At 40.3% G+C, this 72,089-nt stretch overlaps 3 protein-coding genes, 1 long non-coding RNA gene and 3 pseudogenes across 4 annotated transcripts in view; 3 read left to right on the forward strand and 4 right to left on the reverse strand.

The window, feature by feature from the left end:
* The first annotated feature begins 26,659 nt into the window (after positions 1–26,659).
* On the forward strand, positions 26,660–28,170 carry LOC101954403 (leucine-rich repeat-containing protein 42 pseudogene; annotated as a pseudogene).
* An 8,366-nt stretch (positions 28,171–36,536) lies between these two features.
* Positions 36,537–39,343, forward strand: LOC101967338 (class I histocompatibility antigen, Gogo-OKO alpha chain). The gene is made up of 5 exons (XM_040282257.2): positions 36,537–37,103; positions 37,392–37,661; positions 37,893–38,168; positions 38,745–39,020; positions 39,147–39,343. Exons 1-5 carry the CDS (start codon positions 37,031–37,033, stop codon positions 39,341–39,343), a joined length of 1,092 nt encoding a protein of 363 aa, XP_040138191.2. The 5' UTR covers positions 36,537–37,030.
* Positions 39,344–39,708: 365 nt separating this feature from the next.
* On the forward strand, positions 39,709–40,806 carry LOC144366301 (uncharacterized). Its single transcript, XR_013425325.1, has 3 exons — positions 39,709–39,923; positions 40,064–40,111; positions 40,467–40,806. It is a non-coding gene; the product is annotated as an uncharacterized LOC144366301 (long non-coding RNA).
* A 1,992-nt stretch (positions 40,807–42,798) lies between these two features.
* Positions 42,799–45,103, reverse strand: LOC101954958 (saoe class I histocompatibility antigen, A alpha chain pseudogene; annotated as a pseudogene).
* A 7,354-nt stretch (positions 45,104–52,457) lies between these two features.
* On the reverse strand, positions 52,458–53,156 carry LOC101967814 (calcyclin-binding protein pseudogene; annotated as a pseudogene).
* A 5,714-nt stretch (positions 53,157–58,870) lies between these two features.
* LOC120883650 (patr class I histocompatibility antigen, A-126 alpha chain-like) lies at positions 58,871–60,401 on the reverse strand. Its single transcript, XM_040282256.2, has 3 exons — positions 60,158–60,401; positions 59,367–59,667; positions 58,871–59,239 (listed from the first exon to the last, which is right to left on the reverse strand). The coding sequence occupies exons 2-3, from the start codon at positions 59,629–59,631 to the stop codon at positions 59,139–59,141; spliced, it is 366 nt and encodes a 121-aa protein (XP_040138190.1). The 5' UTR covers positions 59,632–59,667; positions 60,158–60,401; the 3' UTR covers positions 58,871–59,138.
* Positions 60,402–69,780: 9,379 nt separating this feature from the next.
* The window catches only part of LOC101968090 (tripartite motif-containing protein 26), a 10,078-nt gene continuing 7,769 nt past the window's right edge, over positions 69,781–72,089 (reverse strand). The window contains exons 6-7 of the mRNA XM_078020408.1: positions 71,156–71,188; positions 69,781–70,721 (exon numbers count right to left, since the gene is read on the reverse strand). Coding sequence (XP_077876534.1) covers positions 70,030–70,721; positions 71,156–71,188 — 725 coding nt within the window. The 3' untranslated portion in view covers positions 69,781–70,029. The remainder of the gene's footprint in view (positions 70,722–71,155; positions 71,189–72,089) is intronic.

Below are 72,089 nucleotides of genomic sequence, written 5' to 3' on the forward strand. Positions count from 1 at the left end.
ATACCATTCTACAGCTTAGCCTGTTTTGTAAAAAGGAAGGAAAATAGTTTGAGATTCTTATATGGAAGCCTAAGGGAAAAACCCAAATTGTGCCAAAAATGTAAATCAGATTTAGCTATGATTTTCCATTCTGAGTGAGGTCCAATTCCTGCCCTGCCCCCAAAAGTTTATTAACTAATGATAGTCTCAACACAGACAGACCAGGATTTGTTACAAGAAAGGAATCTAAGGGTTTCATTGTCTCCCAGAGAAACAAGTCACAAATAAGGATAGATAATCCAGAGGGCTGCATATTTTCATGGCCATCCATGAAGGAGGAGAAGAGTTATGACTACACTGAGTAAGGCAGAAGTTAAATCCAGAGGATATCCACATGTGGAAGAATGAAACTAGTTCTCGATCTTTCACCCTGCACAAAAATCAAATGAAAGTGGATTAAAGACCTAGAAATTAGAACAGAAGCACTGCAACTACTAGAAGAAAACAGATCAACACTCCAACATGCTGACTGAGGCCTCAGCTTCCTTAATAATACACCTAAAGCTCAAGAAATAAAAAACAAGGATGAACAAGAGCCATAAAATCAAAAAGATTTTGCACAGCAAAAGAAAAAATTAAAAGTATAAAGAGAGAATATATGGGATGGGAGAAAATCTTTGCAAGATACTGTTCTGACAGGGGATTAATATCCAGAATATATAAAGAACTCAAAACACTTGGAAGTAGAAAATAAAATATCCCAGTCAATAAATGAGCAAAAGAATAAACAGATATTTCTCAAGAGAAGAAATACAAATGGCAACAAATATATGTATGTGTATTTGACAATATATATATTACATATGTATGTATACATATATTTTATATATATGTGTGTGTGTGTGTATATATATATATATATATATATATATATATTAGAAAAATACAAATCAAAACTGCACTGAGATTTCATCTCATGCCAGTAAGAATGGCAGTCATCAGGGATATGAATAACAATAAATGCTGGAAAGGATGCAGAGGCCAGGGGAAGATACACTTAAAATGTTGATGGGACTACAAATTACCAACAACCACTTTGGAAGTCAGTTATGGAAATTACTCAAAAGACTAGGAATATGGGGCTGGGGATGTGGCTCAAGTGGTAGCGCGCTCGCCTGGCATGCATGCGGCCTGGGTTCAATCCTCAGCACCACATACCAACAAAGATGTTGTGTCTGCCGAGAACTAAAAAATAAATATTAAAAATTCTCTGTCTCTCTCTCTCTCTCTCTCTCTCTCACTCTCTCTCCTCTCTCACTCTCTCTTAAAAAAAAAAAATACTAGGAATAGCACCAACATATGAACCAACTTTCTGACTCCTTGGAATTTATCCAAAAGAACTAAGAACATCATTCTGTATTGAAACATGCATGTCAATGTTTATATCAGCTCAATTCACAATAGCCAAGTTACAGAACCAGCCTAGGTGTGTGTCAACAGATGAATGGACACAAAATGTGCTATGTATACATAATTGACATTTACTCGGGCATAAAGAAGAATGATGTTATTTGTTAATAAATGGATAGAACTGGAGAATATCATGCCAAATGAAATAAACCAGACTCAGAAAATCAAGGAGTGAAAGTTTTCTTTCATATGTACAAGAGGAAAATAAACAAAATAAAAAGGAATGTCATGAAAATAGAAGGGGAGATTAATAGAGTAGAAAAGAGGGATTGAGAGGAAGGAAGGAGGGGCAGACATGGGGAAGTACAAGGAACAAAATCTACCAAAATATGCTCTGTCCATTTGCAGGCATTCCACAATGAATCCTGCTTTCATATATAAGTATAATGAACTAAGTTAAAAACAAAATAACAATAGAATAGAGACCAGTAGAGCAAGAGAATCAGGAGAAAGGAGGAGCAGAGGGAAAGGGGAGATCGAGAGTAATGAGATTGATCAGGTTATGAACATATATAATTGTGGAATAATGTATACCACTATTATGTATAATTTTAATACACCAATAAAAAAGTAAATTGTTAAGCAATGTCATCATTGTGCAAGCATCCTAGAGTGTATTTTCACAAACAGAGATGGCATAGCCTATGACACACCTAGTCTTAGTCCATGATCAGGAGATGATGTGTCAATGGTGTTACAAGTGTAAGAGATGATTATGGCATCTACTTTTGAAAATAGAATTGTTTGTGCAGGTTTCATGCACAAACAATAAAATTCAGAGGTAAAAATACACAAAGGTAAGTTATTTATGGTGCTCCCCTCTCCCCAAATCATCCCTTGTCCCTCGGGTCATCCACCTAGAAACCATCTCAGATAGTAATGTCTCACCTCTATTGCCTAAAAACAAAAAGTCCATCATTATTGTTTTCTTGGTAAATGCCACAGACTGGGATATAATATTTGCAAATGACATGTCTTATAAAAGATTTATATCTAGACTGTAGAAGGGATCCCCTAAAATCTGATCAGTAAAGAAAAAGCCCCATTCAAAGAGGGGCAAAACAGCTGGGCTGGGTGGTGCTACCCTACAATGCCAGATACTGAGGAGGCTGAGGTAAGAGGATTACATTATCAAAGTCAGCCTAAGCAACTTCTCAAGGCCCTAACTAACTTGGCCAGATCCTGTCTCAAAACTATGGGTTAAAAGTAAATTTTTTTAAAAAAAAAAAAAAAGGCTGTGTATGTTAAATACTCTGGGTTAAGTCTCTGGTACCAAAAAAAATTTTTTTAAATAAAATGGGCAAAACAAATTAAATTGTTATTTCATGTGCCTGAACAAATATGCAAAAATTCATGCACCAACCATAAATTAGGGGAAAATGTACAAAAGTCTGAAAAGACACTTCTCCAAGGAAGATTTACTGATGACATATAATTTCATAAAAAGATGTATGAAGGGAAATTAGAGAAATGAAAATTCAAACAACAATATACATCTACACACATATTTGTGTAAAATTAAGAATGAAACAATGCAACATGCTGATGATGACCTAGAGCAACAAGAACACTGGTTCATTGCAGGCAGGAATGCAAAATGTTACAACAAAGATGGGAGATATTTGACCTTTTCTTGTAGAACTAAACAGACTTGCTGTACAACCCAGTGATCATGCTCCTAGGTCTTTATCCATCTAATTTGAATAACATGCTCAAATAAAAATCTGCAAGCAATGTTTATAGCTGAACACCTCATAAGTGTAGGCTTCACATAATGACTTCCAAAGACTTCCATATGGAAAAGGGGAAACTCAGAAAAGGAGCGTCACAGGGAGAAATATGGGAAACTCCAACTTGGCTAGGTGAAGAAAGTTCACAGCATTGGGATGAGTCAAGAGGGCAGTGCCCTTGACATTCTGTGCTGAATGGCATTTCAGCTGTGTGGTCTCCCAAACCACAAGCCCAGCCAACCAAACTCAAGTCAAGGGTCATTCAAAATTAAGGTCATCAAAATACCAAGGTCATCAAAAGGGAAGAAAATCAAAGAACGTGTCACCGTGGAGGAGCCTTAAGAAGATATTATTGGAACTAAATGCAGTGTGCTCTTCTAGTTTGCCTCCTGGAACAGAAAATGGTCATCAATAGAAACTAATGAAATCCACATCCTCACCAACACTTATTGTTGTTTGTCTTCATAATGGCTGCCATTCTGACTGGAGTGAGATGAAATCTTAGAGTAGTTTTGATTTGCATTTCTCTAATTGCTAGCGATGATGAACATATTTTCATATATTTGTTGATTGATTGTATATCCTCTTCTGAGAAGTGTCTGTTCAGGTCCATGGCCCATTTATGGATTGGATTATTTGGGTTTTTTTTTTTTGGTACTTAGCTTTTTGAGTTCTTTATAAACCCTAGAGATTATTGCTCTATCTGATGTGTGAGGGGTAAAAACTTGCTCCCAAGATGTAGGCTCCCTATTCACCTCACAGATAGTTTCTTTTGCTGAGAAGAAACTTTTTAGTTTGAGTCCATTCCATTTATTGATTCTTTATTTTAATTCTGTGCCAAAGGAGTCTTATTAAGAAAGTTGGGGCCTCATATATTGCTGGTGGGACTGCAAATTGATGCAGCCAATATGGAAAGCAGTATGGAGATTTCTTGGAAAATTGGGAATGGAACCACCATGTCCGTGGACCTATTCCAGGTAACCGGGATACACCAAAAAAAGCCTTGGCAAAAATTGCTGCCCTGGTGGAATTTACCTTCAGATGGAAAACTCAAACATCACATAAAAATGTACCTTAAGTAAAAATTAGGAGTGATGAAAAATAGAATGATTTAAAGAAAAACTTGAAGGCAGGAAAGATGAGGGAGATGGTTGTAATCTTCATAATTATCCTCAGCATTGGCTTTACTGAGAGATGATATTGAGCTTAGTCCTGAAGGAAGAGGGTTAAAGAGCCCTTGGGTTACAATAAGAAATCCTCATTGGTGGGGGGGGGACCAAAATAAAGTCAAGTAAGCAGGAGTAGGAAGCAAAACTTCAACTGGAACTTCAGCCAAAGGGATGACAGGACTTTCACTGGAGGGAGGAATCACGGATTGAGGGACCAGCAACTCTCTGAGCAAAGGAAGATGGAAACTTTTATTGATTTTCTGTGGGGTGGGGGAACTAGAATCTGGTAGTTTCCACAGGCCAGGGGAGCACACTTCCAAAAGATGTTTCTTCTTGCATGAGACTCAGAGCACCAGATGGCCATGGTCACCTTGTACTCTTGTAGCTGGTGCCATTGTTCTGTGTCAACATCCAGGCCTTGTGGGTCATTCTGGGCCTTCTGATAGGACTGAAGAACTTTATGTGTTGGAACTGCCATAGCTGCTGAAAAAGCACAAAATTTGGGGAGAAGAAAACTCATCCCAGCTCCAATGGGCAGTCATTTTTACATGCAGAGCTGAGTAGACTTTGAGATAAATTGGAAAATTGGGAATGGAACCACCATGTGCCATTCATCCCATCCCAGTCACCCACCAAATATTTTCAGGCCCAAGTGAAGAATTGGTTCTAGTCAGCTAAAGTGGCCCTCAAGATCCTGAAAATAACCTAGGTAACCATTATCATAATTTACACTTCAGATGAATTATTCTCAGTAAAGTTGTAGGAAACTAATAATATATTGATCAGTTGTGTTATTGCCAAATTTAATTAATTTTAAATAGTCTAAGAACATGTCTAAACTACAGAGTTTATATAGGCTTTTCACCAGTAACAATTTCACTTTGTGCAAACATTCTGCTTCTGTGGTTTTTATCAGTATCTCATGATGGATCAGTTGGAAGAACACAGGGCAGAGAAGCAACATGCCATGTGACAAAGGGTGATAAATTACTGCACCCAGGGATTTATTTCATGTCCCCTCCTTTTGTCCCACCATGATGGTTCCTGATTATCTCACTTAATGAGTGGAAGAATGCTCTAAGACCACTCTGCACATCCCAGATTCTACTGGGGAAACCCTCAGGCTGCATCAGGAATAGGGGTGGGCTGACATCAAGGAGTACTTCCTGTCTGTGATTCTGGGTATCTGAGTTCATGGATCTCATCACTGCTTCCCATTTCTCCCTCATGGAGACCTTCTGAGGTCGTAAAGTTTGGGGAAGGTTGATGTCCCTGGTGTGTGGAGGAAGGAAGGGAGAGGGAAGCAGCAAGCTGAGGTGGGATCCCACCCCCACTCTCTCTCAGTTCTCTTCCTCTCCTGCATCCATAGTTTGAGGTGTGAGTCTGATATATTCAGCAAATCTAGAGGACAGTCACCACATGGCAGGATGTGAAATGGAGGACTTTCTAACCCCAGATTCTCAAAACAATAAGGTCTAGAAAAGATAAGCATGAAAACAATGTAAAGACATTTAATCGAAATCAAATCTCTCATTATGTCTGTTGTTATTCCTCTCTTGTGTGAGTTACCAGTTAGCATTCTTTTCTTTCATGTGAAGAACTTCATTTCAAATTACTTGTGGCAAAGAATTGCTTGCATAGATCCTGTCAATTTTATTTATTGAAAAGTGAATTTATATTGCCTTCTTTTCTCATTTTTGTTTCTTAAGATGTTTAAGTGAAATACAATCCACTAATCTGGAAGCAAATTTACATGAATATTGGTGATTGTTTATCCTGTCATCACCACCAAGATGTGCTCTTACCAACCCTGGCCCTAAAAGCTTCCTGACGCCCCTTTGTTATTGAGTCTCTCCTCCATCCCCAGCCCAGGGTGGCCACTGATCTTCTTTGTAACAGTAATTTCAAATATTTAGAATTTCATATACATTTAATCATGTAGTATGTAGTCTTGTATAGAACAAGATTTTCAAGCTTCATTCATTTTTGTGCATATTAATGTTCTATTTGTGTTATTGTTACTAAAAGCTATTTATCCATTGGTTTATCTACTGAAAAAGTCTGTAAACAAATGGGTTATTGCCACTTTGGATCCAGTATAAATATAAACTATAAATAAACTCACTATGAACATTTGAATGTAAGTCTGTTTAGACATTTTTCTCTCTCTTTTTTTTTTTTTGGATAAATGACTAAGAATGGGGTTGTTAGGTCATATGGTAGTATATGTTTAATTGTATCAGAGATTGTGATACTGTTTTACAAATTGGGATTATTTTTTGACCTTTCTCACAGCAATGCATGAGATTTCCATGTCTTTTTGCCACGTAGTATTTTGACAAGTGTTTTAAATGTTATCCATTCTAGTTGATGTGAGGTAGTAGCTTGTTGTTGTAATTCACATTTCTTTGTTGACTGGTAATGGTGAGCATCTTTTCAAGTACTTACTAGTGACTTGCATAGCTTCTCCTGTGAACTGTTTTTTACCTCTGTGGAGGAAAGGGTTGTCTTATTAGTGAATTGTAAATGTTCCCCATCTATTCTGGATATTGGCCTTCTTTCCAATATATGTCTTTTTTTTTTATTGGTTGTTCAAAACATTATGAAGCTCATGACACATCATCTTTCATACATTTGATTCAAGTGGGTTATGAACTCCCATTTTTACATTTTTATTGCAGAATCACATCGGTTACACATTCACATTTTTACATAATGCCATATTAGTGACTGTTGTATTCTGCTGCCTTTCCTATCCCCTACTATCCCCCCTCCCCTCCCCTCCCATCTTCCCTCTCTACCTCATCCGCTGTTGTTCAATTCTCTCCCTTGTTTTTCCCCCCCTTTCCCCTCACAACCTCTTATATGTAATTTTGTGTAACATTGAGGGTCTCCTTCCATTTCCATACAATTTCCCTTCTCTCTCCCTTTCCCTCCCAGCACTCATTCCAATATATGTCTTACAACATTTCTCTCCCTTCCTATAGTTTTCATTTTTATTTTTTAATCATGTTCATCGAAAGGGAAAGGTATGTTTAATCATGATTAAGTCATTTAATCACTTATTTGATATATATTTTATGTTTTTTGTTTATATTTCATGTAGTTAAAAAATTTTGCTCACTTCATCAAAAAAACTTTCCCCCATGTTTTATTACATTTGAGTTCATTGTGATTTGACCCGCATTCATAATGTTTGGAAATGATGGATCTTCATTTTCTTCTCCCTTATAGATATCCAGGTGTTCCAGAAACATGTGTTGGAAGCCCCATCTTTTCTTCATTGAATTATCTTGGTATCTTTGTCAAAAAAACAATTGATAATAAAAGTGTGGTCCCTTAACTGTACTGTATTCTGTATATTTTTACACCAATGTGAGGTCATGTTTTGATGACTGTAGTTTTGCAATAGATCTTGGTATAAAATATTTTAAGTCTTCTAACTTTGTTCTTGTTTTTCAAAAGTGATTAGTTTGGAATCATGAATGTGTCCCAGAGTCCTTGTCTTAACTTTGCCTGTGGCTCTGTTCAGAGGAGGGGGAAACCCTTTGGAGGTGGGGCCTTGTGAAGGGCAGTTGGGCCATTGCAGATGTGAGCTTGAAGTGGATATTGGGACACTGGCTCCTTTCCTCTTTCTCTGCTGGCCTTCTGATTGCCATGAAGTGAACATTTCATTCACCACAAACTCCCAGTATGATATTCTGCCTAACCACAGGCACAAAAGCAATGGAGCCAATCAGCCATGGGTAGAAACCTCTGAAATCATGAGTCAAAATAAAGTTTTCTTCCTTTAAAATGGTTTTATCTCAGACATTTTTTCACATTGATGGACAACCAACTCACTCTCATTTCTTAATCCCTTTCTCTATAAAATTTTAAAGAAAAATGCAATTGAAAAATAAGCCTGTAAGAATTTTGTTTGTATTCTATTAAACCTATTCAATTTGCCAGGATATTCATATTAACAACACTGATTTTTTCCAAACTTTAAGCATAATATATTCCTATCCCTTTTATGTCTCTGTTATTTGCCTTGGCAACATTTTGTAATTTAGAGTAAATGAATTACATCATTTGAAATAAAATTTATAACTCAGTATTCTATTTACTCTTAAATGTATATTTTAGGATTCATTTTAGATTTACAGGGAGGTGCAAAGATAGTACACCAAATTACCTTTTAAACTTCACCCAGTTTATTTCCTGCTAATATCTTCCATGATATTGCATATATGTCTTAATTAACAACTTACCATTATTTTGTTTATCTGATTAAAGTGTAGATTATATTCATAGTTCATCAGATTTTTTTTTTTTTTTTTTTTTTGGTGCTGGGGATTGAACCCAGGGCCTTGTGCATGTGAGGGAAGCACTCTGCCAACTGAGCTATATCCCCAGTCCTCATCAGATTTTTTAAGACAGTGTTTTTTTTTTCTGTTTCAGAACCCAATCCAGGATACTGAATTTCATTTAACTAACGGTGTTTGATGCTATTATAAGTGCAGGATATAAAATTCTCTTGTTATAATTGCTTATTGCTAGAATACTAAAATAAATTTATTTTTGGTTAAACTTTTGTACTGTGGCCTTGCTAAATTGAGTTATTTATTCTAGGAATTTGGGGGAGTTTCTTAGAATTTTCAATATAAATGTTTATGCTTCTTGCAAATAAGAACAGTTTTATTTCTTCCTTTTTTATTTGTAAGATTTTATTTTATTTGACTCAAACTAACTAGGACATCCAGAATAAAGTTAAATAAAAAATGGTGAGATCATATGTGTCTGGTTGGTAGCTGATCCAGGAAGAAAATATTGAGCCTTTCATTCCTCAGACAACTGCTTGTAGGAGGAATTTAATTGCTGTCCTTACATATGTTGAGAAAGCTCCTTTTACTTCTGACTATGCTAGAGATTTTATCATGTAACATTATGTTGAATTTAGACAAATGCTTTTTCTATATCCCTTGTAATGAACATATGGGTTTCGACTTTCATTTTATTAGTTTTCCAATTATTAGACCAACCTTGATTTCCCATGATGTGATAAAACCAGTGTGAATAGATAGATGTACATTGCTTTCTATGTGCTTTTGAATTTGGTTTCCAAGCATTCTGTGTAGATTTTTAAATCTAGGTTCATGATGGATTTTAGTTGTTGCTCTCTTTTTTTGTATTGTATTAGCCTAGTTTTAGAAGAAGGAAGTGAGAGGAATATTCAGAAAGTGAGACAAAACTCCAAAACTTAGCAGCTTAAACTTACAAGGGTTTATTATCTTGATCCTTTTATGTAGTGTTCAAGGACTTGGCTTAGCTGTGTGTGTGTCTACTTCTGGGCATCTTATAAATTGCAATTAAGATATTGGCCAGAACTGGAAGGCTTGATTGTCAGGGAAGGACCTCCTTCACAGCTCATACTTATAACTGTTTCTAGCCATAAGGGAATCTCCTTAGAGGGTTAGTCACTAACATAGCAGGTGCTTGCTTACCAAGGAACAATTGATCCAAGAATGAGCAGAGCAAGCAGGAAATCCAAGTTTTTTCTGGGTGTCAATGCATACTGTCACTTCTGGTATATTTTCTCTACTAGAAGTGAGTTTAGTAAGTCCAGCCTAATCCATGAGAAGTGGGAATTACCTCCTCCCCTTGAGTATCAATATATGTGTTCAATATTTGAAAAGTGCTATAGTCATCCTTCTGGCCACAAACTTTTATATTTCTTTCACATGTATAGTGCATAGGCTTCTACCCCAAAGCCTCCAAAAATCTCATTCCAATTTACGCTCAGTGGAAAGCACAGACTCTCATCATCTGAATCAAATCCAGGTACAAATGAGACTCCTTGAATGAACTGATGTGAGTGCAGCTCTTCACATATAGTCATGAAATTCACCCTCTGCACCCTGACATACACAATATGCAATGGTGGGGAATAGAAAATCACTAAAGAAAATCATAATCAAATTGAGGACAAGTGAGAGGCACAAAGGAGCCCCAAGTCTGTGGCATTGTTCAGAGACAGCCAGATAAATTCTGGAGATTTCTTGATTAGGTCTTAGTGTTATTTCTTCCTGAGAATAGCTTCTGCTTCTTGGCTCTAAACTAAGATCTGTTTTGCACACTTGGTGATACACTGTTATTGATGTTGTTGTTGTTTCAATGAAAGATAGCCTGTGTTTGCAGTGACATAATTTCTTCACTGCTTCTTGCTGATAATACTCAAGGGCTCTGTGGTCTCTTTTCATTCTATAGGCCTCTGTCCCTTACTTTGAAAAGCTGCGGTGTTTCTCCTAATCTAATTCTCCAAAAGAATACCCTCAAAATTTCTTTAAAGTCTACTGATTACCCACTTACAAATCTACTGCATTCATTTAAAGTTTCATTATTGCAGCATCTCATTTTAATTGATAATGTTTTTGTGGGTGGAACAATTGCTTTTGTGTATGTTCAATTGCTGTGGAACAAATTGTAACAAAATATTTATTCAGTCTTTTTATAAAAGAAATCTTATGATTGGTAATAATATGGATGAATGAGGAGGAGATTACACTAAATGAAATAAGCCAAGTACAAAAAGTTGACATGATCTCACCCACATGTGTTAATAGTGTGGGGCAAAGAGAACTAACCTTAAGATATAGTGTGGAGAAAGAGAACTAACTTTAAGATATGCAAGATGAAGAAGTACTGGAGATGTAATATATGAATCTATAGAATAATACTCCATGGTTTACTTGAAATATGCTAAGAGGGCAGATCTTTAGTTTTCTAACCACACACACAAACATGAAAAGAAAAAAAGAAAAAAGTCATTAATATTTATTCCAGATATATTTATCAGTCATTTTATTCTTATTTTTATGTGACTTACATTTTTGTTCCTTAATTCTTCCTTTATTTATTTTGCATGTGCCAAGTGGATATTTTAAAGTAGGTTAATTTCCACAATAGTTTTCCCCTAGAGTTTTCTTTTTTAATGTGTTATATATTTTTAATTTGTTTTAATTAGTTGTACATGACAGTAGAATGCATTTATGCACTTTGATATATCATACATAGATGGGATATAATTTCTCATTTTTCTGAGTGCACATGTTCTAGACTCATATGGGCCATGCAGTCATATATATACATACAGTAAAATGTCTGTTTCATTCTACTATCTTTCCTATTCCCATATCCCCTCCCCTCTCTTCCCATCACTTCCCTCTACCTAATCTAAGGTAACACTATTCTTCCCTAGAGCCCCCCAACTTATTGTGAATTAGCATTTGCATATTAGAGACAACATGCAGCCACATCAATGTTTATAACATCTCAATTCACAATAGCTAGACTATGGAACCAATCTGGTGTCCTTCAATAGGTGAATGGATAAAGAAAATGTGGTATATATACTCAATGGAATACTGCTCAGCTCTAAAGAAGAGTAAAATTATGGAATTTGAAGTAAATGGTTGGAGTTGGAGAATACCATTCATGCTAAGTAAAATAAGCCAATTCAACAAAATCCCCTAGAGTTTTCTTAATGGTTGCTTGAATTACTTACCAGATACATCTAGTCTTATTAGAAATCACTTTGGAAACTACTATATGGGAATATAGGAATGCTACCTCTATACTTCTGTTTTCTCTCTTCCTCTTTCTGTGATTATTGTTAAACATATCCTATGTGAATATGTTAGACACCTAAAATGTTGTAAAAATCATATCTTTATATAATTATGGAAAGATATTATTATATGCCTTCAAAACATTGATCTTTTCTACAGTACAAGATCTCCTATTAATTCCATCTCATACCCAACATGTTCTATATCTCAGACACTTTTTCCTTAGAAATTTCATTTTTATTTTTTAATGCATCTTCCTATCAACTTTGTTACTTATTGAATATATGCCATACATTAACAATAAGTGTTTTAAAACCATTTACTAATATTAACCTTAGTGGAAGTTCTAGGTTAATTATGATTGATGCTTTTCTGTGTCTTCTGAATTACATTTTCTTGCTCTCATAATATTATTGGTGACTTTTTATTTGATAGCAGTCATTCTGACTTAAACAAGTTAGGTGTAAAACATTTTTGCATGCCATAAACATTTTTTAGAAAATGAAGTCATTCAGGACCTGTTTTTTTCCTTTTTGCTCTATTTTTAACATTTCTTAGGTAAAACCAGAAACCGTTTAGTCCAGAATAATTATTCACCACTAAAGTCACAAGACCCTTCTGAGTATTCTATCAAATACCCAGAAAACTATAAGCCTTTCCAATAATGCCAGTGGAAGCAGATACCATCATTGGCCCTGTGTATCCCTAGGTACCATTATTCCCTGTAGGCCTTTTGGATCATTCTTTCCCCTCTCCTTGGCAATTTTCTAATGTACATTTACTGATAAGCTGAAGATTGAGGAGAACCCCCTGCAGACCTACGTTGCTTTTATTTTTAGTGACCTTTTCTAGGTGCCTTCATTTTGCATATTCTGGCTGCCCTGCACTCCTCAAATTCTCAACTTTCCAACTTCAACTCACTGAGACAGCTGGGTTGTGCAGGACCCTCCCCCTACACTGTGTACTGGAAACTGCAGGAAGGAGGATGAACAATGGCATTCCTCACGTCCTTCATTCTGTTTGTCTCACAGATTATAGTCTTTGGGGTGCTTGTTGTGCAATCTGAATATCTGCATATATTTACATATGTTTTTCTGAATTGTCATGTATTGAGTGTGAGAATAAATCTGGTTTTTGTTCCTCTATCATGGTGTTATCTGATAGGATGGCTCTCCTAGGTCAGCACCTGTACTTGCAGGGAAGACACTCCTGCTGGTTTAAGTGACTGTTCATATCACCCATTCATGTTTTTTCTATTTGTCTTTAATTCTATTGTTTTTGTTGTTGTTGTTTCAGTCAAAGTTGCCCTGCCCCTCTTCTAGGTAACTTAGAATATACTTTGCTCATTATAATGCTAAGTTCTCTATCCTTTTTATTACCAGACTACAAGAGGTATATGCAGAAATGGCAAGAGTAAGCAAGTAAGCTTCTACCTTACCCCACATGGGTAACAGTCAAGCAAAGTTGGTCATATATGCTGAGTCTTTTTATCTGCTAGGAACAGTTTGAATATCAGCTGTTGATACAGCTTAGGTAGAAAGGGAGCTGTACTAGCAGGATATTTTAGACTTTTGTGGGCAAAGAAAAATAACTGATGAATATTATGGACACTCTCCTTATGTGCATGTACAACAAAATATGAAAATTGACATTACTTTCAGACCATTCATGATCCTTAGTTGTCTTACAGATCTGGGGTTTTTAATCCAAGCAAGAAACAAAAATGAGAAGAAAATCAATGAAATAATCAGTTTACCATTCCACACAGTCATTCCACTATCCTAGAGTATAAATTGGAGAAGAAAGCTGGACCCCCAAATGTAGTATCAGAGGAATAATTTGATAGATGTTATTTAGAACTTAGGGGAACACTGACACCTGTGATGTATCTGATCAAGTTCTCTCAGTTCACTGTTCCAGGAAGTGATATTAGTAATCCCATCCTTTAACCATCTGCTCCAGCACTTGAATTTTCTTCCTACTATGGGGAAATTCCACTTTTATAGAATTTTGATAGGAGACACTCCACTTCCTTCCCTAAAAGAGGAAGATTCACTTTTCTCAACATTACAGCATTTGACCATTGTATCAGGCTTGAGCTCTACAGATCAGATGACCACATGTCACCTACCAGGCCATGACCAGGATGCATTGACACACAGCAGCTGGAAATGTGCACAATGATTTATAAAGGTGGCATTAATAGCAACAGTGATGCTCAGATTCTATGAACAGCAATGACAACAGTTCCTGCTACAGGATCCAGTGTTCAGCCTCAGAGGGTCTTAGTGTCATCTGAGTCTAGCACCAGGGTCAGTGGTTCCCAACTGAAGGATGGATTGTGGATTGTGTTTCTGGCTGTGCATCCTCAAGTGTAGCTCTCTGACTTTCCCCCAAATGAAGTCAGCCCCCCAAATCACATATATAAATCTTTTTATGTTCAAATTAGAAAACCTAGCACATCATTGTTTGCTTAAGAAATGACTAATAAATCAGGTCAGGGTAGTGGTCTCAGAGAGCCGTGTCTAAAGGCTTACATTAGGCTAAACCAAGAGCCATTTCCTGAAATATTCCATCTGCCTTTAACCCATGGGACAGAAAATGACATTTACCTCCTAACTTTGGTGTGATAATTGACTAAATCTATCCTCCATTTTCTTTCCATGGAGAAAACCACATTTTGAATCAAATGTATGATATGTCAAGATCATTGTATTGTCTTGAGCAACTAATAAAAAATTAAATAAATAAATATAGAGGTCAGACCCCTCCCCAGCCTAAACACCCTGATGGCTGACCTCAGCAGTTTCCACCTGTCTGAATAGCACAATTGCTGGTTTGTACTGGTAGTACAAACACTGAGACCTGCAGTCTCAGTCCTATGCCCAAGACCAAATACTGCTTGTTAAAAAAGCATTAAACGAGTCACCTATGACAGCTGGGAATCCTGTTCTACTTTCTTGCTACTGTAGTAAGAAGTGTGATCAGCAGACCAATAGCATCAGCACCACGTTGTTGAAAATATGGAATCTTCTGCTCAACTCTAGACCGTCTGCCAGTTGAGATGACATTCAGGGGATTTCAGTGCTCAGGAAAGTCTGGGACTTCCTGTCTACATGCTTCTAGATGTGGTTCAAGAATTGTACTGTCTGCTCTGAGCATGGGATCTAATCCACTTGCACTGAGGCTTCACTCAGTGCTTGTTCCCTTTCTGCTCTGCAGCCAATCTCTCTCTTAATGACCTCATCAGCTCACAAGACTTTTAACTATCATTTAAATGGTATCATTTCCCACTTCTATTTCTCCAATACATAAGTTCTTTCTAAGTGTTTCCACAGTCATCTGTCTCATTGCCAAATGGCCACCTTACCTGCACAGCACAACACCTTGTACACTGAGCCTCTGAGGTGCATTCAGTTATCCTCAGCAGTTCCCATTTGTCTGAGTAGAACAGTTGCTACTCAAGTTCATCTTCAATGTATTTGTAGAATCCAGTCATTTCCAGTTTTCACTGCTTGCAACCCAGGAAAAGTGACCAACATGTCCATCCTAAAGGACTTACACTAGTTCCCTACATTTTTCTCTACCTCCTCACCTGCCCCTTTCCTCTCCATACTGTTCTCTGCAGAGCAGCCAGAGTGAGTCCTTGAAATGAGAAGTTGCCCTCATCTGTCTGCTCCAGACTGCCTCACTCACATTAAGAGTCCTTCCAACACTCTTCAGCTCCACATGTTCTGTCTGTACTGATAGCCTCCTCTTCTTGATGACTCTGCTCCAGTCACACAAGCCTCCTTGTTCTTCCAGAATGCATAGACACAAAAAAAATCTTGCCCTAGTGCATTAGCACTGACAATTCCCCTGCCTAGAAAACAATTCCCCAGAGTCCTCATGACAGAGCTCTTCATGTTCTTCAAATCTGTCACCTACCCAACAGGCCCACACTGACCCTATGGAAACTGTCATTTTCCCTGTACCTACACAACAGCACTCTGGATCATATTCCCTGTAACACTGACCACCTTCTAATATGAACACTTTTCTTACTCAGGGCATATCATCTGCCTGTTCCTAGTGAAAGTCATATTTCACAAAAATAGATTTTTTTTCTGTTTTTAATTCCAAGACAGGTTCTAAATGCAAAAATTTTGTGTCATATACATAGTACTCAAAAAAAATATCAATGGAATGAAAGTTCACTGTAAAGCACCTCCATAACCTAGAGACAGTATATTCATTAATGGAGCCTCAGACCAAAGACTGCTCTGTTGGGAGCTGCCCTAGATGCAGACTCCTTTTAAGTCCTGATGCACTGGGGATCCTGAATTATTGCATCTCAGTAACTTGGGCGTTACCTCAGCTCAGATAACAAGGTATAGCTCCAGGTGTAGGTGTCACCTGCTGGGGTGGGGGTTACACTTATCTGTTCCTTTGTAATCCTATCCCTTTGCCCTTTTTGGGATAGAATGTTCTATGAAACTTCCCCTGGTATGTCCACTATATAAGAATAAAGAATTCTAGTGGCTCTCTCTCTTTCCATGGACCCCTAAGGTCACAGAGCCGTCCTGGATTTTGAAAAGGTACTTCTGTGCATTTGCGTGCTTTCTTCACCATTTTCCTAAGTGATTGGAATAATCATATTTTGTGAACCCAACATTAGGTCGCCAACTAGGGTAGATGGTGATACTGCTCTGTGGCAACTTCAAAACAAGGTCCTCTCACATCGAAGTCAGGGCCACCTGGGCTTTTCTCACCAGTGATGCCTCTCCTCTCATACCTAGGCTCCTGAGTCCTGTTTTTAACCAAATAAAAATCTCTATTAGACTCTGCTTTATGAATCTATAAGTTTAGATAGGAGCCATAAGTTTGAATAGGAGCCATCATTAAGACTAAAGACAGGGAGGAGCATAGGTGAGCATAGGAGATAGAAACCTAGTAGGAATTTATCAAAGATGAGAAATAATGACATGCTTCCTCTCTGCTATTCCCACAATCTTATTCATTTTAAAAAGATTGGGGACAAGATGGGAAATATAACAGCCCAGAAAGAAGGCCAACAGCTGGACAGTGAAAATTCATCTCTTGATAGCACAGAGACCCATGTGCACAAGGGCTGCCCTCAGCTGTGTGGGGACAATGTTGGGGAAAATGACTCCTATTACACTCAGAGCCAGGCGACATCCAGAGGAGAATGACACCAGAACTCACACAAAAGAACAAGAATAGGAAATATCCTCCCATGGAAACAAAGAAATAAAAACTCAACACAGGAAAGTTGGCAACTAAGAGCCAGAGCTGAGCCTGACCCTAGGTTGACCCAACCACACAAAGCTCTCACTATCCAAGGTCTTGAGTCTGGGCAAGGGCCAGACAATGTCAAAGTCCCTGTATTCATAGGTTTAGTGGGACAAGGTTCTACTGAAAGACAAGGACAAAGCAGAATGGAAGATGACCAACTGAGGACTGACTCAAATCCCACTATGGACTGAACACCAACTGGGCACAACTTGAACTCTCAGCTCCTCACAGCCTTCACCTGTCCCCACCTGTAATGAACTCAGCACAGAAAACACATGGATTCTGGAAAGTTCTCAGTTTTTAATTCCTCTCTCAAGTATTAGGAGTCTTCCTCTGCTTTAATTAACCCATCAACCATGAGAAGATTCTTATTTTCAGAGAAGTAAGAAGCTACAGCTCATTGTACCATGGAACCGAGACAGGAATGGAGACAACCCAACACACTTCGGCTGGAACAAGAAGATTGACAGGGAATAAGGGAAGGAGTGGAGTAGTGGGTCTTCTTGCTTTGGGACAGACCACTACCACATTTCCTCTAATTCTGCCAACAGAAACACATACAGACTCACTCTCTCTCTCTCTCTCTCTCTCTCTCTCTCTCTCTCTCTCTCTCTCTCTCTCTCTTTCTCTCTAGTTTCAAAAGAATTCAGGAGTTTTCATGTCACAGTAGGGATGGGCACAAACTTCAAGAACTCTTGTGTTGTCCAGTCCCCCACAAGGTAGCTGTCTTGCACTCTAAAATAAAATAATCATGAATGAATTCAGATCAGTCTCTGTAAGAGGTAATACTATGAACAGTCCAACGCACAATCAAATGTCTATACCCAGCATCCCCTTTACACAGTTGTGTTCCCTTTACCCCATCTGATCCCCCTTCTTCAAGACCACCAAAACTCACATTTACATGCCATGAGAGAGTCATTTGGGCCAAGACCACTGTAACTATCTGGAGTAGAACAAAACAAGAACTGGTCAGAAGCCACAGCAGATGTGGCTAAAGGAGGAATGATGGGGTGAATGACTCCCCCAGGGGCTCCAATCTAACTCACCCAGAGGGTCAGGGGTCAATTCTACTCACACTTACATGTAGCCTGACTATGGCTACCTCTTTTTCCATCTGTGGGAAGAAAACAACTTGGGAGAAGCCAGAGAGGAAGCAGGGCCAAGAAGGCCTAGAGGAACTAGAAAATCCTGAACCCCAGGGAATTACAGAACTGTGATTGCAGACCTACAAAAGGAACAGAAAATATGAAGAAAGAAATGTGAAGGGATTGGGACCAACTGCCTTCCTGGAGGTTTGGCCTCAGCAGGGACCTTCCACTCAGACCTCTAACTGCTAGGAGTCAGGTCCCATCACTCTAGTCGTCAATGTCATCAATCTGTCCTTTACTTTCCAGGTACTGTATAATAGAGTAACTTTCAAGAACTGGCCCCAGACTGGCTAAGCACATGTGTGTAAGTGGTGCTTCTCCATAACTAGGGAGGGCATGTTTCTACCTGGGTCTGACCCCCACCTGCCAGGAGCTCAGACCCACTTCGTCACTCTTTCCCTACCTGTGTTCCTCCTCCTCCACATCACAGGAGCCACCACAGCTCCAAGGAGGACCAGGATAGCCGTGATGCTCACAGTGGGGATGGTGGGCTAAGGAGGAGGCTCTTGGGAAGGCAAGCAAGGTTAGGGCCCTTAACCCCCAAATTCAGAACCTGCTGAAGGTGCTCCAACTTTCCTTGACAATAGACTTTGTTGTCCCAACCTAGGGGGGGGGGCGGGGGGGAGGGAGGAATGAAGGGACAAGAGACACGAGAGATGACAGCAAGACAGGAGTTCTGATCAAGCTGCAAATTTTCATTGTTCACACAGAGGTATTTATATGCTGGGGATGGGGAAGCTCTCTTATCGGCAGTTGCTGGATGTGGGTGGTAAAACTGCCAGCTGCAGGATGTCTGATGATCCTGATAACCACAGGATGTTTCAGGGAGATAGATGGCTGCAGGATGTCTCCCAGGCAGGATGTCTCCCAGGGGGCTGTTTCTTGTAAATGTCAGGCTGTTCTTTGAAGGAGAACTTCCTTCTAGCCCCTGACACTTTGTGTCCTCATGTCCTCCTTACCCTTTCTTAGGATGAGAGGCTCAGGCAGCTCATGATACTGCACATGTCATGTATATGTCTGCTCCCCTCCAGAGGGAACACCACAGCCACCCACTTGGATCATCCATGCACATGTCCTCCAGGTAAGCCCTGATGAGTTCAGCCTCTGGGACAGCCTCCCACTTGGTACCTGGTGACCTGAACCACCTTGTCTGATGTGGTTCAGGAGCTCAAGTCCTTTATCAAGGTGAGGAAATACAACACGATCCTAAGCATTATGATGGTACCTGTGGAGGAGGCACCCATCAGTACTCACTTTACAGTGAGACATCCTCTGGAATATGTGAGATTCTGGCCATGACCGCTAGATCAGAGCAGCCCTTTTAGTCACACTCTGCTGTCAGCCTCACCTCCCAGATCCCAAAAGGCAGTGACTGGTCAGAACTCCTCCCTCTTTGTGCACTCAGGGTCTCTGAAATGGAAGGCAATGCCCACAGTCTCTTACCCTCTTGCTGGATGGAGGGGATAGGGAGGTGGTAAAGTCAATAAAGTCTGGATGGTTTCACAAAGACCCAGAGATCTAGTCATCAGGGTTCACACATGGGGGACCCTTCTCCAATTATATGCACTAGGCCACTGTCACTCACCAGCCTCACTCTTGTTATAGTAGCCACATAGGTTATTCAAGTCTGCAAAGTAAGACTCTGCAGAGTTCTGGATGCCCAGTGTCTCCTCCTCCCAATACTCCAGAACCTATGATTCCATCCACTGCTTCCGCAGCTCCATCTTTGGACTCAGGATATCACTGTGGAAGCCCAGGATCTGCAAGCAGACAACATAGTGGACTGCAAGGAAGCGGGGCTCTAGGCACCTGGGTGGGGACACAGCTGTGTGGAAACACATGAAGGAATGGAGCCATGGGGACCCATAGAGGCTGAGACTGGTGTAACCCTCCTGCCTGGGCAGGACCTAGGGTTCCAGGTTGCTGGGGCAAAGGGGAGTGAAGGTGGAACACAGGCCTTGTGAGACAGAAAAGGGGTGAAGGGAGGTAGATAAAGGACTAACTGAGGTCAGTTGTGAGGAAGGGAAGGAAAATAGGAGGTAAGGGGTAGGCAAGAGGTAAGAACAATGAGTGGGGCTGGGGATGTGGCTCAAGCGGTAGCGCGCTCGCCTGGCATGCGAGCAGCCCGGGATTCTCTCTCTCTCTCTCTCTCTCTCTCTCTCTCTCTCTCTCTCTCTCTTAAAAAAAATTAAAAAAAAAAAAGAACAATGTGTGGCCAAGGTGGGGCAAAAGGTCTGTGTCATGGTTACATAGATTCCATGTCACCTGGGTCTTATGGCCCAGTGGAGCTGTCCCCAAGCTTGTCCCCTGCAGAGGCCTTTTCTCTGAAGACCCAGCACTCACCCGTCAAGGTCAGGGTCAGAACCTCTCCTTCAGCGGAAGTGACTTATAGGCCTCAGAATCTCCATGCCTCCTTCTGAGGAGAATCTGAAGCCAGGTGGCAGTAATACTGTTGATAGAACACTCTGTGGTGATGAAATTGTTCTATCTCTGCACCTACCATTAAGGTAGCCACTAGTTACACGTGGCTATTAAGCATTTAAATGTGGCTAGTCTGCTAAATAATTTTAAATTTTGTCAATTTAAACATAAATAGTTATATCTAGCTCATAGTTACTATTTCTGACAGTGAACATCTACTATGTTCTTTTTTTAAAAATATTTTTTAGTTATAGATGGATGCAATATCTTTACTTTGTTTATTCATTTTTAGGTGGTGCTGAGGATTGAACCCAGTGCCTCACATGTGGGAGGCAAGCGCTCTGCCACTGAGCCTCAACCCCAGCCCCTCTACTATGTTCTTTACATTCAATATTCCACCCAGAAAGATACACTGTGACTCCTGGATGGAAGGAAATCTGTTAAAATTATCTTCATATGAAAAACATCGTCTGTCTTAGTACAAAGGTATTTGAAAGGATAAGATATAGGATTGGGGCTTTGGATGGATGACATGGGGACAGCAAGGAAGTAGTATAGATTGGCTGTTCATTGTAGATTGGGTGATGTCAAGAAACTGAAGCAATTGTGGGATGGAGTGTCTCTGTAAATCTTAGTCATAATAAGTAAAGACCAGAGTAAGAATAAAACTGTAATTGGTCAAGAAGCTGCTGCCAGTCATATTCACCAACATAGGAGATGGTTAGTGTTTTGTGACTTGCACAGTTCCTTATTTTTGCAAATGCTTAGAAAAAGTTATGTATTACTCTTATTTTTAATCTCACTTTGTGTGGCTGTAGAATGAGCTTGTCTGACATTGCTTATTAACATGCCTTTTATCCAACAGGGAATAGCACAGCCCTCAGTTCCTGAATCCTGTGAGCACCAGGACAGTTCCTAAGAAATCTGAGGCCTAGCTCTAAGTGTCAGAGCAGTTCCCAGATGTCAAGATCTGTTTTTTCTTCTTTCTTAAATTCAATATTTTCTACTGCCTATATCCCCATTCAAGAAAACAATAAAGATTAGAAGTTAAGTAGATTAGACAAAGGGGAATAAAGGTAAGGGAGGGGAATTAGGGAAAGAAAAGGAAAGACAGTAGAATAAATCTGACATCATTTTTTTATATACATATATGAATATTCCACAATGAATCCCACCATTGTGTACATTGTTTGAAAACAAACAATGCCAGTGGAAAACTCAGAATCCCAGAAAAGGTAAGAACATCAGAACTGTTAAATGTCAAATGTCTGGCTCAATGTAAAAAATTATCTTTCTTTTATACTCAGACAGTGTTAACTACTTATTACTGCCATGCTGCTTGCCCTCCCTTGAAATCTATAAGCTCATCACAGCCTAGAGTTCTGTAAAGTCAATTCACACAGAAGCACAATTTTGTCCTCTTCCAGACACTGTTTTGCCTCTATCTAGTCATACAAATAGGATTTTGCATCCTTTGCTCTAGATTTGTCAGTCATCAGAAATATACCTAAACAGTGGGAAAATGCACATGTTACATTAAATTATCAGGATAATTCCTTTCCTGTTCCTGAAGAGTAAAAAAGTATGTTAAAGACCAAATTATTGGCACATAATAATCAGCTACATACAAATCACATATAGTTTTATCTTTATTTTTTTAATTTAAAAAATCATGTTTAAAATGGCAAAAACCCACCTTATAGACTCTTTGATATAGCTGCAAAAATTTATATCTGTACAGATCTAACATAACACTACTATACTCAGTATTAATTTTACTAAAGCATGCAAGTTAAAGCACTTTTTCTAATTTATATAGAGATACCTAATTAACGAGGCACATTGTACTAATGACTAGGAGAAGTAGCTTTTTCTCCCCTTCCTCTGACTATGAATTCCTGTTGTAATGTCCCTTTTCTAGTAAATTTTTGAGAGGCAGTTGGCAATTTAGGAGACAGCAGGGTCTGAGTTTAATTGTTGCACTGTTGTGGCTGATCTCTTGAGGAATGTCTTGTCTTTGCATGGAGCTCTTAGAGATGTGTCCAGACTTGCTTACCAAGTGGTTAGTGTATATTAGGAGCACGTGTGTGTGTGTGTGTGTGTGTGTGTGTGTGTGTGTGTGTTCTGAACCAGCTCAGACTAGCCACAGTGAGCAACTCTGTGAAAGAACAGTTGATTTCTTGCCCAGCTGTTACCACTGGTGATATGCCAGATTGCAGGCAGATGTTGGTTTGTTGCCTTGTCCTCTTTCCTCCTAAAACAACATTGGCTTTACCATCTTAACTCAGCTGTGGGTTTTTTTGTGGGTTTTGGTTTATTTGTTTTTTGGTATGAATTGTCATGTTTGGTATTTTTAATCCCCACCCCTGAAAAAATCAACTCAAGGCCTCCATGGATCAAGATCTCATATTAAGGATTTTTTGTCCTAGGGAAAAAAATTTTTTTAACCAAAATCTGGGAAATGTGAAAGTATATTTAGATTTTTATATACTCTCTGAAATATGATTTAAGATTCTTAAGTTTGGGCCTCTTGTAATAATTTTGAATGAGATCTACCAACTCACTTGTGAGTATATTTTTCACAGAATCTTTAGGCCTTCATTAGAAAGCTATTTTCCCCCTGTTGGTTACCTCATTTTGCTATTGTTTCAGATTATGAAAGCTTACAGGGGTGTCTGTTGGAATCATTTGCTGAGTTATTTCCTCAAATCATATTCCATTGTATCAGTTAACATATAGTTTTAAATGTACGTATTATAAGTATCTGTAACCAAATCATTTGAAGCCTTGATAAATTTTTAACAAAGTTTGTACATTTTTTATGAAAGTTACTAGTAATGCTTTGCTAAGTAATGCAATGAATTTTTATTTTTAATCCCTGTGCCTAATTTTGTAGTTGAGAGGGTCGTTGGTAATAAATATATGATGTACACATAAAAATAAAGATTATCTTTCTCTCTCACCTTTTCTTGAACCCAAGGGCACTTACCCACTGAACCACACCCCTAGCCCTTTTTATATTTTATTTTAGGACAGAGTCTCACTAAGTTGCTCAGGGTCTTACTAAGTTCCTGAGGCTGGGTTTGAACATGCAATCTTCCTGACTCTGAGTCTCCTGAAAGGATGGAATTATAGGCATGTACCACCATGCCTGGATCTCTTTTATACGTACTTAATAAATACAGATAGAGTTTTTTTGTGAGGGCTCTGAATCCTGAATAGATACATTAAACACAACAATGAGGAGAGTTTAGAATTCTAAAGATTTCTGTTTTTATGTGAACTAAGACAATGTGAAGTAGAGGACACTGAAAAGTTAAGATGAGCATGGTAATCCTAAGAAAATCCCTAAGAAAATAGTACAAAAATAAAGCTAGCAAAAAAATTAAAATGGGATTCTAAAAACAATTGAAATCATTCAAGAGAACACTTTTGAAGGACAATTTCAGTGGATAAAAAGTCATTTGGCAACCTTTTTCTACCAATTATTTGTATAAATCACTCCAATTTTTTTCTGGACACCTTTGTTTGTTTCTGAAGAAAAAAAAAAGCCCTTGATTCCATAGTTGTTCCCTGTACATATGTTACTTACTAATTTGTAACCATCTTCCAAAATGGAGCAGCTTAAAATTACCAAGGTTCATTATCATGCTACTTTCCTATGGGCAATGTTCAAAGCCAGAACTGAAAGGCTGATTGACAAGAAAGGACTTCATTCACAGCTCATTCATGTAACTCTTGGCCACAGCCCTCAGTTTCTGGTCATGGGGAACTACCTTTAGGTGACTATCCAGTCGAAGATGGCTTAGCCAGGAATGAATGATGCAAGAAAGAGCACAGCAAGCAGGAACCTCAGTGTCTTTGTGCCTGTAGGTGTACACCATTGCTTCTGCTTTGTCTCTTCACTAGAGGTGAATTTAATGAGTCCAACCATGTTCATGGGGGCAGGGGGAGGGGCACTAGTTTCTCTTCTTGAGTATCAAGAAACTTTTGACCAGTTGAAAATCACTATAGTCATCCTTTTGAACACAAATTTTTCATATTCCTTCCACATGCTCTGCTCTCCATTCAAGAAATCCAAAAGACTCATTTCGTCACGTAATCAGTGTCAACTCCAAAGTCTCATCATCTGAATCAAGTTCAAGTACAGAGGAGTCTCCTAGAATGAACTCGTGTAAGTGCAGCTCTCCACATACAGTTCATGAAAACTCACCCTGTGAACTCTCTGCACCTGACAAATCTAGTATACAATGGTGGGGAACAGATGCTGGTCATAGGATGTTCTGGCTCCCATTGATATGAGGAGAAGTCTCCAGGGACTCAGAAATAGACAAAACCTGTAATATTTATTTGGACAACAATGGCACCTAAGGAGGTAAACGTAAAATTTCTGTCTTTCTTTCTAATACACCCTCCCACTTTTAAAACCCATTCTTGTCCCAGGGCTTTTCTGACATGGAACTTTTGAAACAATTTTTTTTTTTTTTTTGTCCATCTTCTTTCAAAGATGGCTTTGGATAAAACCTATTTTCTTCTGTTATGGTTTAGATATGAGGTATCCCCAAAAGATCCTATGTGAGGCAATGCAATAACATTCATAGGTGAAATGTTACTATTATGAGAGCTGTAACTAGTGAGTGAATTGTTCCACTGAGAGGGATTAACTAGGTGGTAACTGTAGGCAAGTAGGCAGTGGGTGGAGAAGACAGGTTACTGGGGGGGGGGGCATTTAGGATGTATATTTTTGTCCCTGGTGAATGGAGGCCCCCCTCCCTCCCCCGCCCCTCTACTTCCGGATTGCCATGTCCTGAGCTGCTTTTCTCCTCCATACTCTTCTGCCCTGGTGTCCTGACTCACCCAAAGCAATGGAGTTGGTTATCACAAGGCAGCCAGCACCTCATCAGGGTAATTTTTCCTGCTCAGGAGGGGATAAGCCACCTGAGAAAATAATATGGTATGAAGTAATTAATGAAGAAATAAGAAACAAAGTCAAAGAATAGATTTTAAAAGCAGAGCACCTAAAAGATTCTTTCAGTCCTGGTAGGAGCTGGAACAGAGCAGTTTAAAAATGGCTCCGAAGGGAGAGCGAGGGAGGGTGGGAGGATGAGGATGTAGGGGTGTGGGAGGTGGTTTGAGGGTGGGGGTGGGGAGCCAGGGAAAGCTGTAGAGGCATGAGAGACTTGGGTTCGGGGTTCAGGGTTCCGGGCCGGGTGCGAGAGGAAGCAGCATTGGCTTGGGAGTAGGAGAGGGTCGTGCGTGGGAATTGAGAAGGGGGAGGGCGAAGAACTGCGGTACCCGGCGAGGCAAAGGGGAAGGTGGTTTGGGAGTGCACGGAGGAGGGGAGCTAGGAGAGGAATGGGGGAAGGGGTGGGGTCTTGGAAGCAGGGAAGAAAGTTGGGGCTATCGATTGTGAAGATGGGGATGATGAAGTGTGAAGGAATGGGATTTTGAGGGTTGAGGACACAAGACTGGAGAGGAATGGAGAGGTTGGAGTCCGAGGGGAGGAAAGCCCAAAGGAGAGGAAGGGAAGGACAGATGCTGAAGGACTGAAGAGATGTGGGTGGAATGGCGTAGAGACGGGAAGGGAAGCTGGTGGATTGGGTCTTAGGACTGGGAGCCACGTTTTTGGAAGGGGTGCGGAAGGATTGAAAGGGATGAGTTCTGAAGAGGGGGCAGATGAGCTGTGAATGTGTGAAGGGGAGGGTTTAGGATTTGGAGTGAGAAGCTGTAGAGTTGGTAAGAGTATCAAGATGTGGGAGAAATTAGTTTGCCCTTGAGGGAAAGTAGAGAGCTGAGTATGATGTGAGCCTCCAGAGCTTGTGGGAGGAAAGGGTATGGGTGAGAAGGCAGGTAGGAAAGGAAAAAAGAAGTAGTGGGGAGAATTGAAAATTGAATAATGTCGGTGACACAGAACAATGAGAGGGGGATTGTTTGTTGGTTAATGGTAATTTAGAACTGCTTTCTTTTTGAGTTTTTATGTTAGAAACTTTCTCAAAAATTCTAATAAGCCAAAGGTGTTTGCAGACTTGAAATGAAGGTCAAGGGTTGACAGATGTTTTCCAGGTGTGGAATGTGACTAATTTCTACCATGGAAGAAAGAAGGGAGGCCTCATTGTAACTCTATCCCCAAGGCCATTCAGACTGTCTCCCAAAGGCTTTTCTGTGGAGCTTTGCATGAACAGGGAAGATGATACTTCACAGAAAGAGAAGACTGATCATTTCATCTTCACATATACCCAGGAGGGGATCTTCGATATTCTGCCAAATCCCTCTTCAGCCTCGTCCTGGGCTTCATCTCTGACAATGTTGATCACATTGATCCCCTTATTGGCTTTCTTGAGCAAATTGCTGAAAAACTGTTCTCTGCTGCTGAAGCCAGGCAGAAATTCACAGAGCCAGGTGCAGGGCTGAGGGCTTTACAGAAATTCACTGAGGCCTATGGAAGTCTGGTGCTGTGCTCTCTGTGCTTGCGAAATAGGTATCTGGTGATTTCAGAAAAACTTGAGGAGATTAAGTCTTTCCAGGAGCTGACTCACCTGGACCTTTCCTGTTGTAAGCTTGGAGATAAGCATGAACTTCTAGAACATCTCACCAAGGAGGCCCTTTCCAGTGTAACTCAGCTCCACCTGAAGGATCATTATTTATCTAATGCAGGAGTGCTGAAAACAACAGTACCAGTTCAAGTGATGAAAAGAAGTCTTGAGAGCCTAACACTGCTAGACTTATTCTGTAACCCTGACGTTACAGATGCAGGAATTGGATACCTTCTTTCTTTTAGAAAATTAAACTGCTTAGATATTTCTGGGACAGGACTCAAGGATATCAACGCTGTCAAACAGAAGCTCCAGACCCACCTAGGCCTTATTCACTCCAAAGTGCCTTTGAAGGAATTTGATCATAGTAACTGCAAAACGAGGGCTGACCAGATTCTTCTGCAGTGGGAATGTGTGATGGTGGAGGCCAAGAAACCCAGAAAAGTCCCCGAACCTCAAGAGGCAACTCAGTACTTCTATCGGAAGCAGGCTCTGATGGAAATCTTGAGGAAGTGTCCCCTGGCAGACTCCCACATGACCTCTTCTGGAAAACTCCAGTTCTATAAAGAAAAGCCCCAGACTGCCATGGGCCATTGTTAAAAGAAGCCACAGAGAGACAAGAGTCAAAGAAGAGCAAGAATAGAGCTTTTGAGGAGTCAGAGAAGGAACAGAATAATTCTTCACAGTCTTCAAAGCAAAAATATGTATTTGTTTTGCTGTGGAAGACTGGGACTTATTAAATTCCTACTGACTTGCAGATATACGTTGACCTTTTCCCCTCAGCTCTAATGGACGAGGAAAGGAGACTGATGATGACTTACTTTTTGTTTGAATTTATCTACAGTATTAGCGTAGATATGTCTACTTTTGTGGTGAAGGAGGGGAATGCTATGGAAGTATGTAATAATTTCTAATGTATATTTTCAATAGATAGTAATTTTTCAAATAATCCGTTTTGCTGTCCTTAAAAAAAATGGCTCTGACTATTTAAGGGAAAGCATTAAAAGCAGGGATAAGGTTTTAGAGGGTGGAGTCTTGCTTCATGATGTCTTGCAGTCAACAGGTTGATTAGCAACTTGACAAGCCATATGCATCTCTGAGGTGGCTAGGTGGCTGCAGCAGGTCACTCCATCTCAGGTGCTGTGCAGAACCAAGCAGAGCTGAATAGGAACTCACATGTATCTGTATCTGAGAAGTCTCAGCAGCAGCAGTGTCACTGGAAGTTCCCAGATACCAGATTGTCCTATTCAATTGCTACAATGCCAGTTTGGCCCATGCACAGTTCACAGATAGCTCTTGAATATCTAAGCACCAAGATCTCTGAAACCCCAAAACACAAACTTTTACTCCTTTATGATGTTCTTGTCAGTTCTTTTGGTCATAGTGTCTCAAAGTTGACTAAAAACTTCCAATTTTGTACCAGATTAAGTTTGAAGGACTGCCCCCCCCCCACTCACTGAATTGGAAATAGATTTTTTTTTTCTGCTGAGAGAATGAAGCCTTTGAAGTCCAGAGCCCCAGACCCTGGGAGTCTCCAAAGAAGATGGAAGCAGAGATGCCCACTCAGGTCTGTCTCTCTGCAGGCTCACTAAATCTGCTTAGGTACATTTCCTGCTCATAACACTTCCCAGCCTCGTCTTTAAAAATTAAGCTAATTTTGCGAGGCAGCCAGCACTTTGGATTTTCAGATGGAACTTTTGAAAAAATTATATTTTGTCCATCTTCATTCGAACCTGACTTTGAATAAACCCATTTTCCTATCAATTTGATTTCAAAATTTCCTGGAACAGAGAGCATTATGGCCTGGCTTCCTTCCTCCCGGGCAGTATTACAGCTGCCCAATAACAACTTGAGTCCTACCCTCTTCTTCCCAGAGTGGAATAGTTTGTGCTGCTTGCTAACCATCTGGCCTTTTTTGTGTGGGTTAATGGAGAGAGAGAGAAGGAGGAGAAGGAGAATCGGAAAGAGAAGCAGAAGGAAGATCTCTTTTACTCATCTTATGGGGCACCAGTTTTATTGGTTTGGGGGTGCACCATTTCCTTCCTTCCTTTCTTCCTCCCTTTCTTCCTTCCCTCCTCTCCACTCTTATAACCATATTTAGCCTCAATTATCTCTTAAAAACCTTGTCTCCAAACATAGTTACATTGGGATTAGAACTTCAACAAAATTTTTTGGCCAGAAGGAGGGCTGGGTTGTACTCTGTCCTCCCCCAGGCCCTTGTTGTATGCAGAACATTCATCTATACAATATGCTCCCAAATCCTAATTCAGCACCATTTCTAGTGTTTTATGTCCATAATCTCCTCTAAATGTTATTTAAATTAGATATGGGCCAGACAGACACAAGGTAGAATTCATCTTGAAGCAAACTCTCTTCAGCTGTGACCCTGTGAAACCAGACACTGCCAGGGCTCAGCTGGGCATCCTGACTCCCGGGCTCCAGGCAGCAACAGTCTGGCCTATTGAAATTGCAGTGGGATCGCCCCCTTTGAGTCCTAGTTGGAGGCAGGTTTGTCCCCAGGCCTGTCCACTCTGATGGAGTGGTGGTTTGTGTTGGAGTGGGAACCCTGATTTTCTACTGTAATGGAAATTCCCTTAAAACCTTTTCCCTGTAATTTTATTAGTGGTTGTCGCGAGCTATCCATGGGTTGTGTGTATGAGCTATGCACATTTGAGTATATGAGGAGACTGGTCATATATTGCATGGTGATTGGGCTGTGTGACACAAAAGTGCCTTTCCTCTTGCTCTGCCTGTGATCCTACACAGCACCTGATATGAGTGTGACTTGCCAAGATGTCAATCAATCTGCTGACCACAAGACATCATCAAGCAAGACTCTACCCTTGGAAACTCTACACCATGCCTTATTTGGGTGAAATATTCTATGGAATGTCTTCTCCCCAATAAATAGGGGGGTTTCGGGTATGCTCGCTCACTTGCCTCCCCTTGCTCCTCTTGTCCTCCAGTGTGGAGCTGACCCTTGAGGTCACCAAGCCATCCTGCCCTCATTCTTAGAAACTCATGTTCATGTGCTGCATGGTTTCTTCACCATTCTCTTAGTTATTGACACAGCCAGCTCCTTTGAACGCAGCTCATCTTGCCAACCTGGCCATCTGGCGACAAGTGGTTGCTCTAGGACTTACTAAGAAACTTCTTCAGATTTATATTGTAAGGGTCCGGCGAACATTGGAGGAAGAGACCACCAAGAGACCGGCTCATGCAACAGCAAAAGGGGGTTTATTGAGGATCCAATCCAGCGCGCTGGGGCTCCATGCTCACTCAACAAGGGAGAGCAGCCCAGAGCCCCGAGCAGGGGTTGAGCAGTGCTTAAGTACATTTTTTTAGGGAGGGCAGGAACTTTACATACGTCATGGTCCCCTTTAACAAATCATCATACACCGTGGGAAAATCAAACAACAATTCTTAAACATGATTAGCACATTCATTGGTGGGAACAGGTTGGGCGGGGGTGATAGGTCACTCCTAAGGAGGGGATACATTCAAACTGATTGGTTTGGGCCCTGAATGCCTACGTGCCAAACTGCACAGGGTCCAGGTTATTTAACAACTAAATGGTCAGTACTGGGCATTGTCTTAACTGCCTCAGGAATTTCAGGTTCTGTGTGCAGTTCAGAAACTTTACAATACCTAGTCCTTTATATTTTAACTCAGGCTTTGCAGCTTAGAAACTTTACCCTTTCAATATTAACTTAATTTCAGCAAGATATGAAAAATTATTTATTCTAACTAGTTATACATGACAGCAGAATGCATTTTGATTCATTGTAAACAAAAGAGGCTCAATTTTTTCATTTCTCTGGTAGCACACAATGTAGAATTGCACCATACATTCAGAAATACATGTACCTAGGGTAAAGATGTTCATCTCATTCCACCAGCTTTCCTACACCCTTGCCCCCTCCCTCCCTTCCCTCCTTCCTTCCTGCCTGCCTTCCTTCCCTTTGCCCAATCATGGATCCTCCTTTCTTCCCATGCTGCCTCCATTATGGATCAACACTCACTTATCAGAGAGAACATTTGACCTTTGGTTTTGGGGATTAACTTACTTTGCTTAGCGTGATATTTTCCAACTTCATCCATTTACTTGCAAATGCCATAATTTTACTCTCTTTTAATATAGAGTAATATCCCATTGTGTGTGTGTATATGCATGCCACAATTTCTTTACTCATTCAAGAATTGAAGGGCATCTAGGTTGGTTCCACAGTTAAGCTATTGTGAATTGAGCTGCTATAAACAGTGATGTGGCTGCATCACTATAGTATGCTGTTTTTAAGTCCTTTGGATATAGGAATGAGATAGCTGGCTCAAATGCTGCTTCCATTCCAAGTTTTCTAAGGAATCTCTATACTGCTTTCCAGAGTAGTTGCACCAATTTGCAGTGCCACCAGCAATGTATGAGTGTACCATTTTCCCACATCCTCACCAACACTTATTGTTGCTTGTATTCTTTTTTAAAATTTGTTCTAATTAGATATACATGATAGCAGAATGCATTTCAATTCATTGTACAAAAATGGGGCACAATTTTTCATTTCTCCGGTTATACATGATGTAGAGTCATACGATTTGTGCAATCATACATGTACCTAGGGTAATGATGTCCTTCTCATTTCACCATCTTTCCTATCCCCATGCCCACTCCCCACTCCACTCCAAGCCTCAGTTCTTGTGCCCCCAGGAAAGAAAATTTAGAGTCAGAAATGTAAAACCAAGCAAGAGAATTTTGTTATAAGTGAAAGTAAAGCTCAAGTGAAGAACACTCTCATGAGATAGAAAGTGGATCATCTCCCTGCAGAAAACAACAAAGGAAACTTGATACAAACTTCCCAATTTGTAACCATTTGATGTTTACCAGAAGAATGGGGGTCTACCTTCTACAATCTTCACCAATCTGATATTTAACTCCTCCTTCACATTGAGTATTATAATTTTTTAACCTAGTTGGTCCTTTCAGTAACTGTCACAGCAACCATCCCATTCAGTGCATCTTCTTCCACAATTCAACCCTATTTAACACAGGTGCTTAGGTCAACAACCAGGCAAACTTTATTTTAGTTTTTATTTGTGCTACTAAAGAAATTTCCCTTCTGTTGTATGTTGAGAGATTTATGGCTATAAATCCTGCATATCAGTAGTTAGCCTCATAGATCTTTCCAAAATTGGCTCCCTTTGTTTCCTCCTCTTTATTTTCAGGGTTAGTATACCTGTTGTTTTTTTCCTATGAGTTACTAGTTTATTTGTTGTTGTTAGTTTTGTGAAGTTTTTTGTTTTGGGGGGGGGGTTTGATACTGGAATTGAACCCAATGGCACTTAGCCACTGAGTCACATCCTTAGTTCCCCACCTTTTTTTTTAATTTTTAAAATTTGAGTCAAGGATTCACTAAGTTGCTTGAGGCCTTGCTAAGTTGCCCAGGCTTGGTTTGAACTTGCTCTCTCCTCCTACAGCCTGACTGCTGCATATTTCTCTTTCTCTCTCTCTTTCTTTCCCTCAGATGATGAACACAGGCTTCAGTGGCCCCCACACTGCTTTCTACAAATGCCATTTCCAGGTCAGTTGGCTCTCTGGCCCTCTAAAGGGGCTATTTCTCACTTTCTCCTCTCTTCTCAAATCCCACTACTGCTTGCCCACTCCTCACTTCTACAGGATGAACTTCTTTCTCTTTTCACTAGAGAAGAAATTAGGACTCAAGTAACAACTGCATCATAATCCCATCACACCTCCCATACCAGAAACTGTCTCCATCTTCTTCCCATTGGTGATGATGGATGGGCTGTTGCTGTCTGAGGCCACCTCTGCCCTTGGGAACAAGACTGGCCCCTCCTTCCCCTATATCATCACTTCCGGATCTGTGGCTCATTCATTCTTGCATCAATCATACTGCAATATCTCCCATTAAAACCAACACAGCTAAACTCAGTAAATAAAGCAAAATCCCTCCATAAAAATCTCCCACCTGTTCCTATGTCTCCCTCCCATTTCTGCCCTATTTCTCTGAAACACTTTATAGAGAGACATCTGAGTCCTTTCTCTCATGTTTTCTTTTTAAACATTGGATTTTTGTTTTTCTTCTGGAACCATGGACAGCATTTGAGAGTTCAAATACTTCTACAAGGCTTGGTAAAAAGACAAATGACCTCAATCTTTCATACAGCCTCATTTCATTTCTTGATCCCCAGAGGCAGCCTACCTTACTTTGTTTGCCTGTTGCTTTTATTGCTACCTCTGTGCCCCTAAACAGAATGCTAATAGGGATTCTTCTTAGTTTTACAGTTTCATTTGCACTTTTAGTGGAAAACTTCCATTCACAGGCCCCTATCAGAGGGCAATCATTTTATAATGTTTATTAGACCAATGGCATTTTCATTATTTGGACTAAGGAAATGTTATTCACAACCAGGCTTGTAGTCTTCATTACTTTCATTGCCTTGAAGTTTTAACTTCACTGCAGTTAATAAAACCATTTTTTTGGCTTAGTTTTTATTTGCTTAGTTTCCATTTTACTCATTACTGGAACTTTCCCAAACTCTTCCCCCATAGTGTCTGCTACAGTTTGAATGTGTATTCCAAAGTTCTCATGTTGGAAACTTGATCTTCAATGTAGTGGTGTGGCTAGATGCGGCCTAAAGGGAGATGGGTGAGTCTTCAAGGTGCTGCTCTCATAAATAGATCTTTACTGTTATCTTGAGAGTGGATTTGACCCTCCCGCTTCTCTTGCCCTCTCTCTTTCTCCTTCTGTTGCATGAAGAAACAACAGGAAGGCCCTAACTAGATGCCAGTGACTTGACCTTGGACTTTATAGCCATAAAAACAGTGAGAAGATAAATTTCTGTTCTTCATAATTTACTCAATATGTAGTATTCTGTTAGAGCAGCCAAATACACTAAGACAGTTTCCATGACTATGTTCAAGCATATCCAGGATTCCACCAACTTGGTCTTTGTGAAGGCACCTGTCCCAGAACCCTCAATACTTCCAGACCTGTACTGGATGCCTGCACACCTAGAATAAGGCTGAATGTGCAGACCTATTCTGCATGATTACACTACTGGTGTGACTCTGTACCATGTACAGTCAGAGAAATGAAAAGTTGTGCTCCATTTTTGTACAATGTATCAAAATGCATTCTACTGTCATGAGTAACTAATTAGAACAACTAATAAAAATTATTCATTTACATAAGCACTTTTTAATTTGTAAGAACTTCTTTTTGTTTTCTTTCTATATATAATTGTGCATAATTACTTGTTCACAAATACCATATCTTTTATATGTTTCAGCAATTATTGAGAACAATGGCAGAGGAACAAGCAAATAAGTTGGGACCAGTTGGGCGCATTCCACGGTTGGCTCAGAGTGGCAGTTCTCAAACAGATCTGTGGAATCCTTGGAGGTGCTTAGACTATTGCAAAGGATCCATAGGATCAAAAAACATTTTTATAATGTCACTAAAATATTATTCACACTAAAGGAAGCTATGATACTAAATTGTAATAGTACTTATTGTGTTCTTGAGTACCTTTTAATTGCAAAAGGGGGAAAAAAGTCAGTTCTCTTAAACATCTGGTTGAAGTATTAAAAATCTTTAATTTTATTAAATTACCATTCCAGAGTCCACATTGTAAAAACACTTAATTGATAGCACAGGAAGTACACATAAAGCACTTCTATTACACTTCAGAATAAGAGTGTTTTTGTCAACAAAAGTCATTTGTTAGGTTGTATTGTTATGCCAGATTTGTGGGACCCCAATAGACCTCCAGGAGCTGAATCAGATGCTAGCACACAAAAATCTTTATTGCAAGCTCGAGCCTGGACTCACAACCATTCCCAATTCAGCCATCCCAGGGAGTGAGTCCTGGTCCTTTGTTCAGTGAGATTTTATAGGTTTTGGGAGGATGCATCTATGCATCACAACATCATACAGCAAATCATTCCATACCTCAGAAAAGTCAAACAACAACTCAATATTGATTAGCACATTCACTGGAGGGAACAAGTTGGGTAGGGGTAATTGGCTAGTACAAGAGGGGGGTTCGTTTGAACTGATTGGCTTAGGCCATGAGGGGTGTACATGCTAAACTACATGGTTTCCCAATATGTTATCAACCACCATAAACTATTGGGGGTCATCTGGCATTCCAAGTATTTTCCCTGTCTCATGCTGATTGGAGGTTGCTAGGGGGGTTGCTATGGGTCCTCACCTAGCCTAACTGAGTCAGGGACACCTGGTGCCTCAGACCTCTCCTGTTATTTACAGACAAACAACTAGCAGGGTGGGTATGTGCTTAGGAGTGCTCTGTGGGTTTTTCCAAGGATAAGGGTCACGCCCCCTTCCTTAGGACAGGCCTTGAGGTAGAAGCTGCTGTTATTTATTTATTTTTTAAAATGGAGTCACATTAGTTACTCAGTATCAGCCATATTTTTTTGGAATATAATTTCTGCTTTTAAAAAATAAATGGCAGAAAAACTATTCTTTAGATTTCAACATTTGGCCAACATTCTAAAAAATGACCTGAGTCTGTCCCTTTGAGATAATTCGCAAACAGCAATATTTTCAATGACAAAGTAGGAAAATCTGAATTCACCACAATCACCTTGACAGACTCCCAAGTACCTACAAACTTTTTGGTAAAATCTGTGGTAATATCAATATATGACCTCTTGATTATTTGCACTTAAATATGTTAACACTAGAAGGTCTGTATAGCTTGATCCATCAATGCGTGACTTTTAAAAATATCATGCATTAGCACAAGATCTATTCAGTATGCAAGACACACCCACAGACTTTAATACAATAGAATATGAACTATTCAATGACAATGTTTCAGGGTCCACATGGCAAAGAAACTTTAGGGAACTAACACTTGTGTCATTTTAGTGTAGTATCAAAGATGAATAGCCATGTTATCAAAAACGTTATTGAAAACTTTCCTCCTACATATTTGTATTAAGCTGCATTTTTTGTTGTTTGTTTCAACCAAAGTCACAGGTTAAATACAGAAGATCTAAATATCTAGCAGTTTTCTAGTGAAAAATAAAAAGGACTTTAAAAGCTGTAAAAAGTAAAATGATCCAGTCTTCCGATTAAATCTTTTAATTTTGGAAAACAGTTAATTCCCTTAAAACTACTGTTAACATGCAAGTAGTTCTCAATACTCTGAAGGAATAAAATATCTTTAAATTGAAATTAATGCTTAACATAGCAAATATCGGTGGACATAATCCACATTAATAGGATTACATCTGGAGTGCACACTACACTTTAACAGCAAATAAAGATCCTGACACCAAAACATTTGTTTACTCCCTGAGGCACGAATAAAGGGTACGGTGTAACAAAGAGCGATTGGTACAGAAGCATATTCCAAAGTCCCAGGTCCCCCAGCTTGGCTCTCAGAATCTAGAGAGGTGTCTTGGGTGTGGACACAGAGCACTGGGGATTTCCCCTTCTGCCTGAAGTTTCACTTCTCACTCTCCCAACCTGGTCCAGGTCTGTCTTCCCAGACACTCTTGACAGGGGCCCAGTTATTACTCCTATTGCGTGTCTTGCTCCTAGAGAAGCGAATCAGCGTCACTTTCACCGAGGTTCAGTTCTAAAGTTTCCACCCACCCGCCTGGACGCAGAATCTTCACAGAGCTGCAGAATGGGGGTAGTGGCTCCCCGAGAGTTGCTCCTGCTGCTGTTGGGGACCCTGGCCCTGACTGACATTTGGGCAGGTAAGTGAAAGGTCAGGAGGGAAATGGCCTCTGCGCGGGAGTAGCTGGCAACAGTCCACTTATAGCTCAGGACCCAAGAAAGCCTATCCTTGCAACCCCCAGCTTAGATCCTCCCCAGCGTGGTGTGGCTGGTCCTGACCCTCCACTCTCCCCTAAGTCCTGCCCTCCCGCATCCCATCGCCCCTTTTGTATCTCTGGAGCCTACTCCTCTCCTCCTGGTGTTGTCAACCTGGACCTGGGTTGGGGACCAGAAGAGGGTGCACTTGGTCTCAGTTTCCCAGCCTACAGGCTCACACTCCTTGAGGTATTTCGACACCTCCGTGTCCCGACCGGGTCACGGGAAGCCTCGCTTCATCTCCGTGGGCTACGTGGACGACACGCAGTTCGTGCGCTTCGACAGCGACGCCGAGAATCCCAGGGAGGAGGCGCGGGCGCCATGGATAGAGCAAGAGGGATCTGAGTTTTGGGACCAGATCACACAGATTTCCACGAGCAACGCACATCATCACCTAGTGTGCTTGAACAACCTGCGCGGGTACTACAACCAGAGCGAGGGCGGTGAGTGATCTCTGGCCGGTGTCACACCTCCGATGTTCCTCGTGGATGGTCCCAAGTTGGCAGTGATTCCCTGATTCTAGCTTCACTCCAAGAATGAGGGACCCATGGAGATCCTCGAACCAGAAAGTGCCCACAGGGACTGTGACCGGGTTTCGTTTACATTTAGTGGGGGAAACCCATGGGGTGGGCGGGGTGGGGTCGTGGCTGATGCCCGGGGATGGGGGGACACAGGCTCTCACATACTCCAGAGGATTTGGGGCTGTGACGTGGGGCCAGACAGACGCTTCCTCCGCGGGTACAAGCAGTATGCCTACGATGGCAAGGATTACATCTCCCTGAATGAGGACCTGAGCTCCTGGACCTCAGCGGACGCAGCGGCACTGAACACCCAGCGGAAGTTGGAGGCAGCCGGTGACGCAGAGCACAGCAGGGCCTACCTGGAGGGCACCTGTGTGGAGGAGCTCCTCAGATATCTGGAGAACGGGAAGGACACTCTGCAGCGCTTAGGTATTAGAGGCTGTGGGACGCCTGCCTGATCTCCTGTAGATCTCTCCACTCTCTTCCCACGGGAAAGGGAGGAGAATAACACTCACACTAGAACACCACCCTGCTCTTCCTCCAGAGGGAAGTGAGTCTGCCAGGTGCTGTACTGAGAGGAACTGAAGGCTGCTTTCTCTCAGGACAAGTAAGGGAGCTGGTCTCTCTGTCCCTGACTGGTGGGAAAGACAATAAATAACTGACCACAGTTCCCCTGGCATATACGGTCAGGTTCACTCCAGCCTATTGTCTTTGAGGTGTGACTCCAACTTTTCAACATCTCTCAGCCGCCACTCAGATCAGAACTCTAAGTCCCCATCAGACACCTGAAGCCTCTTACACTGGGTTGTCTCAACAAGATTCTAGAACTTTCCAAGGAATAGGAGATCATGCCAGAAGCTTCAACCCAGACTTGTGTCTAAGTTTTGTGCTCCCTCCCCAACCCAAATTGTGCTGTCCATTCTCCAGATAGTCATGTGAGCACTGCTTCAGTGATCCAGGAGTGGTAATGCAAAAATGTCTGAATTTCCCTATTCTTTCCCTCAGACCCCCCAAAGACACATCTGACTCACCACACTAGCCCTGATGGAGATGTCACTCTGAAGTGCTGGGCCCTGGGATTCTATCCTAAGGAGATCACCCTGAACTGGCAACGAGATGGGGAGGACCAGATCCAGGACTTGGAACTTGTGGAGACCAGGCCTGCAGGGGATGGAAACTTCCAGAAGTGGGCAGCTGTAGTGGTGCGTGCTGGAGAGGAGCAGAGATACACATGCCATGTGCACCATGAGGGGCTGCCGGAGCCCCTCATCCTGAGATGGGGTAAGGAGGGGATGAGGGCCCAGAGCCTGTTGTCAGGAAGCAGGAGACTTTCTGGAGATCCTCAGCAGGGTAGGGATTGAGAACTGGGGATGAGGACCCCTCACCTAACTTCCCTACCTCTCCCAGAGCCACCCTCTCAGCCCATCATGGGAATTGTTGCTGGCCTGGTCCTCCTTGGAGCTGTTGTCACTGGAGCTGTAGTCCCTTTTGTCTTGTGGAAGAAGAAAAACACAGGTAGGAAAAGTGCAGGGTCTGAATTTTTGTTCCACTGGTGGTTTCAAGTACCTGATAGAAATGTGCCCTGCCTTGTTCATTGGAAGTAATAGCTACATGTGTCCTTACCCAGCCTGGGATGCTGTTTAATCTTTGTAAAACATATAAAAAATAAAAGACAAGTTATGCTTTTGGGGGGTGGGGTGGATACCAGGGATGAATGCAGGGGCACTCAACCACTGAGCAACATCCCCAGCCTTATTTTGTATTTTATTTAGAGACAGTATCTCACTGAGTTGCTTAGCACTTCACTTATGCTAAGGCTGGCTGTAAACTCATGATAAACTCACCTTAGTCTCCTGAGGTGCTGAGATTATAGGCATGGGCCACCACACCCAGCAAACTTATCTTCTTGATTTTTGTGGTGAAAAGGACCTGATTCCCAACATTTAGAGGCCGGGTGGGAATTTCCTGCTCAGGGCAACCCTCCAGGAGAGAAATTGGTGCCATTCCTATCTATCTACTTTCTTCTTGCATCCTAATTCTTCCCTACATCTGCAGTCACAGTTCTGGAGACTGTCCCAGTGTCCAGCACTAGGGGGCACCTCTAAGACCTGTCTTTAACCTGTTCTGTCACAGGATGTTTTCTTCCCAAAGGAGTAAAAAAAAGGACCTATGCTTCAGCTGCCTGTAAGTACGAAGAATAGTGATCTCCAAGGCCCTTGAGTTAGTGTAGTGGGAAGTAATGGGGAAGCTGATCCATCCCATAATTCCTTCATTATCCACATCTCCTGTGGACTCTGACCAGGTTCTCTTTCTGTTCTGCTCAGGTAATGACAGTGCCCAGGACTCTGATGTGTCTCTCACTGCTTAGAAAGGTGAGATCCTGGAGGGCCTAAAGAGGGAGAGGGGTTGGGGAATGGGGAGACTCCTGAGTTACAGGGCCTCTCACAGGGATTTTTGACATTTTCAGTGTATAATGGGTTGTTCAGAGTGTCTTTATTACAATTGAGTGATCTGAATTTGTTCATAATACTTTCTTTTTTAAAAAACATTTCTTTAGAGAGAGAGAGAGAGAGAGAATTTTAATATTTATTTATTTTTTAGTTTTCGGTGGACACAACATCTTTGTTTGTATGTGGTGCTGAGGATCGAACCCGGGCCGCATGCATGCCAGGCGAGCACGCTACCGCTTGAGCCACATCCCCAGCCCCATAATACTTTCTTTTACAGTGAGAGACAGCTGCCTCTGTGAGACTGAACAATACAGGATTTCTTCAGTTCTCTTCCTGCTTCCTACTGCAATTTCAAGGAGTCCCAACTTTTCTTGGTGCAGCTGAAATGTACCTGTCTATGCGTCTGTATTCCTGTGATAATAATGTGAGAAAATGGAGGAGAATATCCCACCAAGACCCCTTCCACACTATTCTGTTCTCTTCCTCAATCAACTTTCCTATGGTGCAAATTGGGGCTGAGATGTCTCCATTCCTGATTTAGCCTTTTGTTGCCCTGAGCTGTAGCTGCTTCTTTCCCTGTTGAAAAAATGAATCTGAATATTGATTTCTATTTCAAATTTGTGCCATGAAATATGGTCAATAGGTTAATTAAATGGAAGGAAATTTCCTAAAATCAATAAAGAAAATAAAACCTGAAACCTTATAGAATCCATGTGTTTGCTGTGCTGAGTCTGCTGTGGGTGGGGACAGGAGAATGAGGAAAGCAGCTGAGCATGGACATGGTAGCACCCAGACTGGGCTCAGTCCACTCTGGGCCTTGATGTCGTCCCTCCTCAGCTGGATCATCTTCCCTGTACCTTAGTCCTGTCCCTTTGATTGACCCTCATCCCATCAGGACCTGTGATGACAGGGACTCAAGCATTCCCAGGGCTGGTCCTGTCTCCAGGACCATGGGTAGGGAGGTCTTCATGCCACAGGGTTAACATAGACTAAGACCTGAGTCTAATCTTCTGCTCCCATCTAATTTTGCTTCTCGGTTTCTACAGAGAATTATCCTTGTTTTTGTGATTAAGTGTGAGTTCTGGTCTCATCTCCTCTGGGTTGTCTCTCATCTTGACAGCAGCAGGAGTTTTGTCTTTTTTTTTTTTTTTTTGTCGTTTTGTTTTGTTTTTCCTGTCATTGTCCCACAAAACCCAGGCCAGTTTCCTGGATTGTATTTTCCATCATTCCTCCAATATTTTTAAGGGAACCATAAAAATAGCTGAGAGGAAGAATCTCATGATTTCTCATCTTAGATAAAATCCTCTGAGGATTCTAATCTTCCCTATTAGCAGTTTCACTGCCTTTAGTTGTACTAATCCTAGCATTTGCTTCATTTCTGATTTCTGGATTGATAACACAGAGTCTAATACAGGCTTCTAGTTAGTTGGAAAACATGACGTATTGGTCAAGGATCATCTTGTTCTGAAGATCAAAATGTCCTTCGCTGCTGTAGAGAGCAGGAGGGCTGATATGGAGGGAGGGAGGGCAGCACTTGTGAGAAAAGCACAAATGGCTTTGGCCTCAGTGTGAAAAGCCTTGTGCTGCAGATGCCACAGCAGCATTTGATCTGAGGCTCCATTAATAAAGACAGTGTCTCTAGAAGAGGGAGGGCTGACACTGATCATTCATTCAGCTCTCATTGATTGAATACTGAGTAGATGGCACACAGTTCATACCTAGTATACATTGGGGAACCGAAAACAAACCAAAAGTGCCACCCTTATGGAGCCTGTGTTCTATAGGAAAGAGGAAGAAGATATACTCTAAGCACAGTAAATAAGGACAGTGTTCATGTTAGGTGTTAAGTATTGCTAGGCAGGTGTCAGAGTGGGTTTGTGGGGACAGAGAAGATGGCTGTTTTACTAGGGGGCTCAGCATGGGACTTATTAGCAAGGTGACATTTGAGGATAGACTTGAAGGACATGAAGGAATTTGTCAGGATGTTTGGAGGAAGATCTTACTTACTAGGCAGGAGGAAGCTCCAAAGCAAATGCACCAGGGCAGGATCCTGTGTGTGTGTTCTGGGGAGAGAAAGGATTTGGGATGTACTGAGCAGAGTCACTGAGAAGAGTTCAGAGGCACCACCAGTCTCAGAACTATCTGGAGTTTGATGGAAGAATCCTGCATGAGTTAGGCAGTTTTGAGCAAAGTCATGGTTCATCTTTCCAAAGCATCAATCGTATGATTGAGTTGAGAACAAAATTGAGATGGGAGGACTAGCAAGGCAGCAGGGAAACTGTAGGGAAATAATCAGTCCTATGTGGAAAAGCTGGGGTCACACCTCTAAACTCACTGGACTGCAATGGACCTGACAACCTTTCTTGATACCAAGACTTCTGCCAGGGAACTGTGTGCTCAGTTGTTTATTGTCTTTCCCACCAGCCAGGGAGAGAGAGGCAGGATCCATTGCTTGTCCTGAGAGAAAGCAACCTTCAGTTTCTCCATATTACAACATCTGGGAATTCAGGCCAACTCACTTCCTTCTGGTTTGGAACAGGGTGTTGTTCCAGCATGGGTGTCATTCTCCTCCCCTCCTTGTTGGAACTAGCGGAGAGATCTATAAGACATCAAGCAGGTGTCCTGAAGCCGCTCATACCTATGCCCTGCAGCATCTCCTTCCCATTCTCTGGGTATCTGGCCAGGCACTCCACACAGGTGCCCTCCGCATAGGCCCTCTGGTGCTCTGCGACGCCTGCATCTTCCCCCTTGAGCCAGGTGATCTGAGCCTCCTGTCAGCTGCTGTCCAGGAGCGCAGGTCCTTGTTCAGGGCGAAGTCATCGCCACCTTAAGCGTGCTGCTCATACCCGCGGAAGAGGCGCCCATCTGGCCCCACGTTGCAGCCATACATCTTCTGGTATTGTGAGAGTCTGTCCCTGCCCCACGGTCATCCGCGTCTCCGCCCCACACACCCTACGGGTTTTTCCTCTAAAATGAAAACGTAACCTGATCACAGTCCCCGCAGGCGTTTTCTGGGTCGAGGGTCTCCGAGGGTCCCTCAGCCTTGGGGTGAAGCTCGGCTTGGGGAATCCCTGTCGACTCAGGACCATCCTTGAGGAATAGGAGCCAGCCGTCGCGACCTCCGACAAGGGCCCTGTCATTCACCACCCTCGCTCTGGTTGTAGTAGCCGCTCAGGGTGTTCAAGTCCACTCCGTAAGTCTATAGGTCTTCCTTGGCTTTCTGTGTCTCCGTTCCCAATACTCAGGCCCTTCCTGCTCTATCCAAGGCGCTCGCGGCTCCATCCTCGGGGTCTTGGAGTCGCTGTCAAAGAGCACGAGTGTCGTCCACGTAACCCAAAGAGATTAAACGGGGCTCCCCGCGGCCAGGCCGGGACACGGAGGTGTCGAAATACCTCATGGAGTGGGAGCCTAGGGGAGGGAAGGGACTAAGACCCTCGAGACCCTGCTATCCTCCTCAGGCGCCTGACCCAGGTCCCAGGTTGACAACGCCAGGAGGAAAGTGGAGTCTAGAGGCTCTAATGGGGCGGTGGGACGCGGGAGGGCAGGATTTAGGGGTGGGAGTGGACGGTCAGGAAAAGCCACACCAGGGTGGGGAAGGTCTGGGCCAGGGGCAACAGGGGACATGGCTTCCCGGGTCCTGCGTGCTCAAGGGATGTAGGTCGTTTCCCTCCCGGCCTCACACTCACCGGGCCCAGGGCCAGGCCAGGGCCAGAGCTCTGAAGGCAGCAGGAGCAACTTTTGGGGAGCAACTCTGCAGCTCTGGGGCCAGGGACTGGGGGGGTGGGGTGAACTTTAAAACCGAACATCCGTAACGTTATTGGCTTTTCTAAGAAAAAGAGACGCAATGGGAGTAATAACTGAGGTCGCATCAGATGTGTCGGGGCAGAACGACATTACCCAAGTTGGAAGAAGAAGAAATGAAAGTCCAGGGAGATGGGGAATCCCCAGTGCTCTGAACCCACACCCAGACCCTGAGAACCCCGCCCAGGGCTGGGACTTTCTCAGAACACTCCTCTTAATAAACATTCTTTGTTACACCATACCTTCCTTGATTCCTGACCCAGGGTGTAAATCATCAGTTCTCAAGCGTTTTGTTTTCAGAGATCTTTATATGCTCTAAGAAAGTTAGTGTGCCTTCCAGAGGTAATCATGCTTTTGTGGATGATGTCTATCAATATTTGCCATATTAGAAATTAATTCCATTTTAAATGTTTTTTCTTCTAAGTATTAATAAGTTATTGAATGTTAAGAGACAAAATAATTTTAAAAAGAAATAAGTGTTTTCCAAAATTAGAAGATTTAATTGGAAGACTGGATTGTTTTACATTTTACAACTTTGAAAGTCCTTTCTATTTGTCATTAGAGAATGCTAGATAGTGTATTTCCTCATTTAGTCTGTTGGGGAAAAAAAAGTGTAGCCTTACACAAATGTGCAGGAGGAATATTTTTAATAACATTTTCAATAACTGGCTGTTCATCTTTGATTTTATACTAAATTGACACAAGAGAGTCACAGAAGGAAAAGAACTGTTCCAAGATGCATGTTGAATGGATGGCCAAGATCCAGAATAAATGAAGAACATTTACAACTTATTAATGAGACAGACAACACTTCACTCCATGGAGGTGAATAAAAGTTCACAGGAAAAGCTATGCAAGTCACTAATAAGTACTTGAAAAGATGCTCACCTTCACCAGGTATCACAAGGTATTACTTCACATCAACTAGAATGAACAGCATGAAAAACACTTATGAAAATAACACATATGAAGAGGATGTCAGCAGTTGGAAATCTTATATATGCTGCAAGGAATGTGAAAAAAATTACAGCCCATTTGTAAAACAGTATCACAATCCCTGATACTATTAAAAATACACGTACCATATGACATAATAATCCCATCCTTAGGCATTTATACGAAAGAAAAGGAAGCATCATAATACTAGACCTTAAACTATACTACAAAGCTATAATAACAAAACAGCATGATATTGGCACCAAAGTGACACATAGACCAATGACACAGAATGGAAGAAACAGAGACAAACCCACATAAATACAGTTATCTCGTACTAGACAAAGGTGCCAAAAACATACAATGGAGAAAAGATAGCCTGTTCAACAAATGGTGCTGGGGAAATTTTAAATCCATATGCAGCAAAATGAAAATAAACCTCTATCTCTCACCGTGCACAAAACTCAATTCAAAGTGAATCAAGGAATTAGACAGATGAAAGAAATTAAAGGGATATGGATAGGAAAAGAAGAACTCAAATTAGCACTTTTTGCTGATGATATGATTCTATACCTAGAAGATCCAAAAAATTCCACCAGGAAACTTCTAGAACTAGTAAATGAATTCAGCAAAGTAGCAGGATACAAAATCAATACCCATAAACCAAAGGCATATCTGTATATCAGTGGCAAATCCTCAGAAAGGGAAATAAGGAAAATTACCCCATTTACAATAGCCTCAAAAAAATAAAATACTTGGGAATCAACCTAACAAGAGAGGTGAAAGACTTCTACAATGAAAACAATGAACACTAAAGAAAGAAATTAAAGAAGACCTTAGAAGATGTGAAGATCTCCCTTGTTCTTGGATAGGCAGAATTAATATTGTCAAAATGGCCATACTACCAAAAGCATTACACAGATTTAATGCAATTCCAATCAAAATCCCAATGATATTCCTCATAAAAATAGAAAAAGCAGTCATTAAATTCATCCGGAAAAATAAGAGACCCAGAATAGCTAAAGCAATCCTTAGCAAGAGGAGTGAAGCAGGTGACATCACTATACCAAACCTTAAACTATACTACAGAGCAATAGTATCAAAAAGAGCATGGTATTGGCACCAAAATAGACTGGTAGACCAATGGTACAGAATAGAGGATGCAGAGTCTAATCCTCATAATTACAGTTATCTTATATTAGACAAAGGCACCAAAAACATACATTAGAAAAAAGATAGCCTCTTCAACAAATGGTGCTGGGAAAACTGGAATTTCATATGCAACAAAATGAAATTAAACCCCTCTCTCTTGCTATGTACAAAACTCAACTCAAAGTGGATCAAGGATCTAGGAATTAAACCAGAGACAATGCACCTATTAGAAGAAAGAGTAGGCCCAAGTCTCCATCTTGTTGGATTAGACCCCAACTTCCTCAATAAGACTCTATAGCACAAGAATTAAAATCAAGAATTAATAAATGGGATGGATTCAAACTAAAAAACTTCTTCTGGGCAAAATAAATAATTGGTGAGGTAATTAGAGAGCCTACATCTTGGGAGCAAATTTTTACCACTTGCACTGAAAAATCAGCCTCTACCTCAGAGCAAAGCCTGTCCAAGGAAGAGGGTATGACCCTTGTCCTTGGAAAGACCCACAGAGCACTCCTAGGCACATACCCACCCTGTTGAGTTGTTTATATACAAATAACAGCAGAGATCTGCTGTGCCAAGTGTCCCTGACTCAGTCAGGCTAGGTGGAGACCCATAGCAAACCCCTAGCAGCCAACAATCATCATGAGACTTGGAAAATACCTGGGATGCCAGATGACCCTCCCAGTAATTTATGGTGGTTGATAACATGTTGGGAAACCACATTGTTCAGCACGTACTCCCCTCATGGCTTAAACCAATCAGTTCAAATGAATCCCCCTCTTGTAGTAACCAATCACCCCTGCTCAACTTGTTCCCGCCAGTGGATGTGCTAAACATATTTTAGAGTTGTTTTATGATTTTCCTGTGGTGTGTGATGATTTGCTAAGAGATGCTATGATGTATGTGAAGTCCCTGCCTTCCCCAAAGAGTGTATAAAACTGCTGCAAACCCTGGGCTTGGGCCTTTCAGTGTCACCAGTTGCTGTGTGTGCACTCGGAGGAGGACTGAGCTAGCTCACAATAAACACCTCTTTACTGCTTTCATCGATCTTGATCTCTGGTGGTTTTTTGGGGGGTCCAGAATTCGAGCATAACATTATTTCATTTATCATAATGTCCCCCTGACTTATCCATATTATTGCAAAGGAGAAGATTTAAAAATAAATTCTGTTACAATTTGTTCCACAGCAATAAGTAGCTACAATAGACACTAGTCACCAAACTGGGGAGCCATCTGGTGTGGTGAGCCGTTTCTGCCGCTTATGCAGACTATGGTCGCCATTACAAGATGGCGCTGGCTCCGCTGTGGTTTGTGACAAACAACTCCTTATTTGGGAGAGTTGGCGCATGGCTTTTCAGCACCCTATGAGAAAGTTCCACGTGGCAGCTTCGCATTGGGCCTTGAGATGCTTTATTAAGGCTGGGAGGGGCATCCGAGGATTAGTAGAAGAAATATCAAGGGCCTGAATAAACCGCTGAAAGAAGATTCCCGAGTTGCGTCTTCCTTGCGGGCAAGGGGTCGCGACAATCTGGGAAATGAGTGGACATTAAAGGACTTTGAAGAAACTTTTTTAGGAGAACTTGATTAGTAGAAACAGAAATGTAAGGTACAGAGACAGTACAAAATAAAAAGGGACTTATAGAGCCCTCCAGTTCTACCAGCAAGAAGCACTAAGGAAATTATGCAACTACAAACATAGGCTGCATTTCATTGAGAGAAAAAACAATGAACTACCAAGAGTGCAAAATAGATCTATCTCACTCTGTAGAAGTGAAATAGAAACTTCCCAGAAACGGTTCTTGGGAAGAACAAAGACTGAATCCTAATCAAGAAACCTCCAACATTTGCCTGGCGTATTTGAACATTGTGGCAGACCAGGGGCTCCTTTGTGCCTTTGTGTTGTTGTGCTGGCTGTCATTCAGAATAAGTTACATAAAAATGCTAAGATCCAACATGTTTACTTTGTTGCTGATCCAAAAAAGAAAGTGTTGAGCCTTTCCTGACTGACACAGATGCTATTGGTAGGATTTTATTCCTCTCCCTAACCTTGTTGAGAAAGTTCTTTTCAATTCCTATAGTCCTAGAGATTTTACCATGAAATGATGTTGAATTTAAACAAGTAACTTTTCCTGCATCCATTATAATGAACCTGTGACATTTCACCATGATTCTCTTAATATGGTGATATGGATTTTTGTTTTATTCTAAAACAAAAGACCAACCCTGATTTCCCATGATAGGATAAAACCATCTGTGGACAGATGTATGCTGCTTTTTGCTTATTTTTATACTTGATTTCCTAACATGTTTTTCAGATTTTTTAGTCCAAGCTCACGAAGGATTTTGGCTATTGTTCTCTTTCTTGTGATTTTTGCCTAGTTTTGGAAGCAGTATAATAATGGTCTTTAAAAGAAGTTGAGAGCTATACCATGCTTTTATATCTGAGAGTATATTTACAATTGATGTCATTTTTAATGTTCAACATGATTCACCTGTGAGAGCTTATGGTTCTGAAATGTTCTCTATGGGAAGGATTCTAATCACAAAATAAAAATATCTACATTGGTATATAAGACATCATATTTTTCCTAATTTATGACTCTTAAATTATTAATTTCATCTAGATCATCAAGTGTGTTATCATGAATTCATTACTAATATTCCCAGATCATAATTCTAAAATGTAGAATATTCATACTGGTATCCTTTCTTTCATTCCCAATATTGACAGTTTGCATCATTTTTTCCTCTAAATTAATCAAAGCAGAAGCTCATAAGATAATATATTTCATATAAAATATAATCCATGTCCCTGATGAACATAGATGCAAATATTCTCCATAAAATACTGACAAAACACATATAAAACACATTAAGAAGATAATTCACCATGATCGAGTGGGGTTCATTCCAGGGATGCAAGTTTGGTTTAACATACAGAAATCAATAAATATAATTTACCACATAAATAGACTTAAAGACAAGAATCACATGATTATTTCAATAGATGCAAAAAGGCATTTGATAAAATATAGCATCCATCAAGTTCAATCACTAGAAAAACTAGGGATAGTAGGAACATACCTCAATATATAAAAGCTGTATACATTGAACCCAAGGCCAACATCATTCCAAATGGAGAAAAACTGAAAGCATTCTCTCTAAACCCTCTTTCACCACTTCTATTCAATATAGCCCTTGAAGCTGTAGCCAGAGCAATTAGGCAAAATAAAGAAATTAAGGAATATGATTAGAAAAAAGAAGACCTCAAACAATCCCTATTTGCCCATGACATGATCCTATATTTAGAAGACTCACAAAAAAGAAAAAACCTCCACCAGAAAATTTCTAAAACTAATAAATCAATTCAGCAAAGTAGCAGGATATAAAATTAACCCTGATAAATCAATTGTGTTCCTATATACCAATAATGAATTAGCTGAAGAGAAATTACAAAAACTATCCCATTCACCATAGCCTCAAAAAAATCAAACCAAACAACAACAATAAAACCCTGGGAATCAATCTAACAAAAGAGGCGAATGATCTCTACAATGAAAACTACAGAACACTAAATAAAGAAATTGAAGAACTTAGAAGATGGAAAGATGTCCCACATTCTTGAATAGGCAGAATTAACATTATCAAAATGACCACAATACTGTCAAAGGTGCTATAAAGACTCAATGCAATTCCCATCAAAATTCTAATGACATTCTTCATAGACATAGAAAAAACAATCATGAAATGTGTTTGGAAAAATAAGAGGTCCAGAATAGCCAAAGAAATCCTTAGCAAGGAAAAAGCAGGAAGCATCACAATATCAGACCTTAAATTCTACTACAAGGTTAGGGTTAAAAAAAAAATGGCATGGTATTGGCACCAAAACTGACATGAAGACCAATGAAATAGAATAGAAGTCAAAGAGACAAACCCACGTAAATACAGTTATCTCATACTACACAAAAGATACATCAGAGAAAAGATAACCTATTCAACAAATGGTGCTGGGAAAACTGGAAATCTATATGTAGCAGAATGAAATTTAACCCCTATAGCTCACCTTGCACAAAACTCAACTCAAAGTGGATCAAGGACCTAGGTACATTGCACCAACAAGACAAAAATGTAGGCCCAACTCTTCATCATGTCAGCTTAGACCCCAACTTCCTCAACATGACTCCTAAACTGCAAGAAGTAAAATAAACGGTCAATAAATAGGATGGTCTCAAACTAAAAAGTGTATTCACAGCAAAGGAAATAATTAAGAGCGTGAAAAGAAGAGTCTACAGAATGGGAGAAAAATCTTTGCCACCTGCACCTCAGAGCATTAATTGTTGCTGTGTCCTTCCCAGCAAGGGATCAATAAACCAAATGGAGGCATGAACTGGCTAAAAAATTAAGTCTGAAATAATTAAATAGTTTTACAGCAGAGCCCTGGTGGGTAGAATACTCTGGGTCTATTCCCTAACAACAGAAAAAGCCCATGAATGCTTTATTTAAAGGGAAGTACATCAAAGGGATTTGTTGTCATGAAGGGTTCTTCAAGGTAAACAAAGTCAGTAGAAACAGACTAATTGGGGCTTATCTATTTGTGCAATATCTTCTTGCTCAGGACAGCTGGCACCTAAAGGCTGTGCCCATGTTTCTTTCGTCCCAAGGCAGCAGACACCTGAATTCAAAGCTATGGAACATGGAATCTGCATCATTAACAGCAGCCACCTGCAAATGGTCATGTCTTTCAGCACTGTTGTACTGAGAGAAACCCAAAGGGTAGTCTAGCTGTCCATGGCTGTGGAGTTCGAAATAATGATTAATCTGTCGCTCCCGACAATCTCCAGAATATATCAAGAACTCAAAAAAAAAAAGTCACATGAAAAAACAAATAACCCAACCAACAAATGGGCAAAGGAACTGAACAGACACTTCATAGAAGAAGAAATGACCATGGTCAAGAAATACATATAAAAATTTTTCAACATTTATAACAATTAGAGAAATTCAAATTAAAACTAAACTGAGATTTCATCTCACTCCATTCAGAAAGACAATCTTTGCAGGTAACTGGATGGAGTTGGAGACTATAATGCTAAGCAAAGTTAGCCAATCCCAAATAAACAAATGCTGAATGTTTTCTCTGATATAAGGAGGGTGATTCATAGTGGGATTGGGAGGGGGAGCACATGAAGATTAGACAAACTCTAATAGGGCAAAGGGGAGGGAGAGAGAGGGAAGGGGCAAGGGTGGAATGAGATGGACATCATTTCCCTAAGTATATGTACAAAGACTCGAATGGTGTGAATATACTTTTTATACAACCAGAAATATGAAAAAATGTGCTCTGTATGTATAATATGAATTGTAATGCATTCTGTGGTCATATATAACAAGTTAGAATTTTTAAAAATAGAATTTAAAAAAGAAAGGAAATCTTCAAGAATACAAGCAACAATAAATGTTGGTGAGGATGTGGAGGGGAAAGGTGCACTCATACATGGCTGATGGGACTGTAAATTGAAGCAACCACTATGGAAAAGCATTTTGGAGATTCTGCAGAAAACTTAGAATGGAACCATCATTTGACCCAGATATCCCACTCCTTGGTATATACCAAAGGACTTAAATTCAGCATACTACAATGACACAGCCACATTAATGCTTATAGCAGCTCAATTCACAACAGCTAAGTTATGGAACCCAACTAGGTGCCCTTCAACAGTTGAATCAATAAAAAAAATGTTGTATTTTTTCACAATGGAATATTATTCAGCCATAAAAATGAATGACTTGATGAAATTTGCTAATAAATGGATCTGAAGACTATCATGCTGAATTAAATAAGCCAATCTCAAAAAAACCAAAGGTTGAATATTCCCTCTGATATGTGGACACTAATACACAACAGGGTGGGACGCCAGGGAAGAATAGAAGTTCAGTGGATTAAACAAAGGGGAATGAAATGAGAGAGAATGGGAATAGGAAACAGAGTGGAATGAATGAGTCATAAGTTTCCTATGCTCACATATGAAGACAGCACAGTGAACCTCCACATCATGTACAACCACAAGACTGAGATCCTAATTAAAATAAGATATACTCCAGGTATGTATAAATATGTCAAAAAATACTTTGTCATGTATATCTAAAGAGAACAAATTTTTTTGGAATATTTAATAAGCACATTTTATTTAAGTAAATCCTCCAGTAAAGGAGAATTTACTGCCTGTACTGTGTAAATAGTTATATCAAATTTATATGTGTAGCTCTCCAACATTCTCTTATTGGAAACATCCATATTTCCACATATTTAATGGGAGTTCATCAAGTTCCCACCAAGAATGTGCAGGTTCATTTCAGTGCCCCAAAAGACTTAAATGTCTCAAAATTCTGTATCTTCTTTGGCTTGCTTCTCTCTTGATTCTACTCAGTCTGTATTAATGGCTCACTTCATAACATCATCTCCATCTTTATAAATTTTCTTTAGAACATTCATTAATCCCTCACTAGGATCTGTTTCGGTGGCTTCTGAAGGCTTTTCTCTCTTTGCATTCTTTTGCAACCTTAGTCAAATACCCCCACCGTGTGTTTTCTGCTTTCTTCCTACATAAGATGAGAACTGTATCAGTCTTAACTTTTTTTGAACTGCCTTCCGCAGACATGGGTTTCAAGAGATTCATAATCATGGAGTAACTCTTCCCATTTAGATTCTTTACCAAAAGATCAAATGACCTCTCTGTGAAATGAACCTGCACATTCTGGGTGGTAACTTGATGAACTCCCATTAAAGTGATGTAGATTTTCAAAAACGTATCGGATTGATCCCATCTATAATTACTGATTTTCATGGTATATCCTGTTGTGATGGGAGCACACACAGCAGCTGGCTTTTCATTGCCAAGAAGTTCTGGTTTCTTCCGTGATTTCTGTTGCATCTTGTTCTTTATTTCTGTTTCAATCTTGTTTTTGTTTTGCTGTAAGGGCATCACGTACTCTTTTTCTAGAGGTCTTTTCCAGCAACATCTTTACCTCTTCTAGATCATTCTGCAGCTTGTCCAGAGCTGAAGCTATGGTCCTGCTGGGTCAGGCCTCAGGCCGGCGCTGCAGCCTTGCACTGGAGACAGGAAACACGGCACCAAGCACACCCACCTGGAGCAAAGCCCCGAGAACAAATTTTTAAAAGTAAGAGAAATAAAATACAGATGTCTTTCTATTTCATTTTTGTCTTCACTTCCTTCCTTCTACTTGCATTGAGTATGCAGTGTTTTAAGGTTGAAGTTAGTAACTTGAGATATGCTACGTTTTAATCTGCTGCATTTTCTTATCATTTAGTTTAAAATGTTTTCCTATTTTTTCTTTAATCCAATGATTATTTAGAATTTTATTGTTTAATTTCCAAATATTTATGATTTACTGGTTATCATATGGAAACTTGCTTCTAATTAAATGCTATTTATAGTCACAAATTATACTCTGTATCATTACAGTATTTTCAGATCTGTTGAGAATTTGTTTATGGTTCCAAAAAAAAAAAAAATGGTCTAGCATGGCAGACGTACCATTTGCACTTGAAATAATATGTAGGCTCTTGTTGACATTTGTGTGGATTTTCTTACTGTTAGTGAAATCTGGGTTGCTTTTAGTATTTTCCCATCTATCTCTTTGCTTTCTTTTCTGCTAGTTGTTGTCTAAATTGCTGAGACAGAAATGTATGAAAGTCTCTGGTTGCATTTCTGGAGTTGTTTATTTCTCTGTGCAATTTTGTCAATTTTACCTTGTATTTTAAAACAGTGTTGTTGGGACCATGTACATTTCTGAGACTATGTCTTCCGGTTGACCCTTTTATCCTCATGAAGTACACCTCTTTATCTCTAAGAATACATTTTATTTTGAAATGTGTTTTTCTGATAGCATCATGGCCACTCCAGCCTGCTTAAGCTTACTGTTGGCATGGTGTACCTTTTCCCATGAATTGACTTTCACTTCAGTATTTAGGCTGCAAGTGCATATCTTGCCAACAGCACACCTCTGCCTCTCAACTTATTAACATTTTAATGGGAGTGGGGTTGACTTGTAAGGTTTATTGTAGCGGCTACCATTAAAGGTTTGGGGTCTACCCAGTTACTTTTCCTGTTTCTTGTTCTCCTAAAGCTATAATTCTTCCTGATGACTTGTCAAAAATCATAGAACAAAAAAATGAGGGAACACCTTTAAGGTTCTGAGCAAAACATAGTCCAGAAGTATTTATCTTGCAAAAGTATCCTTCAAGAAGGAAGAAAAAATAAACAAATTCTCCAATGAATGGTAAAGAATTTCATCACCTATAGATCTGAACTATATAAATGGTAAAGAAATCCTTCAGTTTGAAAGCAAATAGTACCAGTGGAAAACTCAGAAAACTCAGAATCCTACATAAGAGCATCAGAAATGGCAACTGTCTGACTCAATGTAAAAGACCTCTCTCTCTCTCTCTCTCTCTCTCTCTCTCTCTCTCTCTCTCTCTCTCTCTCTCTCTCTCTCTCTCTCTCTCCAGGGATTGAACCCAAGGGCACTTAACCACTGAACCATATCCCCAGCCCCTTTGTCTCACTAAGGTGTTTAGGGCCTTGGTAAGTTGCTGAGGCTGGCTTTGAACTTACAATCAATCCTCCTGCCTCAGCCTCCCAAGAGGATGGACTTACAGTCATGTAGCACCATGCCTGGCTCTCTTTGACCATTTATGCTTACTTAATAAATACAAATAGAGCTTTTTCTTGGGGACTTTGAATGCTGAATATATATATATATATATATATATATATATATATATATGTATTTAATATAATGTCTAAACATAACAATGGGACAGTTTAGAAGTCTAAAGATTTCTATGTGAACTAAGACAATGTTAAGTGGAGGACACTGAAAAGTTAAGATGAGCACTGTAATCCTAAGAAAACCCCTATGAAAGTAGTGTAAAAAATAAAGCTAGCAATAAAATTAAAATGGAATTCTAAAAACAAGTGAAATCATTCAAGAGGAGACTTTCGAAGGGCAGTTTCAGTGGATTAAAGTTATTTGGCAGTCTTTTCTACCAATTATTTGTATAAATCACTCCAATTTCTTCTGGATGCCTTTATTTGTTTCTGAAGAGAATAATGTCCTTGATCGCATAGTCGATCCCTGTACTTAGTGATTTGGAACAAGCACCCCAAATCACAGTAGCTTAATATTACCAGGGTTTATTATCTTGCCTCTTTTCTATGGGCAATGTTCAAGACCAGAACTGTTTGACATGGAAGGACCTCATTCACAGTTCATTCCTGTAACTCTTGGCCACAGCCCTCAGTTCCTGGCCATGGAGGGCTCCCTTTAGTTGACTGTCCAGTTGAAAATGACTTAGCCAGGAATGAATGATGCAAGAGGGAGGATAGCAAGCAAGAAATCCCAGTGTCTTTTTGTCTGTGGCTGCACACCATCGGTTCTGCTTTGTCTCTTCACTTAGAGTGAATTTAATAAGTCCATCCATGTTCCTGGAGAGGGAACTAGTTCCCCTTCTTGAGTATCAAGGAACTTGTGATCAGCTGAAAGCCATCGTAGTCATCCTTCTGACCACAAATTATTCATATTCCTTCCACATGCACAATAAACTGCTTTCTGTTCAAGACTTCCAAAAATCTCATTTCATCACCTAATCAGTGTCAACTCCAGAGCCTCATCATCTAAATCAGGTGCAGGCACAGATATGAGTTCTTTAAATGAACTGATGTCAGTGCAGCTCTCCACATACAGTTCACGAAAGCTCACCCTGTGGACTTAAAAAAGGAGCTATTTGCACCCTGACAAAGCTCGTATACAATGATGAGGCACAGATGCTGGTCCCAGGAAGTCCTGGCTCCTTTTGATATGAGAAGGCCCAGGAACTCAGAAATAGAAAAAACCTGTAAAATTTCTTGGGGCCACAATGACTCCTAAGGAGGTAAAACCTGTGAGACTTCTTTCTTCCTAATGTACCACTCCCACTTTTAAAAGGTTTGCTTGTCCCAGAGTTTTTCTGACATGGAACTTCTGAAACAATTATATTTCATCCCTCTTCCTTCAAAGCTAGCTTTGAATAAAACCCATTTTTCCTACCAATTTGATTTCAAATTTTTCTGGAGCAAAGAAAATTATAGCCTGGCTTCCTTCTTCCCAGGCAGTATTACAGCTGCCCAATAACAATTGAGTCCTACCCTCTTCTTCCCAGAGTGGGTTATTGTGCTAGTTGGTAACAATCTGGCCTTTTTTTTGGGGGGGGGGTGGTAATGGAGAGAAAGAGAGAGAAAGAGGAGAAACATAAGGAGAAGGGGAAGAAGAAGAAGGAAGATCTTTTATTTGTCTTATGGGGCACCAGTTTTATTGTTTGGGGGCTGCACCATTTCCTTTCTTCCTTCCTTCCTTCCCTCCCTTCTCTCCATTCTTATGACCATATTTAGCCTCAATTATCTCTTAAATACCCTGTCCCCAAAAACAATTACTTTGGAAATATAATTTCAACAAATACATTTTCATGGGGGGAGTGGGATTGTACAAGCACTCTGTCCTACCCTAGACCCTTTTTGCATATAAGAACATTCATCTATCAATACCCTCCCAAATCTTAATCCAGAATTATTTCTAATGTTTTATGTCCATAGTCTCCTCTAAATGTTTAATTTAAATTAGATATGGGTTAGACAGACATTGAAGCAAATGTCTCTCCAGCTGTCATCCTATGAAACCAGATACCACCAAGGCTCAGCTGGGCAGCCCTGACTTCCAGACTCCAGGCAGCAACAGCCTGGCCTGTGGAAACTGCAGTGGGCCTCCCCCTTTGAGTCCTAGTTGGAGGCTGTCTTGTCCACTCTGATGGAGCAGTGGCCTATGGTGGGAGTGGTAGCCCTGTACTGTAACGGAAATTCCCTTAGTTAATTCCCTTAAAATTTTTTCACTGTAGTTTTATCAATGGTGGCTCTAGGACTTACTGTCTCAAAAACTACTTCAGATTTATATTAACTTAATTTCAGCAAAATATGGAAATTATTGATAGTTGTATTTCCTGTTCTTTTTTGTGCTGTTATCTTTATATACATACCTGAATATGTTATAAACCCAACAATCATTGTAGGTATTGATTTGTGTAATTTTTAACAGATTTTGGTTTTTTGTTTTCAAGCTCACGGATTTTTATTCTCCAGTGATTTTTATTCTCCATTGATCCCACTTCACATCTCAGATACTTTCATCCTCAGAAATTTGATTGTAATCTTTTATGTAACCTCTCCTCTTTATTTATCTGTTTTTGTGATACTAAGGATCAAACTTAGGGCTTATACATGCTAGGCAAGCACTGTAACCCTAGACCTTATTTTATTTTTAGACATGTTTTTTTTTTCCTCAGGCTGTAACTTACACTTGCAATCTTCCTGCCTCAGTCTCCTGAGTAACTGGAATTACAAGCTCATGCTATCATGACTGATTTTTCTGCATACCTTTTATGTCTCTTGTGTAACCTTCTGAGCATGAGTAATTAATTTACAATAACTGCCTTAATGTTAATTGTCTGGATTATTTTTTCTGCTATGTATGTGCTGCATTTTCTTGTTTTCATTGCTTATGTGGCAAAATGACAGTGCAGGGAGTGGTCTTGATAATCAGGGATGTGCTCCTCTCTCCATTTCCCCAATTATGATGATAGGAACACAGACACATAGACATAGTTAGATGTTAGCTGCACAAAGAGAAGTTTGAAATCACACTAAGGAGCAGAAAGAGAACTGAAGAAATCCTGTATTGCTCAGTCCCACAGAAGGCAGCTATCTTACACTGTAAAAGAAAGTATTATGAACAGATTCAGATCATTCATTGTAATGGAGACACTCTGAACAATCCATTAAACACTCAAAATGTCAAAAATCCCTGTGAGAATCCCTGTAACTCAGGAGTCTCCTCATTCCCCAACCCCTATCTATCTTCAGGCCTCTAGAGTCTCACCTTTTTAAGCAGTGAGAGACACATCAGAGCCCTGGACACTGTTTTTTTTTTGTTGTTGTTGTTGTTGTTGTTTACCTGTTTCAGAACAAAAACAGAACCTGGTCAGAGCCCACAGGATGTGGGTAGTGGAGGAATTATGGGATGGATCAGCTCCCCCATTACTTCCCACTACCCTATTCCATGGGCCTCAGGCATCAGTGTTCTTCATACTTACAGGCAGCTGGAGCATAGGGCCCTTTTTTTAACACCTGTAGGATGAAAGCATCCTGTGAGAGAACAGTCTGGAGATAGGTCTGGGGAAGTCTCCAGAACTGTGACTGCAGATGCAGGGAAGGATCAGGAGATAATAAGAAAGTAGATAGGTAGGGATGGAGCCAATTGCTCCCCTGGAGGGTTGCCCTGAATAGGAAAATTCCCCTGTGGCCTTTAAATGCTGGAAATCAGGTCCCCATACTACAAAAATCAAGAGGATATATTTTTCCCTTATTTTATATGTGATTTACAAAGAGTAAAAAGTATCCTAGGTTGGGTAAGGAAAGATAGTATTACCCATTAACAAGGCAGGACACACTTCTACTAGATACTTGAAACAGAAATTCAGACTCTGCACTTTTCTGCTGCCCCTATCCAGTGTGGGCAACTGAACCAAAGTCACTCCTGTGAATTTGGGGTGACACAAAATACTACGCAAACATGGAATACCTTTTTTTAAGTTTCAGGACTGCTTCCCCAGCTCCTAACCTCAGGCTCCCATAAGAAGGGCAAGAGAAAGTCACAAGAGGCTGACTAGAGAGGGAGCGCATATTCTGGAGTTGGCTTTTATTGGGGGATGCCGTGTCTTAGAACATTCTATCTGAAAAAGGGCAAGGGTAGGATTACAAAGGAACAGGTGAGTGTAACTCAACCCCACCCTGTAACGCCTACTCCTGGAGCAATTTCTCATTATCCCAGCGGAAGTAAAGTCCAAGTTATTGCGGAGTGCAATAATTCTTCAGATTCTCTTGCTCAGGACTTAAGGGCGTGTATTTCCAGAGCAGCTCCCTACACTTTCCCTACCTGTGTTTTTCTTCTTTCACAAGACAAAAGCGACCACAGCTCCAGTGGCAACAGCTCCAAGGAGGACCACATCAGCAACAATTCCCATGATAGGGATGGTGGCCTGAGAGGGTGGCTCTGGGAGGAGAAGGGAAGTCAGGTGAGGGGCCCTGATCCCCAGCTGTCAGTCCCTACCCTGCAGAGGGTCTCCAGAAAGCCTCCTGCTTTCCTGACAACAGGTTCTGGGCCCTCACCCCCTCCTTACCCCATCTCAGGGTGAGGGGCTCAGGCATCCCCTCATGATGCACATGGCATGTGTATCTCTGCTCCTCTCCAGCAGGCACCTCCACAGCTGCCCATTTCTGGAAGTTTCCATCCCCTGCAGGCCTGGTCTCCACAAGCTCTATGTCCTGGGTCTGGTCCTCTCCATCTCGTTTCCAGTTCAGGGTGATCTCTTCAGGGTAAAAGCCCAGCACCCAGCACCTCAGAGTGATGTCCCCATCAGGGCTAGGATGGTGAGTCACATGCATCTTCGAGGGGTCTGAAGCAACACTCACACGACCATCCTGAGAGTGGACGACATGATTGGGGTGGATAGGAAGCACAAAACCTGGACACAAGCCTGGACTGAGGCTTCTGACATTACGCATTCCTTGGAGATTTCTAGAATCAAATTGAGACAACCCAATGGAAGAGGCTTCAGGACCCTGAGAGGGACTTCAGATTCTGGTCTTGGTAGAGGCTGAGACATGTGGAAAACCTGGAGTCAGACCTCCAAAAACACTAGGCTGGAGTGGACCTGACAGTCTGTCCCTGAACAGATAACTGTTGTCCGGTATTTATTGTCTTTCCCACTAGCCAGGGAGAGAGAGACAGGATCCCTCACTTGTCCTGAGAGAAAGCGTCTCTAGTGCAGCACCTGGGGGTCCAGGCCCACTCACTCCCCGCTGGACAAGGAGCAGGAGGTGTCTAGTGTGGAGTCATTCTCCTCCCCTCCTTGTGGGAAGCTGGAGAGACCTACAGGAGATCAGGCAGGTGTCCTGCAGCCCCTCATACCTGTGCGCAGCAGCGTGTCCTTCCTGATCTCCGGTTGTCTGGTGAGCCACTCCACACAGGTGCCCTCCAGACAAGCCCTGTGTTGCTCGCACCACCGGCCGCCTCCTTCTTCCTCTTGGTGTCCGCCAGGAGCGCAGGTCCTCCTTCAGGGCGACGTAATCCGCGCCATCGTAGGCGTCCTGAATGTACCCACGGAGGAGGCGCTCGTCTGTCCCGACGTCGCAGCCATACATCTTCTGGTAGGTGTGAGAGCCTGTCCCCGCCCCACCCACCCCGCGGGTTCTTCTCCTAAACTGAAATCACAGTCCCCGTGGGCGCTTTCTGGGTCAAGGGTCCCCGCAGGTCCCTCAGCCTTGAGGTGAAGCTCGGCCTGGGATCCCTGACGACTCGGGACCGTTCATGAGGGACGTGAAGGGTCGCAACCTCTGTCAGGGCCGGGGCACTCACCGCCCGCGCTCTGGTTGTAGTAGCCCCGCAGGGTGTTCAAGTCCACTCCGTACTACTGTGCGTTGCCCTTGGCAATCCAAGTCTCCAGTTCCCCAAACTCTCGCCCCTCCTGCTCTATCCAGGGTGCCCGAGGCTCCTCCCTGGGACTTTCTGCGTCGCTGTCGCTGTCGAAGCGCACAAACTACAAGAAATCCACGTAGTCCACGGAGATGAAGCGGAGCTCCTGGATGACAACCTGGAACAGAAAAGAGTCATCAAAAAAAAAAAAAGCTAATTAAATCCAAAAAGAACATGCTGCTGAGTACTAATTTATCAATATTGCTTTAATAGTGTGACGTATGCCTAATTATAATGCAAGATTTTAACAATAGGTAAAACAGTGTGCCATCTACAGGAACTCTGTGTTACCTTTTCTAAATCTGAAGATATTATTTTAAAGAATAATGTATGTTTTGATTTATTTTGATTTATTTTGATGATACAGGGTATTGCACCCAGGGGCATGCTACCATTAATATACATTCCCAATCCTTTTCCTTTTATTTTGATACAGTGCCTTGCTAACTTCCTAGGCTGACCTTTAACTTGGAATCCTTCCATTTCAATCTCTGGAATAGCTTTGATTACAGATGTCAAACACCAGGCCTTGCTAACATCTATGTTTAAAAAGGAATAATTGGGGGCCAGGGTTGTATCTCAGTGATAGGGCACTTGCCTAGCATGTGTGAGGTACTGGGTTTAGTCCTCAGCACCACATAAAAATAAATAAACAAAAGGTATTGTGTCCATGTACCACGAAAAAAAAATTAAAAAAGGAATAATTGGGCTGGGCGTGGTGGTAGCACAAACTTGGAATCCCAGTGCTTTGGGAGGCCAAGGCAGGAGGATTATGAGTTCAAAGCCAGCCTCAGCAATGGCAAGGCACTAAGCAACTCAGTGAAACCCAGTCTCTAAATAAAATACAAAATAGGGCTGGGTATGTGGCTCAGTGTTCAAGTGTCCCTGAATTCAATCCTCAGTATCAAAAAAAAAAAAAAAAAAAAAAGAAAGAAAAAAAAACAAGGAATAGTTGGGAAAGAAACAGTTTGTAGGAAGAAAAAAATATGTGTTTGTGTTTACATAAAGTATGAAACATATTTTCATTAGCTTTTATGAAAAAAATATATATATACATGTGTGTGTATGTGTATGTATGTGTGTGTGTATATATAATATATATATATATATATACATATATATGTGTGAGTGTGTGTGTGTGTGTGTGTGTGTATATATAAATCTTCTTTCAGTTCTCCAGGTTTATTATCCAGAAAATGGAGAAAGATCTAAGAAGTCGGCAGGATTCCTTGTAGGAGCGTCCTACAACTCTTGTGCCCTTAAAGACAACTCAGAAGTATCTTCATCCCCACATCAATGCACCCTCTCTAAGTCAGCCATCTCTGCCCTAGTCCTTCCATTGCCTGGTCCTCTCCAGAGCTGCCTGGCAGCTTCCCAGGGCAGTGCAGTGGCGCTCCCGTGTGGCCATGTTTCTGAACACAGAAGACCTGAGCTCCCATGTCCTGGGCTCACCTGGGAGTCCTGGGTCTCCCTAGACTTACAGCAACTGTGCAGGGCTGTGTGCACAAATTGGAGCCTTCATCCTTTTGTCAGATTCGGGATGTCCAACTGTTACTCAAAAAACAAGATGAAATATGTTTCCTCCCAGTGGATCAATAGTGGACTCTTGTCCCAGGGAGCATCTAGATCTCCATACCACAAAGGCAAGTTCCTAGGTCGTGGATGAACCCTGCAAACATAATGCCTGCCCTCAATTTGCTGGATGGAGCCTTGTACCCCTGAATCCCTGAGATTTGTTCTTGCTGCTGCTCCCAGGATCAAAGGGCCCCTTTACTGGGCCAGATTTTCTAATCCTAGAGGTAGGTGGTAATTAGTAATGAGCAGTGGAATATCAATGAATAAGGTAACAGGGTCATGTGGTTTTCTTTAAATTGCATTTAATACTAATGAACAGCCAGCATGGTGCTACACGCCTGTAATCCCAGCAACTTGGGGAGACAGGGACAGGAGGATAGCAAGTTCAAAGCCAGCTTCACCAACTTAGACCTTGTCTCAAAATAAAACATGAAAAATGGGCTGGGGATGTGACCCAATGGTTAAGTGCCCCTTGGTTTAATTCCTGGCAACAAAAACAAAAACAAAAACCTTATAAATAAAGGAGTAACTCATGGTGGGGGTGTGGAAACAGGTGTACTAACCCTGAGAATAAACAGAGGTTTAAAAAGGGAGCCAATGAAGAAATAAGTCCAGAAGGAATGATCTAGGGGGATAACTCTTCATAGGGTCTAGTGAGATCATTATAAAGCTAGGATTTACAGCCATAGGTTTCTTAATGTGTATCAGAAGGAACGTTAGTAGCACTGGTACACTAAGGTAAAGTTTGCCTGGTCATGGAACCCAGCTCCTATATTAACACAGCATTGACTTGTGGATAAAGCTCCCCTGAATGGAATGGTTACTGTGACAATAACGGAAAGGACCAACTAGAGTCAAAAACTACCCTGAGCAATATGAAGGAGTGGTTAAGTATCAAATTAGTGAAGATTGCAAAAGGTAGACCCCCGTTTCTACTGGCAAATATCAAACAATAAATTTGGAAGTGGTATCAAGTTTCTTTTGTCATTCTCTGCTGGGGGAATGACATACTCTCTTCCTCTTTTGAGCATTCTTTGCTTGATCCTTACCTTCACTTATTATAAAATTCTCTTGCTTGGCTTTTCATGTGTGACTCTAAATTTTCTTTCATGGGGACACAAGAACGTAGGCTTGGTGCTTCAGCTCCCCATTTACCTGTGACACATTTACCTGTGCCACTAAAGGGTGATGAAGGAGTCTCCTGAAGATGTGAAAATCAGAAGGAAAGTGGGACATTAAGGAAATGGAGGCTGAAAAGGGAGGAGAAGGAATCAAACAAAAAAAAAAGAAGCCATGGGAAGGATCAGCCTAGAGAATACCTGTGAGGAGAATGGGTCTGTTTGGGGAGAAGTTCAGGGTCTTCTGGTTGGGGTGCTGGAGAAGGCCTCCATTTTCACTAGGATGGTAGTGACACAGGTATTAGCTGTCATTCATCAGTAGGCCATCGTATGTTTTGGACAGTTTTCTGTGTTACATGTGTAGTATATTTTAAATATACAGAGAAGAAATGTGAAAAGTATCAGATGAAAGAAGAGAATTGACTAAGGGGACACTCACTAATGCTGGGGTGGCAGGCAGAACAGAAGAAAGTATGAAAGATTTGTTTTACTGGACATTTCAGTGGAATGAATGTAGTATGTAATCTATTTGGCTTTTTTCACTTAGCATAATATGTATGTGCACATGCGCCTGCACAGTGCTGGGGAGTGAATCCAGATTCTCACACAATGCTAGGCAAGCACTCTACCACTGAGCCACATCCAGCCCTACTATAATGTTTTGAAGTTAACACATTTAATTATCTATTTATTTATTCTAATATGTTATACATGACAGCATAATGCATTTCAATTCATAGTACTCACATAGAGCACAATTATTCATGTTTCTGTTTCTACACAAAGTAGATTCACACCATTTGTGTCTTCATACATGTACTTAGGATAATGAATTCCATCTCATTCCACCATCTTTCCTACCCCCATGGCCCTTCCTTTTCCCTCCCTCCCCTTTGCCCTAACTAAAGTTCATCCATTGTCCCATGCTTCCTCCCCTACCCCCCCCCCATTATGGACCAGGATCTACGTATCAGAGAAAACATTCAGCCTTTGGTTTTGGGGGATTGCATTTACCTGCAAATGTCATGATTTTATTCTGTTTTAATGCTGAGTAATATTCCATTCTGCATATATGCCACATTTTTTAATCCATTCATCTATTGAAGGCATCTAGGTTGGTTCCACAATTTAGCTATTGTGTCACTGCATTATGCTGTTTTTAAGTTCTTTGAGTATAAACCAAGGAGTGGGATGGCTGAGTCAAATGGTGGTTCCATTCTAAGTTTTCCAAAAAATCACCATACTACTTTACAGATTGGTTGCACCAATTTGCAGTCCCACCAGCAATGTATGAGTGTATCTTTTCCCCCACATCTTCACCAACACTAATTGTTGTTTGTATTCTTAATAGCTTCCATTCTGACTGGAGTGAGATGAAATCTTAGAGTAGTTTTGATTTACATTTCTCTAATTGCTAGAGATGTTGAACGTTTTTTCGTATGTTTGTTGATTGATTATATATCATCTTCTGAGAAGGGTCAGATCATTTTCTTGGCCCATTTATTGATTGGGTTATGTGTGTGTGTGTGTGTGTGTGTGTGTGTGTGTGTGTGAGTGAGTGTTAAGATTTTGGAGTTCTTTATATGTCCTAGAGATTAGTGCTCTATTTGATGTGCATATGGTAAAAATTTGCTCCAATTTTGTAGGCTCTCTATTTTCCTCACTGATGTTTCTTTTGCTGAGAAGTTTTTAGTTTGAATCCATCTCTTTTATTGATTGTTGATTTTATTTCTTGCACTATATGAGTCTTGTTAAGGAAGTCAGGGCCTAATCAGACATGATGAAGATTTGGGCCTACTTTTTCTTCTATAGACACATGGTCTCTGGTCTAATTCCTGGGTCCTTGATCCACTTTGAGTTTTGTGCATGGTGAGAGATAGGGGCTTAATTTCATTTTATTGCATCTGAATTTCCAGTTTTCTCAGCACGATTTGTTGAAGAGGCTATCTTTTCTCTAATATAAGTTTTTGGAGCCTTTGTCTAATATGAAATAATTGTATTTATATAGGTTTGTCTCTGTGTCCTCTATTCTGTACCATTGGACTACCAGTCTATTTTGGTGCCAATACCATGTTGGTTCGGTTGCAATTGTTCTGTAGTAAAAGTTTAAGATCTGGTATAGTGATGCCATCTGCTTCATTCTTCTTGCTAAAGATTGCTTTGGCTATTCTGGGTATCTTAATTTTTCCAGATGAATTTCATGATCGCTTTTTCTATTTCTATGAGAAATGCCATTGGGATTTTGATTGGAATTGCATTAAATCTGTATAGTGCTTTTGGTAGTATGGTTTCTTTTCCTTTCCATATTTTTGACAATATTAATTCTGCCTATCCATGAACAAGGGAGATCTTCACATCTTCTAAGGTCTTTCTTTAGTGTTCTGTAATTTTCATTGTAGAGGTCTTTCACCTCAAGTTGATTACTAAGTATTTGAATTTTTTTAGGCCATGGGGTAATTTTCCTAGTTTCTCTTTCAGAGGATTTGTCACTGATGTACAAAAATGCCTTTGATTCATGGGTGTTGATTTTATATACTGATACTTTGTTGAATTCATTTGCTAGTTCCAGACATTATCTGGTAGAACTTTTTGGATCCCCTAGGTATAGATTCATGTCATCACCAAGCAGTAATAATTTGAGTTCTTTTCCTATGCATAGTCCTTTAATTTCTTTCATCTGTCTAACTGCTCTGGCTAGTGTTTCAAGGACTATATAGAAGTGGTGAAAGAAAGCATCCTGGCTTGTTCCAGTTTTTAGATAGAATGCTTTCAATTTTTCTCCATTTAAATGATGTTGGCCTTGGGCTTATATTATAGATTATAAAAGTTTTATTATTCATTAAACATTATAAATTTTCTCCTAAATATTGTATTTGCAGCATTCTTCATGCCTTGATTATATTTTATTGTTAAAAAACTTTAATTTCCCTTCTTCTTCAACGCATGGATTTTTAAGTACCTTGATTAATTTCCTGATGTTTGGAATTTTACAGATATTCTAATGTTATTAATTTCTAATCCAATGTCAATACATTCAATGAGTTCAATCCTTTTCAACTTATTGAGGCTTGTCTTAGGGCTATGAGATGGCTGGTCTTGGTGAATGTTCCATCTACACTTGGGAAAAATGTTTATTTAGTTCCTATTGGATTTGGTATTCAACAAATATTAGTTGGATCAAATTGGTTCACAATGAGGGTAAGTGTTCTACATCTTTGTTTGCATATATTCTATTAATGGGAGACAAGTATTGAAAATCAAATATTGTGATTTTTAGTGTCAGTTTCCTTTTCTAATCTACTAATTTATACTTTATCTACTTTGGAGTTATATAATTAGTTATTTCTATATTTATTACCTATGCCTTTTGTGATACTTATTATCATTGTAGAATGTTCTTTTTTGTCCCTAACAATACTTCTTGTTTTGAAGTCAATTTTCCTTCACAGTAATACATTTAGTTTTTTATGCTTTCTACTTGAATGACCTTTTTATTCATCTTCCAACTTTCAAGTTGAAGTTTCATTTTGCATTTCTATTATCTATATCATGTGATTTATCCTGATTTTTATCATAGCGGTAACTTCAGTCTTTTTGTTGAAATTTAAGTCCATTTGAATTTAATCTGATTACTTATATACTTTTATTTTAGCTTACTATTTTACTATTTAGTTTTAAAGTATCTCATCTTTTCTTCATTCTTGCTCCTCCCTTCCTAATTTCCTTTGTTTCAAATAATTTTTATTTTTAGTTATTCCTCTCCTGGATTTTTTCACATATTTTCTTGCATTCATTTCTTATTTGGGTTGTAATAATTAAAACCTGCATCTTTAACTTTCCACAAATCTTAGGTGGTAACATTGATCTACAACCAGCAAAATATAGGAAACTGTGTCCTGAAGGACTTTGCTTCAAATTACCTGTAATGCAGGACTTCTCACTGAATTTTTTCTAAATATGCATTCATTTTGCCTTCTTCCCCCTTTTATTTATTCACATAAATTTGCTAATTTTAGGCATAAAGTTAAATATTGGTAATCATTTAGTATCACAGCTATCACAAGCCAGATGTGCTCTTACCTGTTTGTATTTTATTTTCTCCTCTATTCCTAGCCCTATTCCTTTCTGTAATTTTGAATATTCTAGAATATCATATAAGAGCAATTCCATAGTATGCAGTCTTGTATAGCATAATGATTTTAAAGTTCATCCAATGTGTTACACGTATTAATATTTTGTTCATTTTTGTTGCTGAGTATTGATGAAATTCGAATTTACACATTGGTTTACCTATTGAGAAGTTGATAAACATGGATTATTTCCAGCTTGGGTAAATTATAAATAAAGTCACTATGAACATTTAAGTATAAGTCTGTCTATATAGACATGTTTTCTCACCCTTTGGACAAATGCCCAAATGTGGATTATTAGGTTATTAGGTAAATATTTATGTCAGGAATTGAGATAATGTTTTACTGTTAACTGACTTGTGACATTTTTTCATTTCCAGCAGCAGCACATGACATTTCCAATGACTCCACGTCCTGTTAAGATGTGCTATTATCTCAGGTGTTTTTAATGTTCTCCATTCTAGTTGCTGCGTGGTGGTAAGTCATTGTGGTTTTAATTTGCATTTCTTTGATGATTACTGCTTGGTGAGCACCTTTCAGTGACTGGCTTATCTTATCAGTGACTGGCATATCTTCTTTAGTGAACTGTTATAATAATTAAAACCTGCATCTTTAACATTCCACAAATCTTAGGTGGTAACAATGCTTTTATAAAGCATTGTCTGTTTCATTATTTAGTTATAAGCATTCTTTATATATTCTGGGCACATATATATATATATATATATATATATATATATATATATATAAATTTTTTCTTTCTATGGTTTGCATATTTTTCCATACCCATGTCTTAGTCTGTTTATGCAGCATTAAAAAAATAGACCAGGTAATTTATTTTTTTAAAAAATTTTTTATTTATTACAGTTCTGGAGGTTGGAAAGTACAAGATCAAAATGCCAGCACTGGTGTCTATTTTTTGCTGCTCTCAGCTCCCACTGTCTGTTTCCATCTGTATTTCCCTATTGTCTTGCTAAATTCTGACCCTGTTCATTTCTACTTATGCATATTTTGTTTCACATTTATCTCTAACCAAAATCATTGGAACATATTTTGCATCTCATAAAATCTGTTCCCTTGGGTCCTGCAAATTAAACATGAACTGAGATGTAATAGAATATGCTAGTTAGAATTTGTGGCTATATGTTATATGAAAACCTCTGGTTGTAAATTGCTTTGTCCCTGCTATATCAAGAGTTTGACCATACAGTGTTGACAATCCACTTCTATTTGATTATATTGATGAATGTAGACATAGCATACAGTAATTTTTTATTTTTAAACAAAGCATTCTTATACAACTGAATTATCAGAGCTAATTTCTACATCCTGGTAGTAATGGCTTTATTAGAAGAGGAAGAAACACCCAAATGGTTGTTCTATCACTGGAACCATGCTCTTAGAATTCCAAGCCTCCAGAATCATAAGCCAAATAAACTTCTATTCTTTATAAATCACCTAGTCTTCGTATTTTGTTACAGCAACAGGAAACAGACTAAGACACTCGCCATTTCTTGAAAGATGAAAAGTAGATTATACTCATATGTGTTGTGATCATCCCAAGATCCTCTCAATTTCTGATGACTCCAACCTCCTCCTTCCTGTCACTGCAACTCCCTTCACTGACTAGTACTCAAGCAATTGTGGAAGAACAGTAGCAACTCCAGAATTTATAAATGAGTGGACAAAGGTATCCCTCCCTCTTTGCACTCTACTTTCCCAATATGTTTAATTGGTTTCTCTTCTGCTAAAATTATCCAGATTTGTTTTCTGCTTTAAACTATGACTATTAATTTATCTTTAAGCTAAATACTTATTTCTACCATCTCAAAACCCAGCTGACATAAGACATAACTCCAAGGCAGTTATTTCCAAAAACTCAGGTATATTGAACTTCACATAATTCTCTCTCCCTTCTTATTATAAAATTTGAAAAAGACACTGTAAATAAATTAACAAATTTCCACTAATACATAATACACCTCACAATGTTTAATCATGAAATGCCTGATCAAGTATGATTTGCATCAAAATATTTACTGTTTTCCCAGCTGCTTAGGAAACTAGCATAAACAATAATGAGACAGGAAAGGCTCTTGAGAAATCCATATGGATGTTGTAATTAATTAGCATTAATAGTAAAGGTTGCAATTCCATGACCCAGGCATTTGTCCCATACATTTGTCTCGGTGGCAGACAAAGACAAGGACAAAATCAAAGACAATGGAAGAAATGATTAATAATAGCATACACTTTAATAAATACTTTAAAGCAATTATAATCTTTGCACTGCAGATCAAGTATTATCAGTTCCATTTTAGAAACAAAGTAGAGAGGGCAGAACACTCCTGAGGCTACCATACTGTTTCAGTCACCTAAGGGATTCAGAAATCCAGCAGGTCTAGCCAAAGTAGAAAATTGGGAATGATGTAGAGGAAAAAGAGATAAATGAAAAAACCAAGGACTGTGCCCAAGAGATTTTCTCTCAGGGTCTCAGTGTAAGTCTAGATCTCATGCAATTAAGCCACAAAAAAGGAAAAATTCTCCCAGTAAAGGAAGATGAGAATTCATAGATAAACTCTTGGGTTCTAGCATTTGTAAAGGTGACCTTCCCTCCATCATAATCCAAGGCAATGCCAATCTGCCTTGGACAGTAGGACAGTATCTGGAAAGGTTCAGAGTTTGTACATATAGAGACCCCTGCTGAAGATAGCTGTAGAGTCCAGAATCCCTCCTCAGGGGTGAAGGCCAGGAACCCTCTTCTCACCACTGACTCTCTTGCCACCCCCAACAAGCAGAATTTTGGCCATATTCCATTTTCCTGAGACCATTCTTCCTCCAACTCTTCGCTCTCATTTCTGTATCCAGGAGAACTATATCCATCAGTGATTCCTATGAACCCACCAAGATAGCTACTGCCAAACACATCTCTGGCTCCACCTCTGTATTTCATTGCTTCTTCTTCCTCCTCTGCTCCCCACCAGATCCTATCCACTTTCACTTCCCAGTACACTTTGCCCCAGGTGAAGCCCTTACTGCCCAGCACACCAGGCTCAGGATCGAATCGCTGACCATGTTGGTATTTGTTCATCCACAAACCAGTGAATATCATACTTTTCCCATTTGGAGACACTGAGAGGTAGCCATTGGCTGTCTGAGAATTCAGGACGATCCTCACTGTGGGAACAAGGGGAGACAGGTGTGGCATCCTAAAAGATACTGAAGGAGATCTTTCCCATGGGTTCAGGAGCCCTTCTGACATGGCCTCCTTTGGGGATCAGGGCCTCAGACCTTGTGCTCATACTTCCACTAGCTCCTCTATCTAGAAAGTGCAGGGAATGTGGGGAGAAAATTCAAGGGCACAGGCAGTGTGATAAAACCTCAGAAAAAGAGAGACTGTGATCATTATAGCTGGGGAAATCTTTCTTTAAATGTTTGTGAGTTTGAAATTTGGCAAGTCAGGTAAATAATTAAGGTAGATTAGCCACCATGAAGACCTATTTAAAGAGATGGGCCACAAGGAAAACAGTTTCACAGGGAAACTGCAATTTGAGTTTGGAAAGTTCACTTTGAAGAAAAAAATCAGAAAATAATCCCTTCCAACTACTTACTTGTTTTATATTCCAGATCCCTCAACAATTTTCCTGGAAGGAACAAAAAGATAGTAAGAGATTCTGACACCACCTCTTTCTAAGTCAAATTCTGTTATTGTTGGTTAATACCACTTTAAAACATGAAAAGGAACCATGAAAACTCAAGTGAAATAGAGAAACCTTACCCAGAGTTGTACCTTCAAAAGTGGCTCATTCAAGTACCCATCCCAACATCTGCCTAAAGTACTTGGTGCTTCATTAAAGAGCACTTGGACCATATTCTCTATTGTTTAATGAGGTCCTCAACTGTGATACCTGAATCATTTTTTCTCTACTCTCAAATATAATTCTGAGATTCATTCTCCCAATATGTTTCTTTTAAATTTTTTATTAGTTTATTTTAATTATATGTAACATTAGGGTTCATTTTGGCATAATTACACAAGCATGGAATATAACTTGCTCTTGTTCAATCCCTAGGACTTCTCCTTTCCCTTCCCACCTCTTCCTGTTCCCTTCCCTCTAGTCTTCTACTGATCTTTCTTCTACTTACTTAGTTCTTTTTCTTTCTTTCTTTCTTTTTTTAATGGTGCCTTGTGGATATATATGAAGGCCAATCTGTTTTTAAATTTTTTAAATTTCTAATTAAGGTAAAAGACACATGACATAAAATGTATCATCTTTACCATTTGTAAATTTTATGTTTCGGTAGTGTTAAGTATATTTACATTATCATGCAATCACTTTCTAGAACTTTTCCCATCTTGCAAAACTGACACTCTATAGCTATTAAATAACAACTTTTCATTTTCCTCTCCTCTGCATCTCCTGGCAATGACCATTTCACTTTCTGTTTCTATGAATTTGACTATGTTAGATATCTCATATAAGTGGAATTATATAGTATTTGTCCTTTATGTGACAGATTGCTCCACTTAACAAAATGGCCTCA

Source organism: Ictidomys tridecemlineatus, chromosome 8 (assembly GCF_052094955.1).
Source record: "Ictidomys tridecemlineatus isolate mIctTri1 chromosome 8, mIctTri1.hap1, whole genome shotgun sequence".
In the NCBI taxonomy this organism is placed as follows: Eukaryota; Metazoa; Chordata; class Mammalia; order Rodentia; family Sciuridae; genus Ictidomys; species Ictidomys tridecemlineatus.

Bases quoted from the DNA above. Each gene is read 5' to 3' on its own strand.
- LOC101967338 (XM_040282257.2), top strand. From the start codon at position 37,031: ATGGGGGTAGTGGCTCCCCGAGAGTTGCTCCTGCTGCTGTTGGGGACC. The intron at 37,104-37,391 runs GTAAGTGAAAGG...CCCAGCCTACAG, and splicing joins CCTGACTGACATTTGGGCAG to GCTCACACTCCTTGAGGTAT. The intron at 38,169-38,744 runs GTATTAGAGGCT...TCTTTCCCTCAG, and splicing joins GGACACTCTGCAGCGCTTAG to ACCCCCCAAAGACACATCTG.
- LOC120883650 (XM_040282256.2), bottom strand. From the start codon at position 59,631: ATGCATGTGACTCACCATCCTAGCCCTGATGGGGACATCACTCTGAGG. The intron at 59,240-59,366 runs GTAAGGAGGGGG...TTCTCCTCCCAG, and splicing joins GCCCCTCACCCTGAGATGGG to AGCCACCCTCTCAGGCCACC.